The sequence below is a fragment of the Asterias amurensis genome, chromosome 9 (assembly GCF_032118995.1).
Source record: "Asterias amurensis chromosome 9, ASM3211899v1".
NCBI classification, from domain to species: Eukaryota; Metazoa; Echinodermata; class Asteroidea; order Forcipulatida; family Asteriidae; genus Asterias; species Asterias amurensis.
In genome coordinates this window covers 1,797,538-1,869,626 of record NC_092656.1, presented here as the reverse complement: position 1 = coordinate 1,869,626, position 72,089 = coordinate 1,797,538, and the positions used below count along the sequence as shown (strand labels likewise).

The 72,089-nt window shown below is 37.5% G+C and overlaps 1 protein-coding gene across 1 annotated transcript; it reads left to right on the top strand.

The window, feature by feature from the left end:
- Window positions 1-18,352: 18,352 nt before the first annotated feature.
- LOC139942243 (G-protein coupled receptor 54-like) lies at window positions 18,353-57,250 on the top strand. The gene is made up of 3 exons (XM_071939030.1): window positions 18,353-18,919; window positions 55,084-55,219; window positions 56,658-57,250. The coding sequence occupies exons 1-3, from the start codon at window positions 18,614-18,616 to the stop codon at window positions 57,248-57,250; spliced, it is 1,035 nt and encodes a 344-aa protein (XP_071795131.1). The 5' UTR covers window positions 18,353-18,613.
- Window positions 57,251-72,089: the final 14,839 nt, after the last annotated feature.

Below are 72,089 nucleotides of genomic sequence, written 5' to 3'. Positions count from 1 at the left end.
ACATAACCAAGCGGATGAACGCAAAGGACCATGACATGTGCGCAGCTATGTCGTTGGTCAGTATTAATAAGTACCGTTACCTTTAGACACGCATGTTCCAATTCTCACATTTTTAGAAGTGAAACAAAACTGTGCTTCAGTTATTTATGGATTTATTTCAAACGATAGGAACACCCTATAATTTGTATAACAACAGACCGTTTAATTGACAAAGCAACTGGAGCATGATAAAGTCAGCATCATAGCAGATGTAACAGGTGTCACGCTTCAGTGTGTCGTGAACGAGTATGAAATGAGATGGCTTACAGCTTGCGAGATAATTGGGGTTAGCAAGGAGGATGGAGAAACTATGGAGCCGAGGATCGATTGCAAGAAATTGTTGGCGGTTTATTTCTTAGGCATTGTCATTTGATAATATTCTCGTAAAGGTTCTGCACAATATTGGTGATTACTTTATATAATTAGAAGCATGACAACTTAATTGGTTACACGACCAATGGATAGCTGTTAAAACATTGCTAGAAACGGCTCCCCTAAAACAACGTAGTTTTTGAGAACGTAGTTTTTGAGAAAATGATTTGTTCACTCTAATATTTTAATACTTAAAGTATGTTGCCCGGAAGCGCATTGCCGCCGCATGGATGTTTGCCTTTTTTTTCTAACCGTGTACGTACACAAGAAGTTATCGTGTACGTACACAATAAGAGAGATATGTTTGTATGCATGTGGCACCAATACGCTTCCGTAGTTTAAGGCATCTGAAAGCGCACACATTTTTTGTGAAACGAGGTGTATTTTCGTATGTTATTCTAAGTAGGATTTGAAACTTTGCATAAAATTGGCAATGCTGAATATGTAGTATACCAGTTCAGTTTCGTTTCGTTTCTATATAATCTTGTAAATTATTTACAAATACATAGCCACTGGAATCCATGCTACATGCGATGAATGCAAAGCATCGGTTCATTAATCAGTATTCATAAATACCTCAGACAGTTTCGCTATTCCAATTGATGGAGAGCACGTCACGATGGGGTGTTTAAACCGTTGATAATGACCAGTGTTTTTAACCGGTTGTCCGCGCTAGTCTTGATGCAAGACGTTTCTTGTTACGGGCGATGCAGGCACTGTCGGTGAGTTGTCCGCGCTGTGTGTGAAAGTAAAACCAGCGAATATGCACCAAGACTATACGCGCATGCGCACGAACGGAACCGGAAAACACGCGTACGGACATCGTACATGTACATTCAACATGTAAACTGAACATACCATGGAAGAGGTGGAAACATACAGAGCTCAAGCACTCGGGAACGGATAAGTTTTACAGAAATTCTTACTTTATTACGCTTTTTAACCAAAAAGGTATTTATGAATGGGAATCAAAGTGTGTTGAAAACCCGCCGAGGCCTGGTTCTTGATAATTACCTCGACTTCGTCTCGGTAAAATTATCTAGAACCAGACCTCGTTGGAATTAAACCACTAGTTGAAAACCTTATTAATCATGCACTCCAAATCTTTAGTTATACAACATTTCTTATACAACTCTGGAAGTGTACAAACCAATTGCCGGTTTTTGCGATCATAAATTAAAGTAATAACAATAAAAAAAGTAGTTATCATGAAATTTTTACTAGCTGTACAACGTCTGTAATTTGTATTTGTTAATAAAGAATACAACTCAAATTTGCGAATTAGGTAGACAAGTTTTCACATGTAGGCCTACACCCTTGTTTCGCGTAGTAGTAAATAGCATCATGACTTCGCAAGGTTTAATGCTAAACTTATGAATGTTTGTGTCTGCTTTCTAGATATTATATTAGCCTTCGTTCGGCCCAAACCCACTATTCCTTTGTCATATATTGAATTGAACGAAGATAATTAGAAATAACTATATATATATATAAATATACTAGCACAATTCCTAGCAAACATTCTACAGGCTATATTTCGTCAAAACAAGAATCAGCCTCTGTCTCACACACGTGATATGTAAATCAAATACATATCAATTGTTGTTATTATATATAATTGTATACTTAAATGCGTTTTTTTATGTTTAATTAATGTGTTAATAAATTTATCAATTAATCATTTTAGTTGATCCCTTCAGTTAATTATTATTTGTTTACGTGTTTGTTGTTAATTATTGTTTTGGCGGAGTCAAGAGCTTGTCTGACTAAAGGTTACTGGAATATTTACTCAGCACTTTTCGAATCGTTATTATTTTTATTTAGGCCTACTCTTAATATTGGTCATCTTTACAATAAACAAATTGAGTTTAAATAAATTTATCAATATCTTTCCGATTATTGTTGTTATTATTGTGTAGTTCTTCCTCATTATAAATGTTTTTCTCCGGTAAATAATATTCTCGTTTTTATTACAGTGTGTTCTGCCATTATTGTAAAAAAAAAAAAAGTAGCAGCAATTTTTCTTGATGTTCGTAATTTATGCGAAATAACAAGTATTTGTGTGCTGTTATGTTGGGGAGTGGTGTTTTTCAAACACTGAGACTGTGATAACAAATAAATTATAAATAGAATTCAGTTATTCTTGATCAAATCTTACATTATTGCTTATAAGTAAAGCCTAGACTCGTGGCGCAACCTTTGCAGTAAACTGTGTCTGATGTTTTATTTGCAGTCAGTCCTCGGATCTCTCGGAATGAAATTGACGAAGCTCAGATACAATCAGTGGCCACTGTTTTGCTTGACTGACCCCCAGCGATGTTTAACAGATTGGGACACGAGATAGACACTAACGTAAACCCCCTAATCGCGGACTATTATTCTGTGAAGCGTATACAGATCATCCGCATTATGAGAAACCGAGCGTGATGCTAAACCTACATGATCAGTTTGAAATGATGTTTCCATTACTCATCAAACTTCCTGTTTTTGCAATTTGCCATTTCTCTCTTAGTATCGTTCTACAAGTAGTTGGTTTTACCAGTAGTTTGTGTAGCTTTGTACATTGAAAACACTTGAATAAATTTCCCCCTCCAGGGAAAAAAAAAAAAAATAAATAAAAAATTGGTCAAACCTTTAATGAACTTACGTGTCCTAACTCCTAATTCATGTTACATTTGGTTAATTTCGACCGGTTCCCACTAGTTCAATGACCTTGGGGATAGCCAGTGATATTCTAGGCAGGACCATTAAAATATCAAAAAGAGGGGTCAGGTCCCATGTTGTGTCATTGTAAATTTAATGCGTGTGTTTTTGAGGGCGGAAACATGTTTTGCAGTCCAAGTACTAGAATAGAGCCATCTGTTTTTTGACACCATTTAAAACATAATTTTAAGCACAAAAAGAATTTAGTAGCTTATATAAAAAAGAAAAAAAAAAAAAAAAAAAAAAAGGGCCTTTAAATACGGATATTTCCATCGTTGATAAACACGGGGGCTGACACGCCTATAACGGTTTCAAGTTTTAGCAAAGGAAAACATTCGGTTTTCTTTATTTCGTTTGTATTATTGGTATTTGGCATTGTACTGTAATGTGTTTGGGGTTAAAGACAGTGGACACTATTGGTAACTGTCAAAGACCAGTTTTCTCACTTGGTGTATCTCAACATATGCATAAAATAACAAAGCTGTGAAAATTTGAACTCAATCGGTTGTAGAAGTTGCGAGATAATAAATGAAAGGAAAAAACACCTTTGTCACACGAAGTTGTGTGCTTTCTGATGCTTGATAACAATAGTGTCCACTGCCTTTAAAGGGATGGTACACTATTGCCAATTGTCAAAGACCAGAGTTCTCGATTGGTGTATCTCAACATATCAGACAATAACAAACCTGTGAAAATTTGAGCTCAATTGGTCATCGGAGTTTGGAGAAAATTATGAAAGAAAAAAAAAAACCTTGTTGAACGAATTTGTGTGCTTTCAGATAGGAATACAAGACTTTTAGCTAGAAGTCTTTTATTATTTTAGTGAGAAATTACCTCTATTTCAAAATATATGCTACTTCAGAGGGAGCCGTTTCTCACACTGTTTTATACTATCAACAGCTCTCCAATGCTCGTTACCAAGTAAGTTTTTAAGTCAATATTTGTTTTTAATTATTACCAAACGTGTACCTTCCCTTTAAGTTAAAACACAATTTTATGTCAGATTTATTATTTTATTTTTTTTCTTCATGTGTACCCCCCCTTGTTGTGGTTATATGTTTTTGTATTAAAAGTAACTTTTATATATACATTTTCTTAACTGACATCGCCCCTTCTAACCCCCACATTTTGACCGGGTTTTCATGTTAAATATAAACATGGAGTTGTAAAGTTTCAAGCGCCGCTTCATTTGCCTTTAAAACCAAAGACACACAATGCTTGAATCCGTGGTTTGGGAAGAGGCTTTTGTGTAGCGTCTTGGATCGGTGAATCATCTTAGCGATATTAGTCGGTGACTCTCAAAGGTATTGAAACAGCCTCTTAATATCCGTTCAAGAGAACTATGGAGAGTTTAAAGATAAGCAAGGACGAGGCGATAGTGTACATCGCCACCAGCTAAAAGACTTGACACGACTGCTAAATAGCCCCTTTGCTTCCTGGGCAAATGGCAGTCCCCGTACAACCACTATAGGGAAAGGCATGTATTTAATATACCGGACAAAAAACACACACCCCTAGGGTGTGCTTCTGGAAGAATCACAGCCTGTGCACAATTTAGGTTATTTAACCCTCGGTTGCTTAAATTTTTTAACAACAGCCGTTGCCGAGTTAATCACAGCGGCCGCTTCTCTTGTCTTCTGTTTTGCTTTTTACACTTTCATCGCACCCTTGAGAGGGAGTAACTCGGGATAAATTCCCTGTCCTCTGTTACAACATGCAAACACACCTTCCCCGCCTTGATGAGTATTTTCCTTCGGGTATGAACACACTGTTTTGGGGAAATTTAGCCTTAAAATAGCTTCACTTTGTGTTGGTGGCACGTGATTGCCGCCACGCTGTCCTTGTAAGATAAGTGTTGCTAAATCTGTCTCTTGTGTGTGATATTAGGTTTGTGTCTGGTGGTTGATAATTAAATCACTTTTCCCCTGCGATATGTGGCTATACCAAGAAAATCAAACTTGAAACATTAAGTTAAAATACAACAATTTCGATTATTTTGATGGACATAATATTACATTTCTAAATTAGACCCGACGAAAAGTGACATTGAGAACTGTTTGCAACGAACTCATGTCGTAAATACTTGTCTAAGATGACGTGGATTGGAAAGTGAGAAGTCAATATTTCACATCCAGAAGAGCTCTATGTTTGAGGATTACAAATGTTAAACATTATGTTGGGGGGTGTCATTATTAACATGCGGAATCACCAACAGCTTACGGGGATTGAAATGTAATACACATTCAATTATTGAATAACACTTATTCTTATTTTCAAACTGCAAACAATTTCGCAGAAAAAAAAAGAGCGACAAAAAACAAGTGTAATAAAAATAAATAAATACATAAACAGCAGCTGCAGGAGAAGCAGAAACAGCAACAACGACAACAACAAAAACAACAACAAAAACAACAACAAAAACAACGACAACGACAACGACAACAAAAACAACAACAAAAACAACAACAAAAACAACAACAACAACAACAACAACAACGACAACGACAGCGACAGCGACAGCGACAGCGACAGCGACAGCGACAGCGACAGCGACAGCGACAGCGACAGCGACAGCGACAGCGACAGCGACAGCGACAGCGACAGCGACAGCGACAGCGACAGCGACAGCGACAGCGACAGCGACAGCGACAGCGACAGCGACAGCGACAGCGACAGCGACAGCGACAGCGACAGCGACAGCGACAGCGACAGCGACAGCGACAGCGACAGCGACAGCGACAGCGACAGCGACAGCGACAGCGACAGCGACAGCGACAGCGACAGCGACAGCGACAGCGACAGCGACAGCGACAGCGACAGCGACAGCGACAGCGACAGCGACAGCGACAGCGACAGCGACAGCGACAGCGACAGCGACAGCGACAGCGACAGCGACAGCGACAACAGCAGCAGCAGCAGCAGCAGCAGCAGCAGCAGCAGCAGCAGCAGCAACAGCAACAGCAACAACAACAACAACAACAACAACAGCAACAACAACAACAACAACAACAACAACAACAACGACAACAGCAAAACAAACACCAACACCAACACAACCGCCACCGACAACAACATCAACGACAACATCAAATACACACAAATAACAACAAACAACAGGGTTAAACAATAATACCCGTCAATTAATACTCCCTCAATAAAGCGACACATTCGTGTGGAGTTCGATGCGAGTTTTGTATTCGACAATTGCAGTAAATAAATATCACAACCTGCTTTTCACCAGGTAACAAATCCGCTGTATAGAAAAACTCGTCTTGCAGCAGCACAACATTGCCTGGAGGGTCTGATTGATCTTTTGCAAACATTGCAATCTACTTGGGCCGACTTCATCCTGCTTTTCAATGAAAACGTCAATGTACATGTTGTTCATTGCCTCACTCTATACATAATCCATGAGAACCATGCCCGCGTTTCGAATGATTTCTCCTTCTCTCTATATTATCCATTTGGAAAGGAATTAATATCCACACCACTCTCCCAACACGTGTCAGTTCTTTTTGTAATAAACTTCTCCACCGATCGATTGTCTTTTTTTTTTAATGTCACGTTCATATTTTTTTTTTTTAAATGTCTTTGTCTCTTCTTTTTATTTGATAACAAGAAGGTTACCATACCTGACCTTTTGGTGTGCTATGACTTATTAATATGCCAGCACCTGGAACAGGTGGGTTGTCCAATGTGGACTAGCAAATCAGTCATGGTTTAAACAAGCATTAACAGGGTTTTCTAAAAAGTGCACCATGGGAGATAATGTCAATGAGACATTCAATAAATTTCATTTTTTTTTTTTACTTTCGGGCAGGCTTAAAAAAATAAATAAATAAATAAAGTTCAACCTAGTGCTACTCCACTCGGGAATTGATTCAATTTCGAATATTGCCAAAGCCGAGGAAATCTACAATTTCAAGATCGTCACATGATATGATAGTCTAGTGCTTCCTTACCCTATCACTCCTTGCCACAGTGAATATCATACTCAGTATTACGATCCTGCACAACTTATAAAGTCAAGCATAGTGCATCTTCTTCATTGGCTGGATATAATGTTCGACTGTAATCACATTCTTACGGTATTTTTAATTTTAATTTTTAATTAATCCCCTTTAGTGTTTGTTCCCCTTTAGTGTTTGTGGCGGTTAATTGTCCTGCACAACGTATATACAATCACTTTATTTGGCTTTCCTTTTTACATGTTTGGAACCGAATAAGGAGGTATGGGTGGCTACATTTGAAAAGACAATGGCGTTCAGCAACCACGATGCCAAATCAAACTGGTCCATTTATGTCACAACTCTCTCGCTATACACAGCTCCGTCAATTCCTACGCGCTCGCACCTCTATCAAATCTTCGAAGACAGAGTAAATGATGCCAAGTATACACCCACATGTATGTTTGATCATGACGATATAGACGATGAAAGGACAACTTTTAAACATTGAACCATTAGTAATTCAAGACTTGTAACTTTTTGAGACAAGTGCTTGAATGAGACAATGTGACTAACATGACACAAGTAGTTGATGTTTGTCCGCTGTTTATGAAAATTGATAAACGGGCTACATTTAGGGACAAGGTTAGGTTACGCCTTTGGACCGGTATACCTTAAAATCCCAAGACGAGCCGGTCACTTCTCTCGCGTATGGTACAGACAAACCGAAAAGCTATGCGATAAATCGGTCTACGCATTATATCATCCAGACAATCAGTATAAAATACTTTTTTTTTGCTTAAGATGTGCCATTTTATTTAGCTATGGTAATGCAGAAAGGTTTGTGAACGACCTCGAAGTATATAGTCCGTAGCTGTACTCGTTACACCGGTTTATTGTGTTTTACTCATTTGCTGTTAAAGCCATTGTACACTTTCGGTACAGACAACAAAAAGTTTACAGGTTTCTTGAAATATTGTTCCATAAAATGCTTTGCTTTTTGAGAAAACAGTAAAACAATATCAATTCTCGATAGAGAGAACTATGGATTTAATTTAAACACATGTCATGACACGGCGAAACGCGCGGAAACAAGAGTGGGTTTTCCCGTTATTTTCTCCCGACTCCGATGACAGATTGAGCCTAAATTTTCACAGGTTTGTTATTTTGTGATCCACGAAATGTGGGACTTGGACAATACTGTTTACCGAAAGTGTATAATGGCTTTATACACGGACAGACACTTTTTTCAAATTAATTTTTTTTTTTTACGATGATTGCTTTTTCTGGAAACAACCCGTAGCGCTAGAAAGACGACACACCACTGTGTATCAAACAATAATGTGAAATAAATGCGTGCTCAAATTGACTATTCAACATATTATATGTTTACATCGTGTGTGGTTTATGGCTGATGGCTGATGTTATATGGGCAATAACCACACGCCTTAACAATATTATTACGCTATATAGTTGTGAACTTGACGCCACAAGGCGCGGGTAATGTCTATAGCATACGAATGTCATTAGTTATACCATAACACAACATGATAATGTTTCTCACTTAAGAGCAGTTAGACATAATGCTAAATGCAGTCTACACTATTGGTAAGTACGCAGCAAAATTATAAGCGTTAAACCGTACTCGGAAACGGGTAATGGAAAGAGGTTGGTAGAATAAAAGAACTGTGCGAAACGGCTCCCTCTGAAGTATCGTATAGTTTTCGAGAAAGAAGTGATTTTCTACGAATTTGATTTCGAGACCTTGAATTTAACTTGTTATTATTATATCGCAACCTCGACCACAAATTAAGCTCAGTTGAACACAGGTTTGTTGAGATACACAAAGTGAGAAGACTGGTCTTTGACAGTTCCCAATATTGTTCAGTGTCTATAAATGTAAAATTTATGAATATTTCAAAGCGTTAATGTTTCGTTAACTTAAAATGATTGTTCATGTTTGGTTGTTGATTAGTGTTGTTTGTTTCAAACGAAACATTTATTTATGTTGATGGAGACTGACAAAAAGCATGCATGTTGCAAGGACAGCTGCGCTAAAAAGTGAACAGCTTTTAATACTTCATTGATCCAATTGCCATGGCAACGTGTTAATCTGTAGCAAGAGGGGGCGGGAAAAATACAGGGCACATTATTATTGATCTTGCTAAAAAATGTGGCTAGTTTTTTACGTCATAGATCATTCATTGGGGAAAAAAATAACACGTTTTCATGACACGCAAACCGATATTAATGTTTAACGAGGTGTTCTACTTTTGTTGTGTATACATTTTTTTATTATTTTTTGTTTAGTTTAAACCCCCATATTGTACCCACTTTTTAAACATGTTAAAACATGGAACCCTTTTTTTCACATTTGGAAACCTTCTCAAATGTTTTTAGAATTCAAACACACACTTTAAACTAAACATGTTTTTGGTTATACATGTGAACAACGTGGGTTCAAAACTAATGCTTAGAAATGTGCGGATGGTAATATTCTGAACACTGTTCCAAAGACACTGGACACCTTTGGTAATAACTGTCAAAGACCAGTCTCCTCTCTTGGTGTATCTCAACTTAATACACAACAAAACAACACTGTGAAAATTTGAACTCGATTGGTCGTCGAATTTGCGAGATAATGGGGAATAAAAAAACGTCTTGAAACGAAGTTGTGTGCTTTCAGATGCTTGATTTTGGGACCTTAAAATCTAAATTATGAGGTATCGAAATCAAAGACGTGGAAAATGACTTCTTTCTTGAAAACCATGTTACTTCAGAGGGAGCCGTTTCTCAAAATGTTTTATACTAATATCTACAGCTCTCCATTGCTTGTTACCAAGTAATTGTTTATGCTAACAATTATTTTAAGTAATTACCATTAGTGTCCACTGCCTTTAAGTGTATTTGTACAAATACTGCTACTGTATGTGCGTCTTTGTTTTATTTTAAAGTGCGGTCAAGGGCTCAAGTCAGCAGGTTTAAGTGCTTGTTCTGGGTGCTCGATTACACTATATTGTATTATTTTGTTTGTGCAAATAAAGTAATTGAATAGACTATGTATCAGTCTAGGTATCATGATGCCCATGGTATATTTCACAGTGATTGCGCACGTTGTTTAAGCTTTGTTTCAAAGGCGAGTGTGTGCATGTGTGTGTGTGGGGGGGGGGGGGGGGGTTGAGGATTCTCATAATTATTTTGACTCTTTGTTGTTACCACGCTGCCATGGAAAATCGATATTGTTTCTAATATTGGTGCTTAGCAACGACAAAGCTGACTGCATGGGTTCGTGATGCCGAGTACACGTGTATAGCCCTTAAGGACGTGCGTGAAACTCGCTTCACGAACATCAGTGGCAGCTAATTTAAATCGTTACTAAATTCGCATGCTAAATATTTACAGCCTTGATATTTCAAATGTGTTTTCTTTATTAGCATTAAAGTCAACCTATATCATACACCGATAATTAGACTACCTTAAAAGCAACGTCATATTTATGTCAATATACGCTGATGGCAATCGCACCAATTGTCTCTTCAAAATGCGTCAGTTCTATTTGATAAACAACATTAATTGGGTATCTAATAGAAAAAAAGAAAAGAAAAACAATCGACTCAATAAAAATGTTTAATCCTAATATTTATGCAATACACACAGCACACACTGGACATTTGGACGATCCGTTTCTATAACTTATCAAAAAAAATGAAACTCTATCCATATCAATGTCAGGAAAGCTCCTTCAAGTGTCATTCCCAGGAAACGTTTCAAACATTTCTGTGGCCGTAACCCCGCCGTATATTTCTCTTAATTCTGTTAGTTGATCATTTAGTTTGTAAAGACGCTTATACAAGTACATAATACCATCACAAGCATTGTCAAGGGGAAACATTTAAAAATCACATTGTCACTGATCAAATAATGTTTATCTTAAAACCATTTCTCGAATCCTAACACAGGCAACATAAATAGTTATAAGAAAATGTAAAGTTATTATGCGCAGTCCATGTCTTACTGTTAAATGCACTGTACACAGCGGGCAATTACTTGAATTATTTGTTAACATGAACATAAAACATTGTCAGAAACGGCTCCCTTTGAAGTAAGTTGACTAAGTTTTTGAGAAAGAAGTAGTTTATCACTAAAATATTTGAACTGAATTCGAGACGTCAGATGAGGTCTCGAGTTCAAGCATCTAAAGGCACACAACTTGAGCGACAAGGGTGTTTTGGTCTTCCATTATTCTCTCGCAACTTCGACGACCAAACTGAGTTCAAATGTTCACAGGTCTGTTATTTATGCATACTAATCTTGAGAAACACCAAGCGAGAAGAATGGTTGTTGACAGTTACCAAAGATGTATAGTACCTATAATACATTTAAAGAACATGATATCATCATCTCATAACCCTCTACCTATGACATATTATAGTGAGTGGACAGTCAGATACATAAAGCACACCGGCAAGCAACACAGACCTAATTGTGTTATACAACAGCTGGAATCTTATAACTAGAACATTGATCAAATCACGAGACGAACAGATGAAAACAATGTTATAACATGGCCTACCCATAACCAGATGAATCATCAGTTCGGAAACGATATACTTTATAAAGGGCGAAGTCACTATATAAATTAGCTCGTGCAAGGTTGCGTTACATTTTACTTAAAGGCAGTGGACACTATTGATAATTACTCAACATAATTATAAGCATAACACCTTACGTGGTAACAAGTATTGGGGAGAGGTTGATAGTATAAAACATGTGAGAAACGGCTCTCTCTGAAGGGAACTTGATTTCGAGACCTCGTATTTAGAATTTGAGGTATCGAAATCAAGCATCTGAAAGCACACAATTTCGTGTGACAATGTATTGTTTTCTTTCATTATTACCTCGCATCTTCGACGAGCAATTGAGCTCAAACTTTCACAGGTTTGTTATTTCATGCATATGTTGAGATACACAAAGTGAGAAGACTGGTCTTTTGACAATTACCAATAGCGTCCACGGTCTTTAAAGATGATGTTCTGGGGTGGAACAATCGGTTTTTGTTGCTTGGTGAAATCTGATAAAAATGTATGAGTCAAAACGCGTCTGTTCTGCACACAACCCTTACGAAAACATCCGTATATTGTTTGTTTGCTCTCGTTCAAAATTACATTTTAGATAATTCATGAATGGAGAAAAGTAGGTCTCTGCTGATAGGGAGGAAGTACGGTGCATCCAAAAGAAACATTAATTTCCATTTTCTGTGCTCCACATTTAAATAATAGATCGAAAACCATTCTGCATTAGTGTATGTCGCAACAACGGTGCTGCGTATAGTGTTGTATTATTGAATAGACAAACCATGTTTATTGTCTGTCTTCCATTAAATGTGCAAGACCAAGTCCAGTTGCTAGAGGATCAATTCATTTTCCCATTAATTGTAAATGAACAAAACAAGTGTTAGTAGCATTTGGGTTAAAAGTGTTCTTACTATGATTGTAAATTATATTTATTCACTTAAGCGTTCACTTGAAAATATTTTCGCGGTAGACAAAATACATCAAAGTTGACTTGTGAATGTCTTGCAACAATAAGTTCTCACTATCTTCGGACTTCTCAGAGTTATATCTTGAAGCACAGTGGCGAACATGCTATGCTTTTGCATTAAATACACGAGACACTTATGGTTATTGTCACATGATGTATCTCACCATATGCATAAAATAACCAACCTGTGAAAGTTTGAGCTCAATTTGGTCGTTGCGAGAAAACATCTGGAAGTACAAACAAAAAACGCCCTTGTTGCACAAGTTGTGTGCTTCCAGATGCTTGATTTCGAAACCTCGAAATCAGTACCTGAGGTCTCGTAAACAAATTCAAATATTATAGCGACAATTTACTTTTTTTTCCTCAAAAAACTGCTATACTGTTCAGAGGGAGCCATTTATTTACAATGTGTTATACCAACGACAGCTCCCGGTTTCGTTACCACGTAAGGTGTTATGCTAATAATGATTTTGAGTAATTACTAATGGTGTTCAGTGCCTTTAAGAGTCACCTACATAAAGCACCATTGATGTTTTACAAGGTGAATTGGCGCTCTTTGCATCCAATCATGTCAGAAAACAACGGGGCGTCCCTGTTTCTTAAATGGAATGTATACGCTAATTATAATTTTCTTGGCTAGAAGTATAGCTGATTGTGTTAGTACACCATGCATTTTGACAATACATTCACTTTAAAGTAAGGGGGTTAAACAAAACATATGCCCAAAATGAACACATATTAATTTGTTTAACAACGGGGCGTCCCTGTTTCTTAAATGGAATGTATACGCTAATTATAATTTTCTTGGCTAGAAGTATAGCTGATTGTGTTAGTACACCATGCATTTTGACAAAACATTCACTTTAAAGTAAGGGGGTTAAACAAAACATATGCCCAAAATGAACACATATTAATTTGTTTAACAAAGATACAGCATTGTGTATACCATAAACACATCAATGGTACTCATATTTGATTATTGATAATGTAATTGTATATACTAAATTCATACAATCCAAATGTGAAATGCAGAATTATCATGCAAAGTTAGTTAATGTTAATGACTACTTTATAGAAGCACATAACATAGTTGTTATCAAGAGGTGTGTGATGCCTCCCTAGTGGAAAGTATTTTTGTATTTTAGTGTTTTAATAGATAATGAATAGGGTAGATGGCCTTAGCTTTCGATCCAATCCGGACATTCTTCAAACAAATACAAATCCATTTATAGAAAAAGAGAGGGGGAAAGGGATTAAGGAAAGGATCCAGAAAGAAGCGGGAAAATAACAGCCAATCAAAGTTTCTATTTCAGAGACAATGTGTGGCTATGAACCAATAGGAGTAAAGTGGCGAGGACAAAGGATGTTTAGAATGAAAGGATGGGTTACTGGACCATAAAAGTGGTAAATGTTTTGTTCGACAACAATGCAGGGAGACATGAAAGGGTAGGATTAGAGAGCAAGTTGCATCATGATGCAACTAACAATGGTCAATTAATGAGAATAGCAAGATCAAAGGTATGACGATTTTAAAAATAGGTATGAGGGACCTGTGGAAAAAAGGGGGGGGGGGTAACTTACATCAGATAGTTACAGTGATGAATTTATAAAAACAACTTTAAACAAGATTAATTAATACTTTATGCGTCGAATATATACCACATATAAGTTCTTAGGCCGAAGTGAAGTGGAGGGTAATGAGAAGTTATTTGATACCAGTGTTTATGTTAAGTCAAAAAGGTTTGACTGTCTTGAGTTGGTGAATCCAGTGTGATTATCTACTCTTGCGGTGTGTGTCCTACTCTTGCGGTCTGTTTTAATATATATATATTTTTTTATATGTGTACTTAAATTCTTTTTTTATATCTAAATGTTTTTCTGTAATTTTTAAAATATTATACATATATATATGCTTATGTTCTGTAATTTTAAACGCAATTCAGCCTATGCTGCCAAGTTTGAATGTTTTTAATAAACCAATACTAACAAATCATTAGTTTACAATTTTGTCACATTTTGAGCTTAAAAAAAGTCGATACCCTGTATGCCATACATATGTATATTTTATCCAACCACAATCGCATTGAATACACTGGACACTGATAGTAATTATATGACTGGTCTTCACAGTTGGTGTATGCATTGAATAACAAACTGTGCAAATTTTAGCTCATTCGTTCGTCGAAGTTGCTATTAATGAAAGGAAAAAAATAACCACCCTTGTCGCACCATGGTCACACGAACTTGTGTGCTTTCAGATGCCTGATAATGATACCTCATTATAAGTCGAGGTCTCGAAATCAAATTCGTGGAAAATTACTTCTTTCTTGAAAACTACGTCCTTTCAGAGGGAGCTGTTTCTCACATTATGTTATACTATCAACCTCTCCCCATTACTCGTTACCAGGGTTTCATGATTATTAATTCTTTTGAGAAATTACCAATAGTGTCCACTGCCTTTAATACGTACATCAGGGCAAATATCGCACTACATGATCTTAGTTAGCACTGGACAAGGTTGTCATGTACGTGTATTACGCTATAAATACACACATTGACCTTTATAACAAGAACATGGCAGTTTGTCCAGCCATTAAATATTGACGTTTATTGACGTTTTCTAGCTTTAAATTAACATTTAGTTTGGTAAATTATTTGTTGGGTATTGGTTTATGATTATTTTGTTCAAGACTCATCCTTGATCATTTTAAAACAAGTTCAATACTGGACTGCTGATGTATACTGAGGGACTGTATCTTCAGCTGTGCTTGAAGTTCACGTAGCTCAAGGCTATGGTAACTAGTTGAGTAACAACTCAACATAGTTGTCCGTATATACAACAATACTTGGTAACGAGCAATAGAGGGCTGTTGATGGTAAACATCATTATGCGTAACGGCTCATTTTTGAGAGACAGGTAACCTCTCACCTAAATATTAAAATACTTTATGCTCGAATCCTTTTATTAAGCATCCGAGAACACAGACATTTGCTCAACGAGGATTTGATGTTACTTGCAAATGCGACGACCAGTTGAGTCATTATTTCCACTGATTTGATTTGTGTTGTGCATTTTTTTATGTTGGAATACATTAAATGGGAATACTGGTCTTTCACAATTAAACCAGAGTACCTTCAAACCTACCACTGACAGACATGGCATGGTGGGAAAAGTATCAAATGTGTGCAATGTGCAATGTATTGTTTAAACCCTTAACCTACTACTACAAGCAAGAAAACAAGTATCTCTTTGTTGTACATGCATTAGAGCACTGGCCATCAAATATCCCCATTCGGAGAATATTCTTGTATGGCAGCATTTCCCCCTGGTTAAGAGCTAGTCACCGTTCTTCCCTTAATACAATTACAAAGCATCGGTTGGTAGGGTAGATTTCTACAGAAGCGAGGGAAGCAGCGAGAATTTTCGCCTCGAAATTAATTTTGCTTGGATTGGATTACCGTACAGGATTACGATCTGCAGGATCGATAACGCAACCTTCCCAGTACACACCACCTGAAATGAGTCCTTTTTCTTCTCTTCTGTATACCTCTTCCTTTTTTCTTTTTTCTTTTTTTGAAATATAGAGAGACAGAGAAAAAGCATTTTGTGTTTTATGTTACCTAGTCGCTCGCAGTGTTTGCATTGCTTCTACTGACATCACGTATTATTTACACCTGTGCCACTGAGACTTTTGGTTGAAAGTGGGAAGTAGAATTCGTGTCGTTCCACACTGATCAAAGCTTCTTTTTAAGTTCTCACAGTTATAGTTATATACATATATAATCCCAGCGTACAAGATGGACAGGTCTCACTTAGCAATGCAATTGTCAAGATGAAGGGGATTAAGCAGGTTTTATTTCCAACGAAGTTGTCATTTTAAAGGCAGTAGACACTATAGGTAATTACTCGAAACAATTATTAGCGTAAAACTTTACTTTGTGATGAGTAATGGGGAGAGGTTGATGGCATAAAACATTGTGAGAAACGGCTCTCTCTGAAGTGTCAAAGTTTTCGAGAAAGAAGTAATTTTCAATGAATTTGATTTCGAGATCTCAGATTAGAACTAGAGGTCTTGAAATCAACCATCTAAACGCACACAGCTTCGTGTGACAAGGGTGTTTTTTCTTTCACTATTATCTCGCAAGTTCGATGACCGATTGAGCTCAAATGTTCAAAGTTTTGTTTTGTATGCATACGTTGAGATACACCAAGTTAGAAGACTGGTCTTTGACAATTACCAATAGTGTCCACTGCCTTTAAATCGATTTTTTTGAAAAAATGGCTGCATCTAATTAATATATAGTATCATATCAACGCACGTATCCATCATTAAGGTACCCAAGACAGCTGTACAGACAGACGCAGTCTAGGGCAGGTTTTTGAGTTCATGTTTTTTTTTTTTAGACCATAAAGGTATTAACATTAATAATGTTATTACGTATAAATTATATCACCAACGCAACCCAAGTCAAATAACTTATTTTAGCGTTGAGTGTGAGAGGGTTATTTTACGTGTACTATAAACACGTGGCCTACCGATTTACTTCCCGTCCAAAGGATGCAGCAGTGGTTAAATAGTTTGCCTTTGGACACAAGTGTTGACATCGGGACTCGAACCCGCACTCTGCTGATCAGAAACACCGGAGCTCGCGCGCTCCTAACCGTTCGGCCACGACACACTACCTTGTCCTCCCTTCATAACTGTTACACTAAAATTCACGTCGTATATGACTTATTATGGTTGTTGTTGCTAATTTCTTTTATAGAGTGAAACCTCAGTGTGGTCGACGTAACAATCTAACGAGGGATGTACAATGCCCGTTGCTGTTGCACAATGTTAGGTAAACTTATGATATATTAAGATCAGACCAACGGCATGATTATAAAATACTGACTTAATTTCACTCCCGCTGAGCCTGATTGGGGAAACACGATGTGAAGCACTTATATACGGCAAGCCAATTACAGCTAACGGCCACAGACCTGGAACGAGACAAAATATTGGTTGGGAAAAATTCCCTGTAATATAACGGAAATGTCGACAAACAACCACATTTTATCTTCCGTTTATTAATATATTTCCCCCGATATTGGCTTATCACAAGTTGATTTGAAGTATTCGTCACTTTGACAAATTTTACTCATAAGTACATAGATTTTCTGACAGTAAAAAAATGCCTAGTTAAAAACATCTTTGGCTCGAGGGTCTTGATGCGACAATTCCTAATGGACCAGTTTTTTTTTTCTTGTGTGAGTCAAAACATGTTTTTCCCCCCATTTAGAGCAGTTTTGAATCATTGTTCACTGATGGATTCTCAAAACATCTACCAAATTGACCCAAAACACCGCGATAAGCACTTGGTGTTTTGTTTTGTTGTATGTGTTATTGTTCATCCTTTCATCCACCTAGACAAACCTCTTTTGCGCCAAAGACCCAAGTTCGTACGACGAAACTCTATCGACACCCCCGTAGAATAGTTGACAATTCTCAGTCAATCCGTCAGGAATTGACGACCCCAACGTCACGTGACAAGTACCTGGCCAAAGAGCCTCACAATGCAGGGAAACGGGCATGCGTACTTGACACACAGGAGACTTGCGAGGATACCCAGCTAGCTCGGAGTGTGTTGTATGGTTAGGGGCACCAGTGATCTCTCTCCGTGCAGTGGTGGCTGCATGCAGTTCGCAGCCCATACAAAACGACACGTGCTGGTTGAGACCCGTTCACTCTCTCCCATCAGTCTATTGCGATAGCATTATTGTCTTTTTAAAACAACATTTGAGAAGTTGAGGCGGTGATGTTGCCTGTTCCTGCGGTGGGCCTGTATCTGCAAACTGATAATTTGTAACTACTATCACTGCTTATTCATTTAGCTCTGCTACAACATTGAACAGTTCTACATCATTGTATTTCCCGAGAGCAATTTTGTTTTCGCGCCACCCTCAAAATCAAACGCTGATTGAGTCTTGGAACCTTGTGGATGCTGCTGTACGAAACTATCTCTGAACAATGGAGGGAACCTGTGGCAACTGCTCCAGCGATGTCGGGGGTGATGTCGATCCGGTTACTGGTATAATATTCCCTGTCCTTATGGTGTTAATTGCCGCAGTGGGGATCACTGGTAACTCATTGGTACTTCATATCATCTTCAGACATCGTGATATGCGAACTGTGACCAACAGTTTTGTAGCCAGTTTAGCGTTGAGTGACATTGCTATGCTGACGATGTGCGTGATACCAACGGCTACCGTGGCCATTACTGAAACATGGAAACTTGGGGATTTTCTTTGCAAGGCAGCGAGTTACACGTCATTTGTAAGTGTATTTTTGTTTGTTCATTAATACCAATGGTTTCTTTTGCTAAGTCCATTTAAAATCAACAAGGCACCATGATATGATCCTTTAATGTTTCTGTTTTAATAATTAGTATTGTTATGTTTCATGGACACATGAGTGTTATACTATAGTAGGTGATTCGAAACCTTTGGACGGTAAGCTTACTTACTTCAAAATCAAGTTAACGAATTCCAAATCAGGAACAGTTAATTCAAACGATCAACAAGTGTCAATCTTTAAGAAAAAAAAAAAAAAAAATGCAAGTGAGTTAACGGATATGGAAATAAAAACAAAGCACTTAACAATTGTGTTTCTACAAAACAACCACGGTGGGATAAAGTGAGCCGAAAACATTGTTCTAAAATTGCAATACTAACAAAATGAAATTACATTAATTGAAGGTTCTATGCTGAAATTGAAATAATAGATACATTAATTGTAAATCACAAGATTTCCAAGAAGTCTAAAAGCTTTGAAACGTGTGGAGAAACTGCCAGACAGATTCAGTGTCGGGACATTTACAGCGAATCCGAATTGGGGCGTCAGGTTTTTTTCGATTACCTTGTCTTTGAACCGAAGTATTGTTATACAACACGGGATCGCTCAAAGGCATCATACAAACGGAAGCAATTTGTTCGGGACGGATCATTCGGCACAGTCTTGTCAGCAGAGAAGGTGAAGAAGGAAATAATGTTACTGGACAAGTTTGAGGTCAAAGTCTTGTTATTTGACAAGTTGAAGTGTGAAATCATGTTTAGTAGACAAGTTTAATTGCAAAGTCGTGTTAGTAGACTTTCACAACCACGTTGTAGACAATCTGAAGTTCAAAATCGTGTTAGTGGACAAACTGAATGTCAAGTTATTTGTTGTCAGAGAAAGGTCGATATCAAAGTTATGTTATAGTGAACAAGTGGAATTTCAAAATCGCGTTAGCGGACAAGCTAAATTTCACTATTGTGTTAGTAGACAAGTTGAACTCCAAAATCATGTTAGGGACGAACTGAATTTCAAAATCGTGAGCAAGGAATAGTTGAATTTCATAATAATGTTAGCAGAAAAGTTTAGTTTTATTGTCAATGGACAATATGAAGTTTGATTCGGTGGTCGATGCACAATAACGCACCTTTTGTTTTGCATCAAAGTTTGTATATTCAAATGATTGTTATATTTACCTAACGAGGCAGACTAAGATTATATTTTAAATGGGCTCTAAAACTAAATTATCACAAACATGGTTGTATTACTTTAATAAAGCATGTTATAGTACACAAGTTAAAGTTAAGTTATGTGGCTAAAGCAAACCAAATTGACTTTATCGATCTATTTCATAGTTTGTATATAATATTGACGCGTTCGACTGTTGACAATGATTGTGTGTTGCACATAACAAGAACACAAGTGAGTAAAAAGAAAAAGAAGAAGAAGAAGACGAAGCAAAACATAGCCCTTTAATTGAAATATCCAGACGAAAAAGAAGGGAAAAAAAGCCGCGTGTCACAAGCTAGTAAACCAGTTGTTAAACTCCAGTTGTCGATGCACACATAATAGACGTCATCATTATGTTTTATAAATTATCGCACTTGACTGTGGACAATGATTGTGTAGTGTCCAATCAAGACAAACTATGATAAAACATCACTGTTCTTTCGGTCGGAATATCATTATCATTTGTTATATTGAATTGGCGAGTTTTTTTGTTTGTTTGTTCAGATGATCTTCCCATTAAGGGAACCCGGCAGACCCACACGCGGGGATATAAACACAAAGCTGACAACAACCAATCCCTCTCATACAAACATTGGTTTAAAGGAACACGTTGCCTTGGATCGGACGAGTTGGTCAAAACAAAAGCGTTTGTAACCGTTTTTTTTTATAAAATGCGTATGGTTGGAAAGATGTTTTAAAAGTAGAATACAATGATCCACACAAGTTTGCCTCGAAATTGCGTGGTTTTCCTTCTACTGTAAGAACTAACATGGTCGGCCATTTATGGGAGTCAACATTTTGACCCCCATAAATGGCCGACTTGTTAGTCGACAAGGTAAAAGGAAAACCACGCAATTTCGAGGCATGTTTGTGTGGATCATTGTATTCTACTTTTACAACATCTTTCTACCCATATGCATTTTATAAAAAAACGGTTACAAACGCTTTTCAAAGACCAACTCGGCCGAACCAAGGTAACGTGTTCCTTTAACGTCTATGGATATGACTTACACAAATCAAGAAATTTGGATTCAGTCAATGCTAGGTCTCACTGGTCATTACAAATTAATTTGATTCTTAAACAATGCCATTGCACAATATTTCCAGTGTGTTTTTAACTATCAAATGAATGGCTGGCTTTATTAATGAGGCCTTCGCCAAGGCCGAAGATTCAATTACCCAGTATCGGGATGAGGCATGATCGCGGCTGCACTTCCCTCATTAGTAAACTTAAATTAGCGTACACTGTTGAGATGGCGCGAAGAGAGGACGGGAATATCTCGACCGTAAATAACACACAACATTTAATTGTTTTGTTTAGCAATGATAACCAAACTAATAAATTACCCATGTTTGTAATGGTAATAATCTTAATAAATAATATATATTCGCAACTTGACTCCATACAGTGAAATGGTGCCCGAAAAGTGGTAAAAGCTACAGCATCATAACATGTTGACACTTGGAGTATTCACTATTTATTTCATGTAAATGTGCCCACAGTTCGACCTTTGGTCGCCATAGGAAAATTATTTACAAATGATGAGTTATTTTCAAAATTTATAAACGATTGGAACGTGTTTGAAAAATATGCGTGCAAGGTTTGAAATGTCATGTAGTGTATAGACATCTTAAACCATTTGAGGATAATTATAATGCATATAAATGCACTCCGTTTTCCCTTGCTTCGCGTTGACAACATGATCTTGAAATAACACTTAGAAGTTGAAAACATCATCAGGATTTGCCAAAAGGTTCAGCCATCAAGTGGTTTAATTTACCCCCGCTACACGACTCCGACGTGGCCAATCCAAAACGTCATAAATCGTGAATCAGAAGTCAGAACTGGTTAGGTACCACATTGGTTGTGTTTAAGACCAATTCTTTCTGAGTCATATGAGAATGCTTTCTAATATAGTCCACAGACTGTCATGATTGTCCGGGGGAAATGAAAAGGCTTACCCGTATCGTTTTGCCTGACTACAAGTAAATCGTGTTGCCCGAGTGTAAGTTCTCTTTTAGAACACCATGACGTTATATTACCCTTTCAACACAAATAGTGTTTGTGGACAGTGCTTTTTAGACATTGCTTTTACGTTCCGTGATTATTACTCCGCGTGATTATATACATAAAAATAAGACTGTTACAACAAAAGTGCTTCACAACATTGGGTGTAGACCCTGCCAAGAAATTGAGACAATTGAGACAATTGAGACAAGGAATCGTGCACCCCTGCGACTTACTGCTGTGTATTTGATAACATGTGCAACTTTAATTGTAATTGTTAGAAAACTTTTAATTGGTACGTTTGGTTATCTTTATGTTACTTGCAATTAAAGACACTGGACACTATTGGTAAGTGTCAAAGACTAGCCTTCATAGTTGGTGTATCTCAACATATGCATAAAACAACAAACCTGTGAAAATTTGAGCTCAATCGGTCATCAAAGTTGCGAGATAATAATGAAAGAATAAAACACCCTTGTCACACCAAGTTGTGTGCGTTTAGATGGTTGATTTCGAGACCTCAAGTTCTTAATCTGAGGTCTCGAAATCAAATTCGTGGAAAATTACTTCTTTCTCGAAAACTATGGCACTTCAGAGGGAGCCGTTTCTCACAATGTCTTATACCATCAACCTCTCCCCATTACTCGTTACAAAGTAAGGTTTTATGCTAATAATTATTTTGAGTAATTACCAATAGTGTCCACAGCCTTTAACTTGCTCGGTTAGAAGTACAGCAGTTTTTCGACTGAGTAGAGTTTTATTCAAAGATTTTACGTCTAAGTAGTGTTAATATAGAGAACTAAAGCATATTTGAAACCCTTCAAATTGAACCCGAGGAGCGTTACTGGCAGTTCCGATCTTGCATGGCCATAATCGTTCGATGGTATCCCCAAAACTCATCCTAAAGTTTGATACGTTTCAACAATCAAACGGTTTCAAATTCAAAGGTTTAGTTCCACCCTTTTTTTTTTTAAAGATCCTTGCAGTACAATTACTTGAATCTTGGTTTAAATTACAAAACATAGCCAATGCTAACTGTGTACAATTTGTGTCTTTTTTGTAATATTTCACCATATTTGTTAAGAAGTAATTAATCCATAGGGAAATGCCTCTCGTTAATGGATACCGGGAATTGTAAGAAGATTATATTTGTTTAAAATTAAAATGAACAAAATAGCTCTTCGAAGCTTTTATTTGGCTCAATGCTCTGGTGATTAATTGCTAAGGCATATGTTTTCGACAAGATAATAACAGACAATTAAAAATGTGTTCACGTGGTGGGTAAGAGCGAAGACACGTCATGATTATTATCATCGGAACTATAATTCACACAAACTAGATGGATTGGTCAATGCGTTGGCTGACAATCGAGTTTCATTTTGGTGTTACTTTTCCTCCCTACAAATTCGAGCTATTGAGATTTCCCCCTACCGCATGTTCCGGTCCTATGGCTAAAAAGGTTAAGGCCGTTTAAACTACTGCTGTACATGGCTATTGGCGGATAATGGCAATCCAAGTACAAACTGAATCTGACAGTTGCCTTTCGAATACAGGAATGGGTGCAGTTTTCATATAGTGGTGTATATTCTCCTAAATGCAGTCCCGGTCAAAGAAAACGAATAATCATTCAAGTTAGAGAGGGTAATAATCTCTGACAGCTTTTGCTTACATCGTATACCACAATAATGTAAAGGTACTTAAAACGTGACCCGTCCTGACAAAAATCGAAGGTACCTGCGATTCAAAAGTAGCTCAGAAAATTTGTCATTTTCTCAATGAAATCGACCGTGGCATAAGTACTTGGTAATAAGTTATCTGTCATTTATTTGTTTTCTCCCCCAGTGGTTCATCTCCCCTTTTCCTTTGTATAAGGGCAGTTATTGCAATTTGATAACACACCATATCACAACCATCAATCTCTATTATTGATTTGACCTCAGTAATCCTGCAGCCCTTTTATATGTATGTTTAATTTTTTTTCCTCTCTCTCTCTCTCTCTTTTTTCTAAAGATAAATAGTAACTATTGTGTCAATACGCTATCGTTAAATCGCCATTGCACAACAAAAACTCTCCTGTGATTGTAATGCGTACGTTTAATTGTTGGTATCGCTGCATGCAGCACTTTCTTGTGTTATGAACTTGTAATGTATCGTCATCAGATAAACAACAAACACACAAAGCATATTTTACAGAAAGGCAATTACGGTTACGGTAGTATAGTTAATGCTAGTGTTTACATAATTGATACAATTGATTATATTATTCCAGATGTTACGGTGACTTGTTTTCTTATCATATTTGTTGTTGTTGTTTATAGATATAAAAAAGGCCCACTCGTTATTCAAAGTTGTATCTCCATTTTGTCATTTTCTTGCCACTGTGCATTTCACTCCCTTTTTTTAATTTCTGAACCCACGACAACAATCCGGAATCTACTGAACGCGAGTTCGTTTCATAGAAATATTGATGACCTTGGTGTTAAGCAATGAAAGCGAAAACAAACCAATACATTAGGTCAGAGTAACGACTGTGTGAATATGACCTTATACATTTAACGATTGATTGAGTTACCCAAACTAGTTGTCCAATATTAGTTTCGGAAAAAAAACGGATGACCTTGAAGTCTCAAAAGAAAAAAAAAAACGATTCAGGAAACAAATTACTGAGAAAAGTCCGAGCAGCCAGTTACAACAACAAAGTTTGAGCCAGAAAAGTTGGATTTGCAAATTGATGTTTCAAGATACCACAAGAAGACAGAAGTTGGAATATTGTATCACGTTACAGCTGAATTATCAGCAAGACTCAGTTAGCAACACAGGCGCCTTTTTGATGAATTATATTGGATTCCAGTTATAGGGGAGAATTTCCTTTTACTATAACGTGGAAATATTTGCCCCATCCGCTTGATAGATTTTACGTGACACGCTTGTGGGAAAGTGGCGGTATCAAGTTCTCCGAAATGATGAGCATATATACATTGGAATGGTCATCGTATTTAATGCATGATGGGGTGAACTATTTATCCAGAGCAGTGGGGTGCCGTTACTAAGATTCCATGGAAGTCAGATAACTTTATTAGACTGGCTAAAAGTAAATGATACGTAATTAACTGAAACTCACCTTGGAGTGTAGGCGTATGTAGTGTCCAGTCGGTGTGTCGTCGTGCACTTTGTCTCGTTTTGTGGACGGGCCGCAATCTGCACTCAGAGATAAAATAAAATTATACTTTATGTCGCATTTAAATTGTGCGTGTTCTAGATGAAAATGGTTAACTTGCACTTTGACTCGTTTTGTAGACGGACTGCAGTCTGTACTCAAGGTACTTCAGAGATAAAGGGAAAACAAAAAAATGTCACCATGAAATTGTGCGTGTTCAAGATGAAATTCATTATCTTTTAATGTGCTATTCCGATACTTTACTTTATCATTGTTTACTTTTTCTTTTCTTTTTTTGCCTCAGGTTCTCCACTCAAATAAAGTGATTGTATGGATAAATTGCACTTCTGTTAACGACTTTAAGAATAGTGATTTGGGTTTTGGGTCAAACAAAAACTTACCAGAGAGGGATGTGAACCAACGATATCCGTATTAAAGGCAGTGTACACTATTGGTAATTACTCAAAATTATTATTAGCATAAAACCTTACTTGGTGACGAGTAATGGGAGAAGGTTGATGGTATGCACCATTGTGAGAAACGGCTCCCTCTGAAGTGACATAGTTTTCGAGAAAGAAGTATATTTCCACGAATTTGATTTCGAGACCTCAGATTTAGAATTTGAGGTCTCGAAATCAACCATTTAAACGCACACAACTTTGACAACCAATTGAGCTCAAATTTTCACAGCTTTGTTATTGTATGCATATGTTGAGATACACCAAGGGAGAACACTGGTCTTTGACAATTACCAATAGTGTCCAGTGTCTTTAACGTGTTGACCCTTTACTAAGAAGCTAGCCCTATGTAGGCGGTTTCTTTTTTGTTTTGGTCAAAATCATTGTCCAACTTTAATGAAAAGTGACAGACTGAAAGAAGTTGTGGTGTAATGGACCGTTTCTGTAAATTGGTTCTGCAGTCTTCCTTAACGTGTTTTCCAGGGATCTGAAAAAGGGGGTGGGGGCTGGGTATGAACGAATATATCCTTTTTTCTCTCCCTTTTTTTCATACGCTTTAAGAGTACGTACCATCACTTCATTAGCTCTGTCAATAATTTTGAATATTTACAGTTCAGGTAACCTGTGTGTTTTTCGACAGAACAGTGTAACCTCCCATGATTGCATTTGTCCGGCTTGATTTCACATCAGACGCTTAACACGGAACCGCGAAATGATTTGAAGAGCTGTCAAAAATGACAGTGAGTTATTTCTACTATAAAGGACGTCGCCCCTCTGAGCGGTCAGGACCGTGACACTGACTAGACGCATTCTACGCTGTCTGAACATTAATGATCTTTGTGAGAGTGTCATGCCAGTATAAGAGTCTCCCCTCCCCCCAATTATACAAGACGCGTTTGTAAATATGTAAACTTGTCAACGGTAATGGCGTTAAGAACCATTTTATTTTCCTAGGTCGTCGCCATTTCTCACCTCTAATAGCTAAATATGTCACGTTGCGATCCCATCCTTTGTGATTGATGTCACAATGACATGGTTGAACTCTATTCCCGCCTTGAAAACGCACTTTCAACACGCTTGCAATTTTGTAGGTTTATCATATTCTGTTGTCAATTTGTCAGTTAAATTATTGAAAACTCTTATAGTACCAGCACACTACCACTATGCATCACAACACAATTTTAAAAATTAACGTACTTGTCATTTACCCGGGTATGCTTTTGTGAAGAAAAAAACAAGGACAAGACAAACGTGCAATGTGGCAAACGATTTAAACAATTAAAAACCGCTCTCCACTCAGTAATGGTATCAAATTAACGACTTACACTATTTTGTTTTGTTCCTGTTGGTTTTTGTTTCTTCTGTTTCTCAACATATTTTTTTCCCCTCAAGTATTACTTTTTGTTTTTCCCGGCGAAGTATGTAATAGCCATACGCCTCTCTACCTGTCACTATTTCCCTTCTTTTATTTGCTGTCATTGATCCTTGATATTGGTATTATATCAACCAGACATGCCGTAAGACTATCTCGCATGGCGCTCTCAGAGTAATTTTCCTGCAAGGCACGTTTGTCATTGAAGCTTTCACCAATAATTATCTACATGATTCCTCAGAATCCTTTACGAGGCCTCGTTCAAATTCCGGGTGCGAGCTCCTCTCTAAAGAATAAATGCATTGAGTTTATTATTTTTTTTTTTGAGGAAGATGATGAAAACATTTTATTGGACCGTGTAAAATACCCAATCTGTGAAAAATATCAGATGGCAAAACGTCAGCATGAGAAGCGACAAGTGAACTGATGGAATTAACATTCCCTGCAAGTTTTGCTTAAGGCTGATAACTTGAGCTTCGTTGACAGCAGCCTGGTTAATCTAAATAGTTGAATGTTCTTTATATATGTCTCCCTGTATTAGTAAGAATCTCTTTCTAAAGCCATTGGTGCATACTTAAGGTATGATTGCATGACCATATGATGTAGTCGTTACAGACTTGATTGATTGCCTTTCTTCGTTTTGTGAAAATCCATATCAAATGAGGGGAACATGAAAGGCGAGAAATTGGTCCTTTTATTTGTAGGTTGACGAACTACTTATTTTGCTGTCCAGTCCCAGCTGCAAAGCCGGGGGATTTTAAAGGCGTCATAGCAACACACGGCAATATATAGAGCGGTTACTGGCAGCATGTGCAGCACGCCCATCCATTAGAGAGTCAGTGCATTGGACAACGATCGATTCGAGGCACAGCGAACTCGGTTACAAACCATAGATTTCGACCGCGGCTTAAAATCGCGTGGGCCCCCGTGTGATCTTGTACAAATGTTGAAGGTTTCAAGGATATATGATCACAGCCAGCAATATGTAAACTGTCGGCTATTAATGCTCGAACCAAAATCAAACATCAACGGATGGCTGGAAAAACTAACGGAAATATTTGGGCGTTGAAGACGCATTAGGCTGTGTGATGTTAAGCGTGGACTATGGCTTCCGTATGCACTAGCCTTCAAATGCATTGGTTTTAGTGTTCCCTTCAGACCTCAACAAAATAATAGCATCTGCAAATATTATAGAAAGCGGGGGTGGACATAAGAACAAAAACACTCTCAGTGTTTATATTATGGAACCTGTTCATTTGGGAATTTGATATCAGACATCACCATAAAATAATAAGTGCGAAATGTTATGGTCGGATTTCAAAATGTTCTGGTTTGCCGCAATTTTCAATATTTTATGAAATTGTGTGTTGAATATACGTGCTATATCAAATGCAACGGTCACAATTTGTAATTGTCAAAGACCAGTCTTATCACTTGATGTACTTCTATATATGCATACAATTACAAACCTGTGAAATTTTGAGCTCGTTTGGTGGTCGAAGTTGCGAGATAATAATAAAATAAATAACACCCTTGTCTCACTAGTTGAGGTGAGGTCTCAACTTCAATTCAAAAATATTAGTGAGAAATTACCTCTTTCACTAAAACTTTCACTAACATGATATATAGCTCTTCATTGTTCGTTACTAAGTAATTTTGTATCATACCATTTAATTTCAGTGATTACCAATAGTGTTCAGTGCCTTCAAATCATATTGCATTAAAATGTCAATTCTCGCCCAACCCATTGCAAATACATTTGCAGCGATAAATATGCGACAGCCTTTTTATGAGGATATCAAAACGTCCTCCCACGTTCTGGTTTGTCGAGTTTGACATGACGGTGTAAATACAGTAACTATACACTTTATTTTTAATATGGATATGTAATATACATATACAAGGTAATATAGTTATGCCACATGTACGTCAAAAGAGACTCAAGGGTTTTGTTTTATCAGTGAGGAATTTCGGTCTGACGGCATACCTATAGAAATAAATATAACCTGCGCCGTATAGGTAATAGATAATGAAACCCCTTCAGTTATTTATAAACCGGTCAAATATTTTATCAGAGTGACAATTGACTTTCATTCTCAATCATCAAATTAAATACTGTCAGAGGACCTAGAAATACCATCGACCCGTTTAATTATTTGAGTGGGGAAAATATTTGCAAGGCTTTGACGAATCTTGGTCAAGTTTTTAACAACCTACCGGTACACCGAAAAAATGAATGTTAAAAATAAAAATAATAAAAATAAATAAAAAGGAGAAGAAGAAATTAAAATATGACCCGAAACGTCTACTGTATCCCATTTACGTATGGCCCTGCCCATGTAATCAATCACATAATCATGTGTTTTATCCAAAGGGTCATGCATCATGTCTTTAAACAACTGAGTTTTCAGAGGGTTTCACGAAGCTTTTTTATGTCCTCTCGAAGATCAGAGAAATAAACTAACAATTGTAATGTAAATGATAGTGTTCAAACCTCAGGTTATTGACCAGCTGAAGTATTTGAACAAGCCTGTGACATTTTAATTTCAGTAGAAGCATTTTCTGTGTGTCTGTTTAAAGTGAAACAGCCATACATCAGTCAAACCAATAAAGCGTTATCATACTTTCAGTTGAACGGAGAACCTGTTTGTTTTTAATCTTCCCTTTTTCCGATTGTCATCTGTGAAATGGCTGTATTAGGTTATCCACGTGGAATAGAAGTACGAGTGGAAGGTATTTCGAGAAGTAGCTGGAGAGTGTTTCATTGGGGAGGGCAAGGGAACACAACATCCTCTTTCAACGTTTTTGTGTTCCTTCTTTAAAATAAGAATCGCCTGTAAATGCACCATACGCATTACTCGGCTGATGCGTCCATTTAAATTGGCTAATGCCATTGATGCCGGAACAGGAATATAAATTAAGCTTGCATTTAATTGAGTAGAAAGTATAAGGGAAATGTGAAGGGACTAAAATATATATAAATAGCGGTTTCAACGTCACTCATGAACGTTTCCAAATCTGGCGCATTAGATGACTTCACTCTTGTCGCCGTACTGTCTAATATTCCTCTGAGGGGTTGATACAATTGCCAAGAGAGCTGGAACCTTTTAAGCCATCTTGGAGATCTATAGAAACAAGTTTCATTGGAGATGGTTGAAGGCCTGACGAAACCTCTACCATTACACAATTGTTTCCCCCCTTCAGGCCGGTCTTTGCAAAATGCTCTGCGTTTTACGTTTATAATCACCGAGTCGTGCTCAACAATCCAAACCGAAAAGGAAACTTAAAGCTTTTCAGGAGATAATTGAAAGAAATGTCATGTTTTTGCATTCGTTAATGTTTTTAAAGATAACCCTTTCTTGTACCTCTTTATCGTACGTTATAAGACGCGATCTATACACGTGTAGACGTAGGTAAGCAATGCGATACCTGATCGCCTGTATGCACAGCTTAGAGGTAAAAATAAAGAGATGTATTCAATGTCCTCGTCTGTATTCCTCGGTTGCCTTGAAATGGACAACCGGCAAGTAGGCAGACGTGGGCTGGATTTCAATCAATTCTATTTTTCGAGGCAAGATTTACACCATTTGTTTTTTACAAAAAATGATAGTTCCATTTCTAGCCTTACATATTCTTCACACAGGCCACTAAAGTTACCATTCCTATGAGGGTTTTTTCCCGTTATGTGTTTGTGGTGAAATCCGATACGGGTTCACAGGAAGGATCACGATTGCTGGATGAAACCCCAAGAGAGTGTCCAAATCTTCTGCAATTGATCTTGTCGAACATTCGAGGATAGTCCTGGCAATTACGTGACCTGATTAGAACAGATAAGTAGATTGCAAATAGGTACTTAATGCCATGACGGCAGAGCACAGTAGTCAAATCGGCATAATACGTGCATTTCATTTTGAACAACACTGTATCATCGTCAAAAAGAGTGAATTTGCCCTTGTAGGATTATTAACATAGCATTTATGCGACCTTGCAATTGACTGATGTGTTACCTTTGTCTGGTGAAGCAACCAGTCTGAGAACCGTTGGGAGTTCAGCTTGCTCCAATTATTCATTAATTCGTGATTTGTTTATAGGAGTATAGTCACGGAATACATTGTAAAAGATAGATACGAAAAAGGAAAAAAAAAATACTGCAGAATTAAATCCTGTTTAAAAAAATGTGTAAACTCGATTATTTGGAAAAATAATGATTTTACTCTCTGAAACCAACAACGTGTATACTCGTTACACATGCACATTTTACGATTCTCTTATCACCGACATCATTGTCACGTGAGAATATAATTTATGCTCATTTTTTAAAATGTTTAAACTATATGAACTGTGAGAGTGTAATTAGATTCACTGAAGTCATCATGCATACACTCAGTTCAAAATGAACTGTATTTGTTTCCATCACCATCACCATTGTCAGTAGGCCTATCATGTGAGAATATTTATCATCAATGACCAACACTTGTAAACTCTATGAATTTTGAGAGTGTAATTATATTCATGAAAGCCAATAACGAACACACTTATATTTTACATGTAAATTTACTGTTCTCTCATCACAACCATCATTATCACTATCACTGACATCGGTAGCGTCATTAAGACTGGGTTCAACCAAGTATAGGCTAGATCCCTCCCGGCCTTCCTTCATTGTATGGTTATTAACCACAAAGTTTTAAATTGATTTCTGAATCATTGTTGACAGATCAATTCTCACTGAAAACTGAGTAACTCTGCTGTCATCTCCCCAGGGACATCAGGGAAACTTTATATTATGTTTGTATGGTTGATGGGATTTTAATGATGGCTTTTCAATATTCATATTCATTCATCAATCACATTTCACGTTTGATTAATACTCGTCGGATCGAAGCATTCCGCTGTAGCTTGCTATTACCACAGGTTCACTCATCGATTTCTAGAGGAGCAAGGATCTCGGCTCGTTTTGTGTAAACGGTTCTTTAGGAATTCTTATCGAATATGAGATCGACTCTGAACCCCGCCGTCCGAACTTATCATTTGTGTTCGGCACTTGTATTTGTCTTTGCTGAAACTTCAAATTAACTTTAAAGATCCCAATTGGCATAATATGACGTCTTAAACAACGCATCTGAGTGGTTGCCGGAAAGCATCATGCGGTTAATACTTGCGTCGAATTAAACGGGGTATTCGGCAAAGTTTATGTTCAGGTTTTTGAGATGTGTTCTTGTTGCCATGGGAACTTGGTAAAATATAATGAATTGTTCCTGTGACAAAAATACTGAACTCCCCTGTAAGACGATAGCAATATAGACGATTGTCCAATGAAACTAAATACATGGTTGAACACTTACAGTTCCAGCCGGAGTTTATAGCTTCACGGACGGCGCCATTGTTATATCGCGGAACATCGCGCACGGATTGAGTATCACTCACTGCTGGTCACATTTCTGTATAGTCATCCAGGGTTGCTTTTAATTATTCATTGCATTATAGCACCTACAACATCAACACAAACTCCAGAGGTACCGTTTGTGCTAAAAGTAGCCACTGCACTTTTCCCTCTTCGACACAATGATGTGGGATATATAACACGTACGGGTGTAGCAGACACTGAGTGCGAATAGACCGCGGCTAAGGTGTGAGGTACAATGAAGTCAGCGACTTCAACGAGAAGGTTGAAAAAACAAAAAATGCTGCGTTTAGTCAGATGAAAACATTAAAATACTGTTCTTTGTACTCACTCCTTTCAAAGGATATTTATTTATAGTTATTTTAACTCGACATCCGTTTACCAAACAGTTTATTATAAAGGCGTGCTAGCAAGCCTGTAACACTCCCGATGTACTGACATTTCAAAGGGCTTTGGGTTTATTTGACAGGATTATATTCCAATTCCTTTTGTTTGGCCACCAATATACAATTACAAGAATAGTGTGTGAATGGTGTCATAACTGATTGTAAGTAAACTTATACCCCTCTCGATAATTGCAAAGGTCGCGGGTCTGAATCCCACCCGAATATTATAATACCCGTGGTTATTTTTTAATATCAGAACTCGGGAAAGTTGTGAGTTGGCATATACAGTGCACGCCATCGGTGTATATGGGTGAAACCAAAAGGATTATTTTGTTCGATCCCCGCTGCAAATTTAACAATTTTTTTAATGCCATCTCAAAGATGCGTATAATACATGTGACTGTGATCAAGTCCATTTTTGATACGTCCAGAGTGATTCAAACATGTCGTTGCTGGTAACAGCGAAGAGGAAATCAGCTATCTTTTGTTTAGTATAATATATTCCCGCACTCTCTTTCCTTTGATGTTAACCATTGATGCTCTTAATTCGACCCCTTAAATCATTAGAGCAAGTTACTGTATAACCACGAAATCCTCAGTGGTGTAACCAGAGCATGGCGTAAAAGCAAGAACGGTGAACTTTCCGACAAAATGCACACAGTCTCTCCAGTAATCATTTATTAAAGACTTTTAGGGGAAGGTGTGCGCGGAGACAATGGTACAGTGCGAGGGGTTTGGGTGAGATAGCTTTCTAGAAGGGTGTAGATAGCCCCGACGGTGGTAATTATTGAAGGACTTTCTCATTAGTCATGAATTGCATGCAAAAACACGGGCAAGACGAGCCTGGCTGCAAGGCAACCACGCCAGTTGCTTTTAACAGCACTGCCTTTAACTTCACATTAGGAACATGTTAAAGACGGAATGCAAAATCGAATTGAGCTCGGTGAATGCTCCCATTGTCTCTCCCTTATATAGAGTCTTTACGAATTAACGATGGGAGGCAAAATTACAAGTCCCCAGCCTCTTTTTTTAACTATCGCGTTGTATTGGATGGTCTTTCAAAGCTAAATTTAAAACTAGACGCTGACACATGGGCCAAAATACAAGATCCGAAGGGAATGCAGCCGAAGCTACACATTTATGCCGTTTTCTTTTCAATAACATCAAAACAAATAACACAAAAAACATATTGCGGAAAACAATGTTTATGCCCAATATTTCGAACGTGACATCGCAATAATTAAGGCCATTGACAACATTCCTACTGGAAAGGTCTTAGCTAGTTAGTGACAGTTCAAACAAAAAGGTATTGATGAATTGGAGCAATTGAGTACCTAAATATGTCGACAGTATAGGATTAATTTGAGACACCCGATATCGCCTTCATTTTAAAACAGTAGCAATTTTTGAAGCAATAGTCAAAGCAAAATAGCTCTCAAGTAGTGTACTTGTATCAGTTTACAGGAAATCACACTGCCGAGTAGCATGTCAAGACTGAAGTAGTGCTTCTGTTGTTACCAAATATCGGTCACCCAATATCAAATCTAGCACAATTGCTTGAATCATTTCAAAAGTGAATTATGTTATTTGTATTATTTTGATAGTTTGTAAACTAATTGTGTGACTTCACTCTTTTGATGTACAACTAATTATACTAAAAAGGTATTTAACTTTATATGAAATTCCAGTGCTTAATTTGTTCAACACACTGGGGCCATGCCCATGGCTAGTCTCCGACGTTACAGATGCAAGCCTATGTTAAATGTATGTTTCTTAATGTAAATCGGAAAAACCCACTCTATAGATCAATATCATGTTATCATTCAATTACTATTTCATCCCATTCGGGTCCCCTGGATTGCAACAATATGCCTGTATCAATACTTTGTAGTCAGAATTCTGTTCTTCGTATTTTTCTTTTCAAACCCTTTCATTTTCTGTCAATATTTTGAGTTGGAATGAATTAACCATGTCTATATCAACGTCGACACATTACAATAGTTTAGATGAAGCAGCTCAACTAAATACAAAACATAGCGATAACATAATGTACATGATATATACGATTTCATCAATAATTAAACAAGTACTGCCAGTCCAAATAGTGGTATCTGTTGCCTTACGGCAAAGAACATATTTGTGTTTGTTAATCGTTTTTTTTTTTTTTTTTTTTTTTTTTTTTTTTCATTATTATGATAATTTTCTTTATCGTGGTTAATTTTATATTGTTATCACCGTGTTACAATCCAACTGAACCCATTTGTTCTTGTAACAGACCAACGCCGGACTCCATTCAGTTTGTTACTTAGTTTTGAGTCCACTTTGAATGTTATCACTACCGTAGTTTTGAGTCTGTTTCTCGTATCTGTGATAAATCCGCCAGCCAATTCACTCATATCCACCCATAGGATGAATTCAAATACCTTTGTTTTACTGGCAAACAACTAAATAAATATACAAATATGAAATACGCCTGGCAAACAACAAACGTGAAACACGTTATTGTTATCAATTCTGTTCATCAATAATTGAACCAAAACTGCTCGTTCAAATAAAGGTTACAAAGTCCTTTCCGCCTCGGATGTTGTCATTTCCCAACTGTATCAGAAAATTAAATTTTATACAAAAAGAAGAAGTAGAGCGGGTTAAATCCCCTTAAGTTAATGAATCAAGTTACCCCTTTTGTTGACCGATCGATTGTTTTACCCCCCCCCCCCCCATTTTCCAATGGACTATGCAATAATTTAGCCAACCTGTGGACGTTTTAGTTTGAAAAGGTTGTAGCGTTTTGGTAAATGACGAAACAGAATGAGCGGTTATGTCGACACAGGAAGAATAATCCGTAACTGGATCCCACAATCTGAGAAACGTTTAATGCATGGAACGCCTCTCATGGTGACATGATTGTTTTATTTCTTTTCAGTAAAACCACATTCAACATAATAAAATCGCTTCAAAGTGTCAGATATTATCAACCGGTTTTTTTTTTCACCTTCAAGTAAGTGCTTATGGTTGTTACGTTAAGGAGTAATAACACAAGGAATATCATACACTCGCTTAAACAGAAGATCACCAAAAGCATCAGTTGATGATTAACCCTCAAAGCTGGAAAGAAACGTGGATAGAGCACAACATGTTCAATCGTGTCGGCCTATGCATTATGAAGTTGCTGAGTTCCCCTTAGGGTCAAGATAAACTCGTTACCTTTAAAGGCGATGCAGCTTGAACATAAACCCGTTGAACCGAGTACGATAAGTGTTCATTGCATTTACTTAAACGATGTTGTTAAAACAGCTACTAGAGCGGATTTTGTTTAAGGGTTGCTAGTTTAAACTGTATAAAAATGTGTTTGTTTATTATTTAAAATTAATTTTGAAACATTGTACACTTCTGGATATTACGCTAATCACGACCAAACAATAAGGCCACAACCTCAAGGTTTAAACAAAATCTGGAAACACCCCAGCCGTTGACGGTGTGCGTCATGTTAATACTTTGAGGTCATTTTAATACAATTTCCATTAAGCAAAGATCAATTGTTGCCGGTTCAAGTTGTTTTTTAACGTTTAAATGTTTCAAACTTTTACGAATGAATTGGATGTGTTTTACTATTTTGATTTATTCGGCATTTAAACATGACAACAACACAATGCAGAGCAATACACCAACCAAATGACGAGGAAACATACAATCCAGCCAGCAACACATGCTAAGGGGAAAAAAATAACCTAATAGATGTGACCTTGGGGCCACTGTTTCAAATGCTTCTGGCTTATAACAACAAGAAAAATGAATGTCAGTTAGATCTCCGGTGCTATAATGTTCCATGAAACACATGCATAATGGCTACAAACATAGTATGATTCAGTATTAACTATCCTTGAATTTATTCAGGATCTATTAAATGAATCAACTGGAAAGTGTTAAGAAAGGGAACAGGTGTGATTGTTCCATGTGCATATTATGTTATTATTACAGTGACACGATTTAATATTTTGTTAGAGGCAAAGTTAGGAAGTGTTGACTTGTGCATATTAATTAGTAATTCTCTATCACAGCAGACTTGTTCACTTGAAGTGGTCTTAGTTTGTCGCTTGCAGATACAATAAAGATAAGTTATCGCTGTTTATCTGTGGTATCCTTTTTGTGAATACCAACTTGTGGGAATCAGCCCGGACATCAACCGATGTATTAATACAATACGAATGCTGCGCCGTGTTATTAGTTTCGTAATTAATTGCTAAGTAAAACCAATCAACCACTTTCGGGTTCTTTGTGGCTACAATGACTTCCAAAGAAACGACAAATAGAGTAAAATTAATCTGAAACAGATCACCACTTAGAAACATAACACTTTGAAACCTCCGACTTCGTTTGTATCTTAAATTCAAACAGTTCCGACGTGTACAAATCGACACCTTGCTAACCTACCGCAAAATAAGGTTGTATCTAATTAATTGGTAATTTCCCCACTTCTCCGCGGCAGTTTTATAATTTTAAGCTGACGATCCGAACCATTTAATCACTCTTGTAAACAAGACAACTCTTATAAATTAATATAATGACTCGGGATTTATTAGGCAATACTATTCCCCTTTATCCATTAAGTTGGCCATGTCTGATATAGATTACAGGAAAACGTCGAAATGTCACGTTTAATTTCCCTTCGGAGGTGTGTCATTGTAAATTAGATGCGAATTCAAGCATTTTCAACCAAACAGCTTCTTCGGACATTACATTTTGAAGTTGACTTTCCTGTAAGCCCATTGTCTTAGGCGGTGACGACACCATGTGAAGTCTCCTTTTGAGAAGAGACGGTCTGTACTGCTCGACGTTTCGGTCGGCGAGCTTGGAAATTTACCAGTCTGCTGCCACCTAGCGTTCACCGGTCTTCAGCTGAAAGCAATTAATGTGGTGTCTGATGTTTCAGCATACTTACGAGCATAACACGAGCTTCTGGTCACAAACATGTAAAATCAAGAAAAATGTTTGAAGGAAAAAAACTAATTGATCAAGTAAGGAAACAAGTGAAAACACATCATCTTTACTGATAACAGTCAATGATATGGGGAACCATGCGTGTCTTTAAGAAACATCATATTTATATGTTTCTGTGCTTAATCTCATTAGTAGGGGGGTGGCCGTAGCTTTCACTCCACTGGACATCCGTCAGAGGCATAAACAAGAAAAAATCACAATTTAAAGCAAATAAGAGAAGCAAAGACTCATGGAAAAGGCATCCAGAGGAAAGAGGCGACAATTGTAGACAATCAAAGCTACTGGTTTACAAACGATGGAGTTGGTTGCAATCCAATAAGAGTAAAGTAGTTTGGACAAAAGGATGGTCAGTGTGAAAGGGTGGATTAATTTATCATAAAGGTGGTTAACTGCATACGGGGTAATGGAGTGAGCATGAAAGGGCAATATTAGAGTGCACATGCACAACAGATAATGCAACTTACGATGGGGGGGGGGGGGGGGGGGGTAGGAAGATAATTATTAGAGACTCCGGTTTGTTTTTTAACAGAAATTTCAACTGACAAGATACTCGCTTCATGAGTGTTTCAAAGTTTGTTTTAAATGCAGTTAATTATAACCACATGTCGCAGCACAGGTCCAATGCAACGGTTGCATAGTCTAATGTCCCAAAAGTGAATTATGTCTTAATTGTATCTTTAGTGTCATTTTGGAAGAAGTTCTCTCGTTTTGCAAGGATCGATAATTATTGTTGAAAGGTAGAAGTACGTATATTTAGACACAAAAAAACCTTGCATTAAAATGTCAAGATTACACACAAGGTGTATATTCCGAGAAAAAAAAAAAAAAAAAAAAAAAACAGGTAACTTGCCTATTACATTACTGAATTGCCCCAAATAATGTAGTTGTGCCTTGAGAGCTGCCCTGTTTAATTTGTAATGCTCATTCATACATATAAGTGTGTGGCGGTATACCGCGGTAGTGCCAGTGAAGGTCAGTGCTTTAATGTGGAAATGTACTGTAATGTGGAAATGACTGCAATTTGTCAGGGTATTGGAACTGGTGTAGGAAATGCGGAAGAAACATGGAGACGTATGGGTGCATTTATTAAAACAATCAGAAAATACTGTCGTTCTGTCGGGGCGCTCAATACTTAACATTGCAGTCCAAAATGAACGGAAACGTATAGGAAACGTATTGGACACTTTGCAGAGTCGGTCCCAAAATGATCGTTCACGTCTGTTTTTCAAAATCAAAGCAAGGTTGTATCGGCACGTATTTTGTTTTTCTTCTTTTTTTTCGGAGTTCGCGGTAGACGAGGTTGTTATATTGTGTGATCTAAAAATATCTTTATGACGGATAAATAAAACACAGTAACTTTTGTTTGTGATTTGTCACATAAAATAACGAAGAGGAGCGACCTTTCAATTCATTAGACGAAGCAGGGTGAAATGGAACTGTCGCCAGGCTGTTTTACTGTGTAGTTTGCCATTGAATTGCACTTTGCTTGAGGCTGTGGGTCCCCTCGTGTTATTTCTGAGGATTCACCGTTTAACTTGATCTTTCAGGTGGCAGTTTATGTTTCACTTGAGCATTCAGTGTGTCTGGGTGAGAGATTTCATTAACATTACCAACAACTGCACTGATCCTTCGGGATCAATGATAACACTCGATTATCTACGCGTTCAAACCGGATACTGAAGCAGTCTATAAGGCTCCTTATTTCACTGGTCCACGTTGCCTGGGACATTGGTTTGAATGCTAAGGATATTACATTGGAAAACATAAGGTTACCTGCGAATGATTCGATTTGAGATAAGGCGTGGAGCATTGTCCATGTAGATATTTTAGCAAAATCGCATTGTCCAAACCAAAGTATTTAAAAGTGCAAACCATGAAAGTACGTGTGGCAACTCATTGTTCCTTACAATAAGTTTGTGTAAGTACACGAAGACAAGTAAGATGATCCCATTATTTACTCATCATCAATTGACGAATATAGGAAGAGCAAAACAAGTTAACAAGCTTATTGTAAAGTACAGGTGCGGGTTCAACTGAGCTCAGACATCGATGGGTTTATCAGCAGTCTGGGAAGTCAGTATAGCTCTGTATAACGCATCACTATAAGACAGAGTCCTTTAGTGTCATATGCCTCATTAATTACATGAGTGTGTTCATGATGAGTAGGTGGGAACATTGACATACTCGAAGTGATGTGGAGATGCAGAAAATGTCCATAAAGGAACATTAACAAAACAACTTGTATAAGATCACATAATATAAGGCTTACACGGTCTAATGATAATGATAGTAGACAACATTCCTTGAAATATTTATGTCTGAAATGTCTTTTGATTAGAGTAAATAAAACTTAATATCCCATTTGGAGTGTTGTAAATATAATTATGTCAAACAACACATGTAATCGGTGTTTCACTATTTTCTATTGACAAAGATGGACGATCGATCTCAAATTTGAACAGGTTTGTCAGTATAGGTATTTGGATGATTCGTTTGAGGATTTAAAGTGCTTAACATATCAGCAACTGTGTTTGGCACAAACCACTTGCGTAATGTTCCTTTACAATATCATTCAGAGTATACTGAAGACCGTTTTCAACAAGAAACTGCAGCTTAATTATAAATCACAGTTCAGGAATAATATAAAGCTTTCCACCATTCGAGTCTAATTTACCGTGATGGATTCCGCGCATATAAATGAGAGCCGATAGGTCTTGGAAACCAAATCCACAATTTTACCTGATAGTATTCTTAATTTAGTTGGCATTGTTGAAGCTGCCATAACACTGTAGCGAATTATCTGGTCATAACTTAATTGTTTTTTTTTGCAAAGGGGAAGAGGGTAAAACAATAGTGCTTGGGGCTAAGACTAATGTGTCGGATGACTCATTCGACAGGTTTAAAAAACGGTAACTTTGTTTTCATTTCTGTGAGAAATTCCGCCATATTATTAGTATTTTAGAGTTTCTTCATTTTTGTATTCGTCATACAAGGTGCATATAGCAATGACAAACATCCATTGATGGCGATTTACAACCATAAGTACACAACTGAATGAGGCAATCATATAACATGCAAAGATGTAGATGCAACCACATTAGTTGTTGCAAACTGCTTATCACCCAAAATAACCTATAATGGTAAAACATTCAAAACATGTTTATGGGCTGACGTTTCGACCGTTTCAGAGTCTTTCTCAGACGATCTTCACAATAAATTAAGAGACTGTGAGGCAAGGATGATAAAATCAATACATTACAGTCAAATACCTGAGGACGAATCGTAGAAACAAATAAAGATCTGGGTCAGCCAGGAGAGATGACAAAAATATCAAACTTAATTGAGTTTACAACCAGTCTGACAACGCGGCGTTCTAACAGATGAACGGAATACTTGAATACTTACTTTTCACATATAAGCTGTCACTTACTTTTTCATGAAGGCCGCTTTTTTGCTAAGTGACTCTTTGGAAAGACCTTAGCAAATATTTACAACACGTTTATGACATCGCGATGGTTTACACCATTATTTGCATCCATTATTAACCTAAACTACGTTGATTTTTGTTTTTCAATAGCAATAATATGGATTATGTAATACGTTTAAAGGAGTTCGGAAAGAACTGAGCGTACAGTGGTAGTACACATCGGTGTATACGGGTAAAACTAAAACTAATATTCTTTATTCTCGATGCAAAATTTCATCTATTAAGATGTTGTTCATAAAAAGGATTCACCGCATTACGTCCGGGATGACTGTAATGGACCGAATAGTGATAATAGTAAACCCCCTTTCTGACCAGTTTGAGGAGAAACACTCTCCTCTCTCACACTTACATGCAATTGTGTTAAAACGATTTTGCCTCTTCAGTTGAAGCGGTCATTAAATTTCATTTTGATGCATTGGACATTGGGCATTAACCGCATTGTTTCGCAACTGAACTTAAAATGTATTAAGTTTTCATCCATGCAAAATCTACGCTCAATTTGGCACAGTATGCAAAGCTAGAAATTTCAGCGAATTGCTGTTTCGAGTTAAGGGTTTTATGTTACAGTGATCAGGGCTTAAAATAGTCTACAACGAGGGATCTTATATACCGCTTTTATTTGACACAAATGGCTCTAGAAAACCCATAGTATTTTAAAGTGAATAAAAGGTTTACAATAACTTAACAAAGCGACCAAAATGTGGGTTTATTTTTCGCGTATTTATTGTTTGTTTAACGCAATCTACAAAAAAAAAAAAAAAAAAAAAAAAAAATAAAAATTCAAACTTTCTGTGTTTTCGCATTTTTTTTTTCGCATTTCGTTTCACAAAATAAGTTTCTGGAAGCTTTTCGTAACTGATCTAAGCTCTTCTTTTGATGTCAAGTGACTTAATACTCGCGCGGTTATAATGCAGACATGATTTGTAATTATTCATGTAGCTCGAAATTTGATTGTTGTTAACGCTAGGTGGCAGCAGGCTTACCGGGTAAATTCCCATGATAAGGTAATTCTAAAACGGCCACCAAAAACAATGGATTTACTGTAAAATATGTCTCTTTCTGGTAAAAACACTGTGTTTATGGTTCGTTTAATTCGTTTCGTAATTTATGTTTTAATATAAAATATAATGCTTCCGACCTTAATGGCCAAATAGTTTGACATATGCATCAGAGATTTAAACTGGAGTGGTTTGAGCTGGTGCAAAGCAATGTTGACTCGGTAAACATCAGAAACAGTGAATCGAATAAGACAAATCCTCCTCGCTATCAGCGTTGACTGGTGAAAGCCACTCTCCGAGAGGTCCTCATGTTCCGAGGACGAACAATGATCCGGCGAGTTGGTGCTCAGAGCGGCTGTCCTGAGTACCCCCCCCCCCCCGTAAGGGCTGACCTTTTTGATCAAACGACAGTTATACGTTCTAGTAGTCCATCAACTTGTAGATGTGCTAGCTAGATGGGGTGACTCATCCCAAACATCATTCACATAACAAGTCAATCCATAGGCAAGAGATGAACTTTGAATTGACCGTTTTGGTTTTTCTATTTTGTGTCTCTTTAAGCTGGCCTAGTATACTTTCGTTTAAATGATTATTTTCTTAGAAGTTATGACATTTTACCTGTTTGATAACAACTATTTCGAATTATGGAAGCTCACACATGCAAAACAAAAACAGACATATATTAACATTATGTAAATAATATAAAGCAATAACAAAACTTTTACAACAGTCTTCAGTAACTGAGAAAACACAAACAAGGAAAGTCATACATTAGGGCATTACTCGTTTGGGTTAAAATCGTCAAGCAAACATTGACTATTTTTACCTATTTATTGCTTATACTAATTTTTTCTAATTAATTCTGTGTTTTTAAAATGTTATGTTTTTTGTTTTTGAAAGTATAAAATTTAATATTTTTAGTGCACACAGGAAAAACTTTTTACTTGTAATCTGTGATGAAATAAATAAATTGAATTGATTGAATTGAATTGAATTGATTGATTGACTTAATTTAAAAATGTCTTTTTTTTTTATTGTGTTCATTCAATCATTTACTTCAAAATTATTAGCCCATTATGGTATGTTGTTATCAAATTGTGAATCGGGCAGGTCATCTCCCGAAAATCTAATTGTTTTCGCCCCTCTGTCGACACTTGATCAACGTTGAGAAAATTGAAAGACTCCCGACTGAAATGATGTTATCCTGATGGTGCTTCTAGATACAGTAACCATGCCAACATAATTTTTATTAGTAAGTATTTTATAAATTTATTATCAAGTAATTTCAGACGGCTGAGGTAGACGCACATGTCTAGTGACTAAATTATTGAATTTCAATTCGAATTGCAATTCTTTAAGGAAATCGGACAAACCGTATCGGATAATGTTGACGGTGAATTTCAGTTTCATACATCTATAATAAATACACCCTTCACAGGGGAACATATCGTGAAGCGAGAACTAATTAATATTAATGGCAGGGAAAATTCAGGCACTCTGTGATAAAATGAAGTAAATAACTCATAATGTAAGAGTCTAGTGATATTTCGGCATTAGAAATGTGGAGAATGAATAAATCAGCGTTACCCCATACTGCAAAGGGATTCAAATTGTGTTCCTTCAAAATATTTACATCGTTGACTCCTCGTTTTCCCGGGATCCACGAGTTATTCAGAAGGCGATTTAGCTCTCGTCAGGGAATTATAGACTACCTTTATTGCAGAAAGTCGCCCCAGCTGTACGCTGGGGGGGGGCAAGAAGCTTAAAATGCGCATGTATTATAACTGTGCTTTGTTTTAGCACCTTGCATCATCCTATCGTGAGTTTGGGTATCACGGGGCTTTGTTCTCTTCATCAGTTATCATCCCGCGGTAATATTAATAGTTTTATTTCAGGATTCACTCTAAGGTCTGAACTGATTCTGACCGTATCAATTGCGTCTATCTGCCTGCTATAGGCTAGTGCAAACACAGATTGCCAAACAGTGTATACGTACAGAGCTGAGTTTGATTAGCGAGGGGGTCTAGTGATGTCAAGTCGAGAGAAAAACATGTTGATTAGGGGGCTCGGGAGTTGCCCGGCTACGTACTTGTCCGGGATTGTTTATTTTACTGTGGTCACTTAAGACGATCACTTGTATTCAACATCCACACAAATGTGCAACATAACACCCGAATAACAAGCCATCCAGCGCCGCGTCTAATCCGTTAGCAATTGCGAATCTACGTCAGCGCCGAGTTTATTTTATTACAAAAGGGTGCAAGCGGGGAAGATAACATAGGAAAGACAAGAGACGAATGGGGGATGTTGGCTTTCCGAATCGCCAGGTAAACGCAAACCTCTGCTCTCTTTGGGAAATCTAGCTTTGGGAATTACAACAATGAATTAGTCATTGTTGAGCTTCTTTCATGGCCATTGTGAGGTAGGAACTCCGTGCAAATTCTGCCGATTACAGGGCTTGGTAGGCAGCTGCTCGCCCCGAGTAACCTCTAAGAAGTTAGAGCAATATGATTTTAATTTAACTAAATTGGCTTTACTATACGATGTCACATTGACATTAGCGTAAGATAGCGTAAGATAGACAGGTTCAATCTCGGGGGACTTGCGTTCGGTTGCCGGGGAATCTGAATATTTGTATAAGATTACAAAGCAAGAAATCACAGGTTGAAAATAACAATATTGCTACAGCATCAAAGGGACAGATACAACAAGTCTCCAAATTGAAGTGTCATGACTAGATTTACAGAACAGTCTCAGACGAGTTCCAGTAGCTGATATAATCATTTTTTTATTGAAAACAAGAAGATTGCAAATGCAACATGATGCGCAGTATGACAGCAAACTCAGAAGAACATTGAAATAACGAGAACAAACCTGAACCGTAATTGATGTGTGTGTCTGTCTGCTATATAGGCCTACTGCTACTCCAATTCCTGATTAGGCAAGACTGATGCGGTCAGGAGTCTGATTCAATCATGATTTGGACAAACTATTCTAACAATGACAATAAATTAATTGTAGGTAAAGCTTTTCAGTAAAAAGCACTTAATTTATAGTGTGAACCTTTAAAGCCATTGGACCCTTTCGGTACAGAAAACAAAATTAAAGTTCACAGATTTACAAATTACCTACAGGGTTTACAGAATGTAGTGGTGAAAGACTTCTCTTGAAATATTATTCCATGAAATGCTTTACTTTTTGAAAAAACAGTAAAACAACATCAAATCTCGTGGTCGAGAATTACGGATTTATTTTAAACACATGTCATGACACGGCGAAACGCGCGAAAACAAGGGTGGGTTTTCCCGTTATTTTATCCCGACTCCGATGACCGATTGAGCCTAAATTTTCACAGTTTTGTTATTTGATATAGAAGTTGTGATACTCGAGGTGTTGGCCTTGGACAATACTGTTTACCTAAAGGGTCCAATGGTACATGCTTTTAGTAGGCATACTATAAGCCTTATTGAGGTATGCGGACGTGATACGCGCGCGTCACACGCCGCAACTGATGCCACGCTCACCGTGTTGGCGGTCATTAGGTTTACGTGTAAACGCCGCGTCGCCCCCAAAACGCGCACTTCACTGAGTAACATACGTTCTATTTCTATGGTCAATACGCACAAATTTACCACAACTTTACAGTGTTGTAGCATTGTGTCCGCCATACCTCAAAAAGGCTTATTGCAAACACTGTAAAAAAGTAACAAGTAAAAGCTGTCGGTTTAGCTTTGTCAATGATCTATTACAATAATCCTACTGTTCTGAGGAAAGATTTTACTGTTTTTACATTTCCTGATGTTCTGAAGAACCACACCTTTTGCATGTATGTTTGCCTTAGTGCAGTATGCTTTTGATTGCAGCCTTATACATTTGAACGATTGTATCACGACGAACGAATTTCCCTCCCTTTAACGTGATTGTGCTTGGATACTGAAACAACTGTTCAACTGCCACGTGTTCATTTCAAAATAACCGCGCCATGTGAGTACCTAACTGATCTGTAAGGTAATTATTTCAATCTGGTGATCGTTATCAGTTACTACGTTCAAGTGGAATAATATAGGTCTATCGTCGACCTACTTTTGTAGGACGAGGCGGGATCGGATGTAGGGGAATAGACACAAGTCACCTGCAATTCCATCAACCTTGTTATATTGTCTGCTTCCCAGCCCCCCCCCCCCCCCCCCCGCACCCACATTGCAATTATTACAGCTGCTTGCAAAGAAAGGGCAGATTCATCGTTTATTTTGTTTTTATCGCGCAACACTCTGGCCCGGGATTGTCCTCAATCAAGATGCAGCCTAACGGCAACATCCAGACGATTTCCGGCTTCATTTCGAAGGGCGGGGCTCGGCACAAAATGATATTATAAGGTGAACAAACGCTTGCTCCAAAAAAGTGTAACATCCCCGGCTAGTTTGTCCTATTTTCCAATTTGTCACGAGTAAAGGTGTTTCGAAATTGATGTCATGTACTTTCGGTAACAAGTTTTGAATGAGAGATCGTGTGCAATTGATTGTGCCCTTTCACAGCACTGACATTGTCATGTTGTTGAACAGTCCATCGACGTACGTACTTTGTTATTGTTTTACTAGTGGCGACTCTCTTCAAATGTAAATGGATAGGATGTAAGTTAAGTAAACAGTGTCAGTAAAATGGTGCCACAAATCATTGTGTGTTTACCTGTTCGCGTTTATTAGTTAGATAATTATTGTTTGTTTCATGTTCGTATTGTTGCTGTTGCTCGTAATAGTGTTGTACATTGACAGCAAGGTGGTGCCTACTTTATTATTTTACAGCATGTGTGCCCTGACGTTTACCAGGAATGGCACGTACATAAGGTTCCTAAATGTAGCCCGAGCCCTAAAAGTAGCCCAGAGTAAACGTAGCCCAAGGAAGAACTTTGGACTTAGTAGATGTTACTAACGTATACTTGTTAGTTATGCTTCACTCCTAAGCTAGGAGCTCCTTCTGAACTGGCAACCATGTTAAATGTTCAACTGTCTTTATACCATTTCGCGTGGCCATAGAGAGCGTAGAGGTGTGGCTTAGACTTTTTGGTAAAACAATTGTTCACGATTTTGTTTGCGCCGCTTCTTTGTTGTTGGTTTTCATGTGTTTATTTATTATTGTTATTATTATTATTATTATTATTATTATTATTATTATTATTATTATTATTATTATTATTATTATTATTATTATTATTATTATTATTATTATTATTATTATTATTAATATTGTTATTATTATTTTTTATTTTTATTTTTTTGGGGGGTGTCGAAAATAATCTGGCATCATTATAGATGAATGATCAACATTCCAGATAGGATAATTTTATGATTTGATATACGAGTCTGCGTCTGGATTTTGATTTGGTCAGTAGTACATTTAAGGACACGTTCGGGGCTACAACGTTAACATGCTTGTATCTAAGTAATCATTTAGGAGCTTACTACTTGGCCATTCTTTACCCGTGTTCTTTCCAATGATAGATGCGTACCACAAGTAAAACATGAAGTCATTAACTTCATCCCGAGTAAAGTTCAAGTTTTAACCTAGTAATTTTGAAGTTTCATCTATATAGTAATATTTGTTTTACAATTTCGGACAATGATAGCCTCAATTGTATAAGCAGAGATCATTCAGTTAAGTGCAGAACTATGAACAAAGAAGAAGTAAACACTAAAAAATACACCTCGAGCAGGCGAAGCAGGGAGGTCACTCACCTCGCGTTACCTGTTGATTAATTCAATCGGACCTGAGATATGCATTATGGACTAGAAATCGGATAGATAAGGTCAGATTTCTCTAGTCAGCCGTACCATCTTCAGCCTTCAAGTTATTTTCAATAGAGTGCAGTAAGCGATGTGTGCGTGTGAGAATGTGTGTTTTTTAAAGCAACCCGGGTGATTCGAGTAACCGCGAGTTACTGTGACAGTTAAAGGTGCCATCTCGTCGCCAAAAAAGGGATGATGGTTTGGGAATTTGACTCTTGAACCGTGCACTGCAATAATTACAACTTGTTTGACTTTATTTGGATTCAGTGTTCCCTGTCTGTATGAATTAAATACGTTGTGCATAAACACATTGCCAGTAATTCTAGTTTACTTTTCTTCGGTTACCGATTCAAAGGGGCAGCCCACAACAAAATAATAATATCTTGAACAATTCAATTTGTAGTCTATATATATTTGGTTGTATTATTGTTGTTATTATCATTATTATTTAATTCAACACATTTGGCAGTAAACGTCAACAAATGTCATTTTGAAAGTAATTGAAGCAATTTTATTTGAAGAAAATTGCATCTAATAAAAATTTATAAATCAGTTTTCCAATCTGCAAGCACGCATTGATTCAGCCACTAGCACAGCTCGTGCATCACTTTGTGGCATCAAAGATTAAAGTACGACACGGTACCTTGCCAGGGGTAAAGTATATCAAATAACACAATTAATAACTCACATTAAACCATACCAATTTGGGTTAAGCGCAAACTTTTATCTCTTGGGCCCTTAGCTTAAAAAAAAAAAGATGAAGATAATAACGGCGACAAAAAAGGAAAATACAAATCAGTGCTTCGTTTTGACAGGAGGGTAAGTCTGATCTCGAGCTTGGCACGATGCTTTTAAAACTCTTTCCCCTCCAGGTTGTATAATATCATGTTCCATACCTTCGAAATTACAAGATCAGCTCTCTGGGAGTTTGATTTGCTCGTTTTCCCCGTTTCTCAACACAAAAGTGATGTACTTACCCGAAGCAATTCTTTTTTTAACCGCAACACAAAGTTAATATAATTGTTCCTGGTAAGGCGTCTGCTATTGGGGCTGATTTTCCTGTGATTTAACCGTCCTAACTACTTTATTTTGTTATGGAGTTCTACGCGACAAACGTTGTTGTTCACGGCGACAGTGTGATGTCAGATAACAAGAGATGCCCCTTTCGTTTCCGCCCTTCGAGTCGTGTTTTTTACTATGTTGTTTTTCTTTCATTCCTCTGCGCCTCGCTGGTGATTGTTTCCATTTCATAAAGAAGTTCAATCGAGGACTTCATCCTAGATATTAACTGCTCAGTGGCGATTTGGACGGGATGGAAAACACGAATAGCGAACGTCGATTGGGTGCCTTTGTACTTCAGAAACTGCGTAGGACTTAATAAATATGTGATCCGAGATATTTGTGTGTGTATTTTTTTAACACCAAGATAACTAACTGAGGGAATAAAGGGGTAGCGACTCGTTCTTTCACGGCCGTTTAGAACCGGCAGGGTCGTTGCCGTGTGATAAGGACCCGAGCCGAATGCGAGGGCCTTTATCACACGCAACATTTATTCATAATGCCTTTTTGGTTAAAAGGCGTAATAAAGTAAGAAACTCTGTAAAACTTATCCGTTTCCATATGATGTGCGACCTCCGTGTGTTGCATTTTTATGACTGAGGCGCCTATTTCCGACAGTTTTCGGCTCCGTTCGTGCGCTTGCGCGTGTGGTCTTGGTGCAGCACGTTCGTGCAGTCCTTTCACACACAGCGCGGCCAACTTACCGACAGCGCCCGCATCACAACTCGTTATCAACACTATTATTGTTTTGTTTTTTGCGATATCTTAAAAAACGCGACCCTCTTTTGAAAATGAAGTTTCCACATGGTTGTTTTCACGACTGTAACAATACATTGCCAGTTGGAAGAAACAATACTGCACGGTTCCATTAACAAAACAAAAAGTTCACTTTGCCAACCAGTACACCAAACAGGGAAATATTAAAACCATTCATATTACGGGTTGTATTGTTTTCATAAAGAGGGTGCCGAGTATATCCTATGATATGGCTACATGATTTATCGGTCTGTCACCATCATACACCTCCTAACACAATCATGTAAATGTCAATTCCGTGAATTAAATATTCTTTCACCTGTTTCATAATAAGTTCTGACGTGCACCTGTCCGCCATTGATTTATATCCCGGATCAGCCAGCCATCCTACCCCCTACCAGCCCATCATTCATTCCTACCCTTTGTATATCACACTCTCGTTTGTCGGCATTTTCTATTTCATTGAACAAAATCGAAATGTAGGAAGAAAAGACTGTTCCGTATGACTATCACCTTTAAATTCGGTTCGACAGGATTTATTTTCTTTATTCCCCCGTCTGTGGACACTTCACATTAATGCCACGAACAGTCTTCCCGACTCGATTGATGCCAAAGAAAACCTCTTTTCAAGATTCACCGATCCACAATGTTCAGATTACTGAGTTCGATCTTAGCGAAGCGAAGCAATGCTGATCCGCTCCTGGGGTAGAAAGAAACCCAAATATTTGCTAAGTACTCCGGGTAGAGCTTGTCCAACTGCGATAGAGCTTCAAGTGCTTTGACGAGAGCCGGTACGTTCGCTGCTTGCTAACACAACGTGTACATTATCGCAGGAGTCAGATTGTTTCGGTAATTAATATGAAGCATAATTTATGGTTTAATTCCAACATAGGATGACTTGTATAAATCAGATGTTCAATCGCGAAGTTATTTATTCACAGGGGACTGGAAATGAACGAGATGTGTTTTTATGTCAGTTGGGTGAATAGCAAAAACAAACGATAGTTGTAAAATAAAACCTACACTACAACCTTGTCAATATTCTGATCGTACACACACACACACACAATTAGCAAAGGAGATCTGATAAGTCCCTCTTGAGTGTGTGTCCTCACTAAGAAATCACGGTTTGTTTCAGTTTATATCAACCTTGCTTAAAAACACTGGACACTATTGGTAATTGTCAAAGACCAGTCTTCTCACTTGCTGAATCTCAAATGGGCATAAAGGAACAAACCTGTGAAAATTTGGGCTCAATTGGTCGTCGAAGTTGTGAGATAACTATGAAAGAAAAAAACAAACACCCTTGTCACACGAAGTTGTGTGCTTTCAGTCCGTGATTTCGATACCTCAAGTTCTAAATCTGAGGTCTCGAAATCAAACTCCTGGAAAATTACTTCTTTCTCGAAAACAACGTTACTTCAGAGGGAGCCGTTTCTCACAATGTTTTACATTATCAACAGCTCCCAATTACTCGTAACCAAGTAAGTTTTTATGCTAATAATTATTTTGAGTAATTACCAATAGTGTCCACTTCCTTTAAATGCGCGTAAAGTGTTATCATCACACGACCACATCGCATGGTGAGATATGTTGGCGCCTCTCCACTCCACAATCAAAACGTTGTTGTACCTTTAACAACATCCATCTAGAAGCCTTTGAGTCCCGGTCTCGATCCCTCTTGAACCCCGTCCCTGATGGTCCCAGGAGCACGAACTCTCTACCGAAATTTAAATTCGACACAAGTTAAATATTTGAGGGGGACTTGAGTTCATGCCCATTTGTATCACAGAGGTGTTTATTTTATCGATTTCATGTTGTAATGAAAAACGCAAAACCATCGGACGGACGACAATCAACCGAATAAATGTCACCATGGCGAAGAAGATGTTAGTTCAAGTTCTTCGGAAGCAATCTTTGCGGGTCTCTGTTTCTGTGACTTTTTTTTTTCCCGGAGTAATTCGGACCGCCGAGCGTGTTATTTTACAAAAAACAATCAATGCCTGGGTTACACTACTCACAATAAACGAAATTGAAAACTCGATTTAAAACCCAAAACAGTATATTCAAGCTTACATGCCCGTATGCACGGCCTAGTTTGTTGAAGTAACCGTTACTGGCTTCCATAGGAAGCGATTCGTTTTCATCATTACATTCTAATTGCGTAGGGTATAATCAGTGCTGGGTATAATGCCGTTTCTCTTATCACTCGACAGTTGTTACTATGTTTTTACAACGTACAGTTCATTTAACGCCGACGAGTTCAGTCTTTGAGAGAAAATCGTAAAGGACAGGAACCTTGACAACTTTAATGAATTAATACCTTCCTGGAACCAAGTCGTTTCAAATCAATCTCGGCAGATTAAAAATGGGATGTATACATTTTATAATCACTCTAAGAATTAAAGGCACTATAAATTGTTGGGTAAAATTCTACAACAACTTTTGAAAGCATTACGCATTTTGGGAAATATTTGACTTCGAAGTAAAGTTGACAAGAAAAACAAGTAATAAATATCATGTTGTTATGCCCCAACATTCTAATCCGAGAAGCGTTGCTGTCAGTAACGTATTTTTAGGTTGTGTATTTCTGCTATAAATTAGCATCCTGCGTGGACATTATTCGCTCCGGATTTTCGGCAATATCTCAAACTGAAACTTTAGAAATTAATTTTGTTCAAATGCAGTTTTATAAGGGAATAAATGTGTGGTGAAGAGGTTTTCAACTAGTGGTTTAATCCCAACGAGGCCTGGTTCTTGATAATTTTACCGAGACGAAGTCGAGTTAAATTATCAAGAAGCAGGCTTTGGCGGGTTTAAACCACTAATTGAAAACCGATTCAACACACTTTGATTCCCATTCATGAATACCTTTTCGGTCAAAAACATCATCACTTTTTGGTCAAAGAGTAAAATAAATGCAAACATTATAATTGTTAAATGATTTATTTCAACACAACACTCCTCCAGCTATAATATGGTAAAGCCCTCCGCTGCCCTCGGGTAAACAACTCCTTATAAGGGAATGCTGTGCGCGTCGCGCGTATCGCGTGATGTGGCACAACTGTTTCAGCCGTTGCTCTCGACCAATAGACCTTTCTTTTGTTGATAAACAAACCGCCTTGGTTGGCATGGTCGGCCGAATGTTAGTAAAACACTAAATTGTAAAAACAGATGTTTTAACAAAGTTCAACATTTTCTGCAAACTTTCAATTAAACAAAATACTTCTCATAATTAATTGTTTTGTTTAAAACAAAATCAACAAATTTAGTTACATTGTTACAAAAAATAGCGATCTTTTCTTGATTTGCACTGACGGCTTTCCATAGTTTTCCAATCTGGGTCGGCAAAAACTCGGGCGGTGACGTTGCAAAAGAAAGGTCTTTAGACTGTGCAAGTCTCGCGCGCACCGGAAGAACTGAAGAACTTTATTTTTTTTTATGAATCAAATCTTTGCCTTAATTTATTCTTAATGCTGAATCTGAACAACAAAAATACCCTATAGAGCTTGTTTAAATTAGTTTTAGCTTTTTAAACAAACACAATTATCGGTTAAAGTCTATGTATAGACGAAAGTAAAACTCTGGGACAAGGATGTTTGTTTAAACTTAAATTTTTTGAAACCCCATTTGTAAATGTACGCCCGAATGTGAAACTACTCAAAGCTGGTTTGTACGCGGACGCACGATGATCGCAAGGGCGTTAGATAAACGCGTGACGCAGTTTAAAGAGGAAGCCGACGCCTAAACGACCAATGAAAAAGCTTTTCACCCCGCGCGACCAAAACAAGCGTCTGTGTACGTTTCGTGATCGGAGATGGGCACAAATTCTTAATTTTTACCAAGTAACCTGACCTGAGGTCAAGTTTAAATATCGGTTTTTCTTCGTTATTATGTTGACTTTATTTTTATTTTCATATATGATGTTAATTAGTATTACATTTTTAACAACATATGTCATTTTTATGGTCATAAACTACATTAAACTAAAGTAATGGACGAAACAAAATCTCCCCAACGTAAAACTCCATAAGGTTGGGACCACAATGGTCCCGGAAGTTCAAATCCGCGCGAGACTTGCACAGTCTATAGGAATGAAGAAACTGTCTTAAAAAAGAACAGGTGCAAGCTCGCGTGTGTCGCCCATGAATTAACACTTTTACCGGTCATAAACAAAGGGGTATACATACCCACGTGACGGAATAGCGAAACTGTCTGAGGTATTTATGAATGTCCATTTAGAATGGATTAAAACAATTGAACAAATCCAATAACCAAGCGTGTACTATGTATTTAAGGGCAACTGAAATTCACTTGTACGTAAAAAAGTTCGCGTTATCCAACTACAAGGTTGGTCACTGTCAATCATAATTGTTACCACCGTAATAACTGTATTTTTGTGGAATAAGCTACCAAATACGACCCTAATCATCCTCTCGAATAGAGCAGTCTTATTTTCCCCAGTGTGGGATATACACATTATTATATTATCTTATTTTATATTATCCTCACACAACCAAATTATGACCAACATTCGCTTATATGGTAGGATTTATACTCGAAATGACATCCCACGATAAATGTATTGCATGATATACAGAGGACTCAAACGGATGTTGACGTATTTCCTTAACGGCATACATTTAGTCAGTCACTAGCTAGCCAATATTTTGATAGATCTGTTATGGCAACAGAGATGCTGAGACCGTGAATAGGTAGCCATTCCATTAGCATTAAATCGCGATGTGCCTACAGTACTGTATCTCTTCGGAACTCCTTGCCTGGTGCATGTTTCTCTTCATCCTACATAACAATATAATCTATACCGTATAATTACGTAGTCACATATACTTCCACCATAGAAAGTTTCAAATCCTGCTTAAAGAAAGTTTCAAATCCTGCTTAAAGGAACATTTCAAACAGAACGATTTCAAGGGGTGTGTTGTACCATCACAATAACTAGACCAAAGTTTTGTGCAAATCTGTGACTTAAGACGAGTTTGCTTGTCCTACCGATTCTGTAATATTATTCTCTTTAACGTGTATAAATTATATGTTTTTCTTTCACCAGGTGACTGTTCAAGCCACTTGTTTGACGCTAACAGCCATGACGGTTGACCGTTACTATTTGATAGTACACGCAGTCAAGTCTCGAAACACACGCACTGTGATGAAAGCTGTAGTCATCAATGTGGCAATTTGGATCTGTAAGTTCTTATTGCATGCTACTACTATGCACATTACCAAACACCGCAGGCCTCGCTGCACTCAATTTAGATATCTGTCAATGCCATTTCAGCTTAATTTGTTGGGTTGGAAGAGATTCATTTAGATATGAACTGCACAATATGATAAGACGTGGTAGCAGAAATAGTCATAGACTTAAGAATGATTTGCTCGTTTCGTTGGCAGGAAGAAGGGTTTGGAGGAGCCCCCACGGGTTCAGTGCAATTCACATTTCTTCCCATACTGTCAAAAACACAGCATCTCAATGCATATGCAATAAAAACGAACAGAGTAGTTTATGCTTTGTACAGTCAAGGAAAGAAACAGTTGAGTACGAAGGCTGATTTGATAAGCAGAGGCGTGTAGTATTATATCGACCTGTGGACAGACAGAGGCTAGGATTGGGGAAACAATCATATTTTGAAGTGAATACACAGAAAAGTAGACTGTGTTGTTGAAAGCAGTACAAGGCCCTTTCTCGTCGAAACGGAAACAAAACCAAACAAGTGAAAGCAAAAAACTCATAATTGTAGACATATCCAGCTTGGATGTCGATATGTCTCCAGCTTGATTTACATAATTCCAAGCCGTTTTCTCACCCTCCCTCAACTTAATTGTGTTGAAGTCCAAATCGTCATCTCAGTTTACGCTGGAGAAAATGTATTTCTGAGTTACTCATTTCGTTCCTTGTTTCCCCCTCCAAACCCGCTGAGACTGTTCTGGCGGATATTTGCTCTTCCCGCTTAAAAACGTGTGTTTTCTTTGAAAGATCTCACGTTCCTGGGAAATTGATTCGTACCAGTGGGATCACGTTCATACATTTTTGCTTCAATCGAGTGTTTCTTTTTCTGTGGCTGTAACAAACCCAAATGTTATTCAAGGAAACAGTCAGGGATAAAGAAGGCAGTCTGGGAAAAGGTCCACCGCGAGCCATTTCTACCATTGTTTCAAACAAAATATAGTATGAGTATACTTGAGGTGACTCTGGGGGCTTTTACTTAAGTTGAGTTGAGAGTGAGATATTAAGTTGCATAATCGTAATAGTTATAAACATTGGAACTTCACATTATTGCCGAAAAGGACCAGTAAGTGATATTATGAAACTAAATCCATATTTTGTCAAATAGACATGAGCTTCTACTATATTCAAAGGCTTTGGAAAGTAAAGCCGAAATAATAATCGGGAAAACAAAAAATATGAAAAAAGAGCGGAATCAAACTTTACAGAGGTGGAATGAAATGTCGTTTTGAGCATGCTCATTTATTTGTAGTTATACTTTTATTCCATTATTTTATTGATGCACTAAATATAACAGTTAATATGAAATGAATGCCACTGCAATTTATGTTCAATCCCTAAACGAAAATAACCCCGGTTTACATAAGTGCTGCTTTTGTGTTTCTTGTTTTTACTATTAGTTTCATCGCTGATACATATAGCTACGTATGTGTTCTCACGTATAGAGTACAAGGAAGAGGGTCAGTTTTGCGAAAGGCACTTCCCCGAAGGAGAGATCAGCACCAATACCATTTACGCCATATTCGCCTTTCTCGGCATGTACGCCATTCCTCTGCTTATTATTTTGTTCTGCTACGCCCAAATACTCCTTCAAATCTGGCAGAAGTCAACTGGACGGACTGAGAGTGCACAAGCACAGTCGCGCGCTCTCAGGAGAAAGCGCAAAATCACCAAGATGGTTTTCATCGTCGTTTTGCTTTTTGCCATTTGTTGGGCTCCTATTCAAATATTCAGCACTTGGTTCCTATTTAACCCAGATGCCGCCAGTGACGCAAACATGTATATGCATGGTGCTTTCCTATGTCTGGCATACTCTAACAGCTGTGTCAATCCATTCGTTTACGCGTTCACAACCACCGGTTTCAAAAAGTACTTTCGGCAGTTATTCGGCCCGTGTTGTGGTAGTTGTCTTCAAGATAAATCACAGACAACTGTTCCTGTTAAAACAAAAACGGATCGATTTACATCCATGAAGGAGGAATCGTCAATGTAACTGCATGCTGGGCCTACCCAAAGCTGGGCCTCCAAATTCGGAAAGTGATAAATTTAAACTTGTTTCTCATCACTCCGTGTTATTTTTTGTTTCTTTGGCAGTCTCTTCTTTGATTCATCTCGCGACCCCTGTCTTCACAGCGGTTGACTCAGACAGCAATTGTGCCAATACGTTCCCGAATCCAGACGTAGATGCTAAAATCTACGGAGTGTATTCCTTCTTAGGAATGTACATCATCCCACTGATGTTGATTATGTTCTGCTACGCGAAAATTCTTATTCAAATCTGGCAAAAAACTTCGGGTGGAACGGAGAGCGCACAGGCCCACACCCGTGCCCTGAAAAGGAAAAGGAAAATCACACGAATGGTACTAATTGTGGTAGTTCTATTCGCGTTCTGCTGGGCGCCACTTCAAATATTCATCATCTGGACGAATTTTAATTATGCCCAAGTGTCACAGATGAGGACAGACGTTTTCCTTTTTCTGCGAGGTTCATTCCAATGTATGGCGTACGCCAATAGTTGCGTGAACCCCTTTGTGTACGCCTTCACAACGACAAGCTTCAGAAAATACTTCAGGAAAATGTTCGCAACGTGCCGTGGAAACGTCTACAAGGATCGCACTAGTATCAGCATCAGTATGACAACTAAGACAGAGAGATTAGCAGCTGAAGAAGATTCTTCAATTTAAAACAGTGTGGATGAAACAACAAGACATTCTTTAAGCAGGAATACATCAAACAGAATGAGAACACACAACGAAATAGAGAGGTTTACGGGACTGTTTGTTGTGGATATAGTAGAGCATCGTGTGTATTCAGAGCAGTGTTTGTATTTGTGTTTGATACCGGTTAAGGTAAGAAAACATTGGAAATTGGAAACCGATACATGCAGAAGGAACAACGGAACACGAAAACGCTCTCAGTTTACTTGAACTAGGTCATTTCTGAAACGGGAAACGCGGATGTCGTGGGCATCCTCGAAGAGCCGAGAGCCAAACGGACCAAACGGAGGAGAAACAACAGGCACGCTTTGATTGCCCTTCCTCCTTTTCAATCAGCCAGCCAGCCGAGCTTCCTTCTTCGGGCAACCCCTTTCCCCTCTGTGTGTGTCGTCTCACTGTTAGTATGCTAATTTTTAACTAGCAAAGGGTCAAGTAACGCATTGGAAAATCCAAAGGGCAACACTGGGTAATTAGTTAATCCACTGAGTAAGCGTAGACAATGATTTACAAAGCATGCTTTAAAGGGGGCGAACGCAACAAACAAATTATGTGTGTATAAACTACATAAAATACGGGGGTGGCTAGATGGAAATGTGATAGAGAGGTTGCCAGGTATAATGGTATATTATTTTTAAAGACGGAGACATAAACTCGGTAATGTTTTCAATGAAAGAGGAAGACGAAATTAAATTAGCATTACATTATTGGTTTTGCTAGCAAAACAAAGTTGCTGACAGTGTAAGCACTTTATGTAATCCACCATTGATATAGACTGACTAGCCTGTATAAGTTTGCGATTGGTCGGCCATCTGGGTCACGAGAGAATAGTGAAAAAACATCATAAATTTCGCTTTGCGACGATGCCAAAGCAAAAATATAATAGAACGCTCACTGAGCGATAAACCCCAAACGCGAAACTAGATTATTTATTTCTCATCATCTATGACATTTCAGACATAAATATTTCAAGGGATGTTTTCTGCAATTATTTATCATCATCATTATATCGTGTAAGTTTTAGGTACAACTGTGATCTTCGCGATGTGTTTGTTTCTTACCAATTATGTATATACAAATGAACGCACATACTAATGTGTGCAAAGTGTGTGTATTAAAACGTGCTGATTATCCGTCCAGTTTCAGTGGGACCCAACAACATAGTACAGAGGCGGTGACTGTCCTGTATGTGTTGAACTCAAATCAAGCATACTTTAAAACTGGGTGGTCTCCTAGATAACTAGATGCATGTTCGCAGGTTATGGCATCACAGCGACATCATTGACTCGTGACAGGGAAGTAGGAACAAACACTTCTAATTGTACCATGTGAACATTGAACATGACCTAAATATAGCCACCATGTGATCAATATTTCTTGAATCTTTAACAGCAGTCACAGCACAATACTTACCCTGATTTCCAGCACCTTCTTATCTGAGGCATTTACCATGCGCTTGCCCGCACTCACATAATTCGAACGGGCAGACAAGCGCAAACCAAATGTTCAAAATTTTACAGAAACAGGCCAAGTGTGCTCTTTGGTTGCGACAAAGACCATTAAATGGCTCCAATGGACTGAGCTTTCAATATTTGACTTAATTTACGCTTTCCTCGGATGAAATTTACAACAATTGGAAACTAGACCTAATGTGATTTTGTTTTGACATCTTCTAAAATCAAAGACAATATTTGTCCTGACTTGAAAACATCTTCAAGAATACATTGACAACGCCTTAAGCAAAGTCATCCCTGGATTATTCTGGAAATTGTATCTAATATAATTTTGTGCCCGTTAAGGGGGTGACTTTGGAAACAGCCAACGTCGAATAACAATGTAAATCAAATCGCCTAGATATCGTTTTGTTTAGAACATCAAATGAAAATATAATTCAATGCATTACATAAATGAGCTCAAACGTCTTTGTATACTAAGCAGTACTTCTGATAGCAGTGCTGGAAACACACAATAACTTTATTCCAAATGGCGCAAAAGGGCCAACAATAATAATATGACCACAAGATCCAATTAAAAGTGTTGAACAAAATATGTTAATATCCCAATAGAGACCTTACATGCCCATAATCTGCCAAGGTTATTTAAGTCCAACCACATCATAAACTATATTTAGTGAAAAACTCCTGTACAAAAAAAGAAAGAAGCAAGTTTTATGGTATAAATTAATTCGATCACAACCCCACTTCACTTTGGATGCATTAATTGATATGTGATAATGTGTTAACGTTAATTTGTATTTTCTCTCATATTATACAACGAACTGTCTCTACAATTTAACACTAACTTGCTCACTGAAAGTTTAAACTTGTCTCGAAAGAGACCAACCTGTTGTTCGATTATGACGTCCATGGTGTCTTTATTTGTTTTCATATTATCAGTTTGTTCACTTTGTAACATGTTATGTATGCCTACGTCGATGACTGTGTCCATGGTAATGCGTATCAGTATCCAACTGATGTTTAATATATAATCCCCCCAAAAAGGTTTCCGCAATTATTTGTGCAGACGCTTTACTTGCATTGCATAATTCATCACAAAGTAATGTATGTTCTGTAACGTATGTCTTTATGAGTTGTACATAAGTTATATTATCCACCCAATATATTGGTAACCTTGAACGACACAAAGAGGTACAGTTCCCAGAAAACGTTTCCATAGGGTGGCCTTTTAATTGACAATAATTGTCATTTAAGTGTGTTTCAAAATTAACATGGCTGTCAATGGAATTATAATATCGTGACGTCATAAAATGGCTGCTTATTTTGCGAAAAATGTTCAGGAAGACACCATGGCATATTTTGTCCATACATGTTTAACTTATACTACTACGTGTTTTTTCTACATTTTTCGAAAGATTCCGCTTTTTTTGCACAAAGCTTTTATGAAATGGTTGTCCATTATGTCCGAGCTTTTACGCTATAGTTGACATATTAATTTATTTGTAAATGAAATGAATGAATGAACTACAACTCAATTTACCAGGGCATGGTTTGTTTTTAAGATTTTGTTTCAGTACGACCCAATAGGTTAATTTATCAATATACATCTTTGATTGTTTAAGTTTGTGTAAATACAGGGTAGTGTGCAGATCCCTTTTCGAGCAAAAAGGGTGGTGTAGAGAGATGGCCAATATGGGATCAGACGGTTTCTTGCAAAAGGAACAAACTGGGTATATAAAAAGGGTATTTGCTAAATTATCGCAAACAATATAAGTGTGCAGTTTATGCTTGACAGTGCGGGTAAGTTATTAGGTGTACTTTATGTTTGATCATTGGATGTCATCTCTACACTATAAGCACTGTTGTGAGATGCTTTGATTAATTTGTGTGAACTGTAACTTTTTAAAGATTTTAACCCATTTCATGTTGTGTATTTATGGACTTGTGTGAATTTTTTTTTCTTCTAAGTTACTTGTATTTTTCATTTTCTATTTTAATTTTTTTTATTTATTTATTTATTTTTTTTGAGGAGTGGATTGGGGTCTATATGATTATTTAAATAATAGGTATAACAATATTGTTTTCATTGTTGTTTTACAAAGATTTCATTTGATCACATCATATGATAATACCACTATTGTTGTTGTTAACAGTTGAGCATAGCACTGTTAACGACTACTATACTACAACTATGTTTTCAATCAGGGGAGCATCAACTTTAAAGGCAGTGGACACTATTGGTAATTACTCAAAATAATTATTAGCATAAAACCTTTCTTGGTCACAAGTAATGGGGAGAAAATTGGTGGTATAAAACATTGTGAGAAACAGCTCCCTCTGAAGTGCCATACTTTTGGGGAAAGAAGTAATTTTCCACAAATTTGATTTCGAGACCTCAAGTTTAGAACTTGAGGTCTCGAAATCAACCATCTAAACGCACACAACTTCATGTGACAAGGGTGTTTTCTTCTTTCATTATTATCTCGCAATTTTTATGACCGATTGAGCTCAAATGTTCACAGGTTTGTTATTTTATCACTGCCTTCAATTATAATAAACCCGTTATTGTTGACTGACAACATACACGGACATTGACATTATAGACAGTGGTTTGAATCTGGGTTTCACACGAACTGTTCGACCGAGACATCTCTAAGTGATGGAAATACCAAGAGAAACAAAAATGTTACACGAGGTCCTTAACCGAGTGGATAAGTACATCGATGTTCGTGGACTAACTCAGATTTGGGATCGTGAGTACTTTACTACTTAAGTATTACCAAGAAAGAGGAATGTGTATATATAATGTAGATAATAATTCAATATTTAACAGAAGCTTGGGTAAGGTTATGTCTGCACGTCTACAACCCAAGCTAAAACGCGAATCACTTTTTTTTCTTATTCTCTCTTTTATTAAATTCAAAAGGAGAGAGTCGCACTCTATTGCAGATAGTTTTTCAGAAAGAAGGGTATCCTTTCGGTCAGTGAAAACACTGACTGAGATTCACTTACATGATCCTGTACCCAAAATAGGCACAAGGAATCCAATTACCTAAAGCAATGGTGTATCAAGTATCGTCTTCAATGGTTAGTTCGTTGGCCATTTATTTAGCCCCCGAATAGTCCGCCTGCTCATTTTCCACACTTTCCTTTTCAATTTAACTTTCGAATTGCTTATTGTCAATGTTTCAATAGACGGTTATGTGTATATAATTACCACCACATAAATCTTACAATCGATTTCAGTTTCGAAACACCCTCAATGCAAGGTTGAAAGAATTGATTTGAATTGTTTTCTCCGCAGTTTAAGTAAGCATAATGAGTACCGAACAATACGGCAGTACACTGAACACATTGTTCTCCAGTGAAAAGTCATTTTGATTTTCTTTTATATCTTTGTTTTGCAACGCCTGCACAGTATTGCGAGTATAAAAGACGTTTTCCATTCACAGATGACCTAAATATTTCGTCTATGTTTAGACTCGCTAGAGACCCTCGAAAGAGCCTCCTTCTGGCTTTATTCTGTGTATGTTTTAGACATCCAGGTCAGCGTTTGGATTTCAATGCAATACGCCCGAGTAGAAAGGGGGTGTTTCTAAGCGTAATAAAGACGGCTTTAGTATGCGACAAATGACCCCCTTTTTCAGCTGCATTATCTTTGGGTTGAATCACCTGCCTCCATGGCTTTATACCCGGCCTCCATGGCTTTTTGTAGTGGTTGTTTTATTGAAATGACAGAAACCTCTGGTGGGGATAACCAAAATAAAAATCAATGTACGAACAGCCCCGGGTAGGCCTACCTTCCATGGCGATTCTACGTGAAATCTTCTTCGTCTAGATTTTGTTTCAGTCCTTTAGTTTTACATCAACGAGAACGAGTGTGTTGCATGTCCACTATAAAAAGAAGCCAGTCAACGCTATTGCGCGTTTATAGACATGACCCGAAGCCAAAGCCTCAATTTACTGATGAATTTGCAGCTTCGAATCACACTAAGCTGACAATGAACGCCTCTCGGTCCGTGTTCCGAGCTTGGAACTTCCCATTAAAAGCAAGCCGGAGTTGCGTACCTCGATATGCCACAGGCTCCGGACGATCCGAGGGGAAGAGAACGTTGGATATATTTCGAGTCTCTGAATGGAACAGGTACCAGTGCGCGAAGAAAAATATTAATTGAGAGTGGAGGATCAGGGCTATTGCCAACTTATCTACAAAACATTGTTGTTGTGACACTATAGTTATTGATCCATGATAACCGTCCAGAAGATACATCTTCTTTTATCAGGAGATGTGCTGATAATTTTAAAGCGAGAATGAAAATAGGTTTTAGTCAATTTTTGTAAAAACACAAACATTGTTTTGGTCCCGAGAACAATGGCTTATGTCGACATTTGTCTACAATCATATAACAAATCATTATAACATTCACATTAAAAAAGAGTAAAATAATGATATTAATAACTAGGTCACAAGATTTACAGAGAACTAACACTTTCTACATAGTAACAATCTAAAAAAGAGAGTTGTTGTATAAAGAACCATTACAATCCACGTTTTATCTCGAAACCAGACGCAACCAAATCCATGAGAATATATGTTTAACAATAAACATAAAACAAGGATCGTTAAAAGACACGACTTGTACATATTTTATTTAAAATCTGGCATATCGTATATGAACAACACACACAAACAAGTAAAATGGGCAAAAAAGCACATGAAACAACAACAATAAACTATACTCAGAGGGAATTCCTCCCTTTGACATAACTCCTTTACTTGGGACCAAAGTACACTCTTCATATATCTGACAACCATTGGTTTGAGTCCGTGCTCACTTCCATGTCGTTAAGATGAAGTGGTTTTTGCGGCAAGCCACGAATAAGGTCATAACCTAAAAACAAAGCTAAGGGTTGTTTTAGTTGAGTTGACAGGAGTTAAAGCAAGAGTTGTGTTTGTTACGGTGGCCAGGACATCTGACGTCACCTTTGAGGCCCACGAGTAATGTCAGATATCGGCCTTTCGTGGCTGGCAGAGTCCTGCCAGATGTACCTTTGACCTCTCATCCCATCCACATGGAAATTCGAAGTCAATGTAGACGCAAACACATTACATAAATAATCAATATATCACGTTTACATAAACAAACATTATGTCTACGCAGCAAACGATCGAAAGTGCAAGACGGAGCTGACAGACTAAATCACCTCGGATCAATCAAAACATATGGAAATCTTATATACGTCACCCGTGTTTTACGAATGAAAAAATGGGCCTGTTGGAAAAGTGTATGTCTTTGTCCTATATAGACGAGTCCAATGTATTTATCCGCAATAATGGTGATAACGACGTGCACTGGTCTACATGTGCCCAACGATGTTATTGGATACAATGATTTGATTGAATAAACATTCAGTGAATTTATATTTCCATATTGTATATCATGATTGTTCCGAGGTGATGTAATTTTCCAGCTCGCGCTTTCGTTCGTCTGCATACAAAGTGTGCATAATGTTGTGTTGTCACTATGATGTGTATATGCATACATGCATATACACATGTCTGAATTTACTGCAAATCTCACCGTTAAATTGATGCGAGCTCAAATGTACCTCTGACAGCATCTGGTCATCGGGCAGGTATGCCAATGGGTGAGTTAGTTTAGCTGCCCTGGGTCTACCCCGGTGTGTGGCGGGTTTTTTTTTTCCAGGACGAACGTGGGTGATTATCTGCACACGTTCATCCTGGAAAGAATAAACGCCATACGACGGGGTCGACCCAGGGAAGCTAAACGAACGCACCCATTATTCTATAGTCCCAAATTGTGACGTCAGATATTCAGGTCAGCCCGTAAACAGACTAGATGACTTGCTTACTGTTCATCACAAGAGGGCTTCAAATCGTGTTGACCGAATAGATCTACCAAAACACGGCGGCATGGCGGGCAAAAAAACTTACTATTCCGCTGCACGTTTTCCTTTTCTCTGCATTGAAATTACAAATCAATGGCGTTGTCATAATAATTGCCGCCTGCTTATCGACCGCAATCTCTTTACCAATGGGAAACACTTACTACTTTTTAATATTTGGCTTGTTATACAAAATGTCACTGCGATCAATATGATAGTCTTGATGTTCAGTCTGACAGCCATCAGACTCAAATCCCTGGTATTGTTTTTTCCTGTACCGAAATACCCGCACCCCCTACAGATCGTTATGTACGTAGTAAACTACGGTGTCGTCCGGTCAAAACGAAGACTTTCCGCCATTTCCGCCCAATTAGCGTCGTGATGGTTAAGGCCTGTAACCGTCATATCTGCTTTACATAACTGATCTTTGACATTTTTATCAAACCCAGACTGAGTCAAGTTGAGGTTGTGAAACCAGACAACAAACGTAACTGCTTTAAATAGGCCAACCTGCTCTTCTTTGACTCTACTACAGGGTGTGCCACTTTTTGTTCGTCACATTTTACAATCGTTGACATTTTTTGCGGTCCTTTTGAAGTCTGTTTTCGAAATTACGCAGCTGCTGAAAACTAAACTACTACAGAAATTATTTGGTGCTTAAATAATTTGAGACATCAGCTGGGCATGTAAATAAGTCACTTTACGAAAAAAAATTTATTGGGAAATGAAATCAATAGTAATATTTGTTTCGACCATCTAGACACAGCTGGTAATGTTCAACAATAAGCAAGTTCATTTTCATTTCGTCCTATTTCGGCCCACCGCTTGAACTGAGTAGACACGCCCTCCCTTCAAAAACACACAAAAAAAACGCTCTTATTTCTTTTGAGCACAACTCAAATAAGTGAGTGTTGAACGTACAAAGAGGCCCAGTACCTACTCTAAATAGTAGAATACTTCATATCAAAACGAATCTTGAAGCAAATCAGTTGACCTTTGCTCAACTCCTGCAAAACATTCGCTGCGGAAACGGCCATTATGACGTCCAAACTCGGAGAGAAACGAAACATTATCAAGTTCGGGTTTTCAATGATAACATCACATCGTCCAAACCTTCTAGATTATCGATCTCAAAAGAAGGCATTTCTGAGCAGGGGCAGAAGCCATTCAGATAAACTGACGATAGAGAGAGTTGGAAAGAAAATACGGTAGCAGGAAGAAATGAACACAAATAACATTCAAAACATCAGGTAGATATTTCAAGGCGTACTATCTTGAAAAGCCCAGGGTCTATTGAAGAAATTAAATTAAACAACTACCACGCAAAAACGGGAAATAATTCTTTGCGAATTAGTCTCAAGTTATTATTATTATTATTTTTTTTTTTACAAAATGAAAAACGCATCGCTACAGACCTTCTTAACCGTATTTTTCAACCATTCAAAGTCGAAATAACATATAATAACAATCTGATTTGTACGAAAATAAGTAGGCTTTTGTCACTCCCTTATGTAGCAAAAGTATGCTTGTGTATACGCAAATGAATGACCTGAATGTTCCTGAACCTTGTGTGGGCTGCTTCTCAAGGGAACAAACAATCTTAATACAAACTCATTCAAAAGAAGAAAACAAGAGGGGTGAAATCAATGAGTGTTTTGCACAAAACAACGTATTTTGGTACTCAGGAAATCAATTCATTTTAACAAACGCTAATAAACTGACATTTGCTGCAGTGGCCGATGTTCTTTTGGATTATGCTTATTACTCAATTGGAAAATACTAACAGAGTAAAAACTACAAGTGACATAAGCTGATATTGCTGCTAAGTTGCGACCCAGTTTTTCAAAGAAGCGTGTACTAATACGTCCTCCTGCCCACGGTAACTGCATTTTGTATTTATATCATTTGTTTTGCCCCGTTCTCTGACAACATTTTGACAATCTTCTCTACTGACAGACCTGACGATACTGACTGACGTTCCGAGTCGGACTGGGTAAACCCGACACTTCGCCGAGAAGGGGGCCTTTCCGAACGGTTTAAGCTGGAATTATCCACCAGAATGTGCTCCTCTAAATGCAGTGATCAAGACCATGATTGGTTTATAGTTTTTCCCGTTTATTATTTTGTTTGTGTTATTCATCATCTTTGCCAAATGAGCACAAATACTGTGTTAATTTATATATGTTCACTTGCTTTTACTGCTCACATTAAACTTTTTTGGGGAAAAGAGGTTTGTATCGGATGTCAAATGTAGAAATAATTCACCGATGGAGACAGAAAACAACGAACGGTTCAGTAGTGTATCCAGGGCTAGCCAGGTAATTTGTAAGAGATTTTAGAAATAATATGTATTTTTGTTATTACATTATTATTATTTTTTGCATGTGTTAAAGGATTTGGGTATTTTTTCAAAATGTCCATAGATTTACATTAAACTTACAGGGTTTGAAGATATTGATAGTGGAAAGCTTCCCTTCAAATATTACTTACTTAGGTGCTGTAGTTTTTACGTAACGTTTGTAAATGCTTAAAATAATTTTCGTCTCATGAGACGAAATTGATTTTCATGAAATTGTTTTACTCATGTCCCAAAATTTACAGCACCTTAGCACCTAGTGTTTGTAGGGAAGCTTTCTGCCATCATTATCTTCAAACTGTGTAAGTTTAGTGTAAATCTGTGGACATTGTGTTTTTTGTCCTACAAAAAGTACATACACTCTTTAAAGTGATAGTGTTGGTATTGGACCTTATATCAATCCTCCAAAGAAACCATATAGTACACAAACGGGTCTTAAACCTCATGGGTTTTACCAAAAAGATATGTGACAGAGAATCACACAATTTAAATCATAGGGTGTTAAAAAATACTCCATTGATTGGGCCAATGTCATTGTTATTCTGACTGCATAATGGTTTACATTTATATTCTTTGTTGGTATCATAAAGTGACAACAACCATGGTGAGCATAACAAGTTTTGCAGAGTAGGCCTATAACCCCGAAAATACAGCGGTTGCTAAACATTGGTTGGAGAGGCGGGATGCGAATTGATTTCGTGTACGCAAGCATTGCACTAGCAAAAACTTTCTCTCGGGTCGAATAAGTCAGTTTGCTAATAATCAATCAAAAGAAGAAGAAAAAAAAAAAAAAAAAAAAAAAAAAACAGCCACCCCCTCCCCCTTCATGTCTATAATTATTTTTTGTTTCGCCTTTTGTGTTTGTTAATATTGGTCACAGATTGTCCGTCCATAGTGAAAGTGTATTGTTCCGGAGGCTTTTATATCACAATTGCCAGTTGGTGGAACATGCCTATTGCATGGTTGAGTTGACTATAAGTGCTTTTGAATGATTTCATCCTCAAGTACTCATTTGGTGATGTTGAGCCTTTATACAATCATGTGTGATATACGTTCACATTATAGGTCATTGTCCAGGGTCAAACTTGATCGCGAGAGATGGCACTCGTTAATTAGCAAGTTCATACTTTGGTATTTAAACTTGGTAAGAGCTCGTACAATTCGTTTATGGCCTAGAAAGAATGGCTGCCATAGAATAAAAACCATGGTCAATGCGGCACAACGCTCAGTCCTTTTCATTTCTGAACCGCATCCTGACTTAAAACCATGCAGATGCTACTCAAACAATTTGAACATTGTATTCATGTTGAAGCCGCAAAGACAAAACGACAAAAAAATTAATAAACGCTCACAGTTCATAAATGTTCAACTAAAGTGCATACTTATAGTGTCTTGCCATTTAAAGATAATTCACATGGAGTACCCCCAATGTTCATCTCTCGATGGAGACATCGAACGGACTTGCCGATGTTTAAAAAGACATGTAATTTTTGTCGTTAGAGTTTTGAACTAGACGCAGCTATAAGACGTGAGATGATATGGAGCAGCTGTCCCAGGTGGTTTTTAAGACTAGCAATGCCTCTTGCTGTTTCCTTATTAGTAATGAGTAACTAATATATGCATCGGCAGTTTCCTTTTGTCGTTCAATGCTCACCGGAGCAATTGTTAAAAGCTACCTTTATCCAGGACAATCCCAAGATAATTTGATAAGTTTTGAATGACGAAGACATTTGCATAATTTCTTAGTTTGTAGGGATCAGCTGTTTCTGGTAAAAAGGTTGCCGGTAAATTATGTGTAAATAGGGCTAGCGTTTTGCTGCGAACTGTAAATGAACAATTATGGCGATGTATCGCATGGTTTTATCTTGTTGAATGTAAAATGTATATACACCCGTCAGCTGAATCGAAAAATAAACACAAATCAAGGTAAAGTGTTTGTAATTCATTTATTAATATAATTTATTGTATGTCCACTGTTACCGTTACTTTAATCTCTGTTGGAATGGAAATAATTGTATTGAAGTGTATTGAAATAAAATGAAATTGAAATGTATTGATTTTCTTTTTTTGTAACATTTAAAGAGGAAGTTCATAACGATGTTCATAGTGTATACATTGTGTAATAACAATCACTGTAAATTTCATTGTTTGTGATAATGACGTAAGACGTGACTGCGATCAATTTGTTGGTGTAATATTTATTTTCAGCTGATCATTATAAACAGTTGTAATTATATTGTTTGATGTAAACTTACTGGTGGAAATTCAGTCAAGCAATTGTATCAATCTGATTCTCAACACTATGTGTACCTATTTAGTATTAATATAATAGTAATATTATGTTGTATATGTATATCAGCATTATTAGAACAGCAACTAACAGCCGGAAAATGGGTCGTTCAAAAGGGTTGTTGTCAGTAGTTTATTGCCAGATAATAGTCCAATAGATTTTGTTGTTTCCAAATATGCGGGCATGCATACACGCAAACAATCAAACCCCTTCTTTTTAGTTGTTATTATTTCTTTAAGAGCAAGCCCTGCTTCTATCCAATTCTGGTCAAAACAACTCCTCGGGGCGATTGGCACGTACACAAACAACTCAAAAAAATATAATATCAGTGACTGGGGATTTTCATTTGGGTTTTACCCATGTGTACAACGATGTGTTTTAGAAGTGTATCTCAGTACTCTGTGGGAAAAATAATCACAGGCATATTGCTCAGGTTGGATTCGAAGCGACGACCCTTGAAATGAGAGTAGCCTGCAGTATGGTTTGTGCGAGGAAAGTTAAACTAAGCCCATTCATGTAGATCAGGTACGTAATTCTGTTCCTCACGGAGTAAACCATCATGTGACTGATCATACCTTGAATCGTACGCTCCAGTTAATAATTTGCTTTTTTTTTTAATGTAAGAAAACACACTCACCCAAAACATGTTGTATCAAACCGGCTTTTGGCGTATTGATTCAAAAAAACGCACACGAGGGTATGTGGTTATTTTAAGAAGTAGAGTGAGTGATGTTTGATCAATATACGCTAGCACACAGTTTGATTTCTCCTTGAACCAAATCCACTTCATAGAGAGGTTTGGCAATGTTACCAGAGCCTAAATCGTGACCACTGCTCTAGCAAAAGAAAAATTCATGGGAAGCATTATAGAGTGAATTGGGAACGTGACACTGATATTTTGGCTTATGTTCACGATTGTCATAAAAGGAAGACAGTATTTTGTAATGATGTTATACTATGAGGATTTAGACATGTGACCAAAATAACTATAACAAGAAACGTAAATGGACAAAATGAAAAAAACACTGCTTGTATTTTCTTGTGATTACTATGGTGTAATGACGCACAGACAAATCGATATTTATGTAATTAACAAATATTTATGTAAGTTATTGAAATACTGTAAAACCTGTAATGACAAAGTAGTTGGTATAGCATTTGTGCACGGAATATAATAAATATAAATATATATTTATCTTTGTCAAAATGTGAAAAGAAACTAACGAATAAAAGTTTTGCAGATACGCAATGTTATGCACGTATTCTGTTTTTCGAGTGTCATCATTTAACAGTGTGACCCGTAGGCTCATGCAGTTCTCATGCAGTCCCCCCCCCCCACCCACCCCTCATTATAGAAGAAACAGTTGTCTACTCGAGAGTGAACTGTCATATATACTAAAATGTATAGTTGTCTCTGTTAATGAACTGTGTAATGTAAGGGTGTGTGTCGCACGACGTATAAAGGCGGTTCAACTAATTTTGTAATAGTATTGAATACATTTATGACACATTATGTTTAGTTATACTGCCTTAGAAAAAAAAGGTACCACTAAAAATAATTAAGTAAATGAAATTTACAACAGTTTACTAGCTCACCGATCAGTTTTGAAGTGTGGATAATTGTAGCCGCAGTGATTCGACTTCAAGAGGAAGGGGAATGTCAAGTTCAATGGGAGACTTTTGGAACGCTTGGTGGCAGCAGACTTACTCAGGTAAAGTCGATTGTTCTTGGTAATGTGCGCATGCTCAAAATTACGTGAACAAATGGGAATTGTAAGTCTGCTGCCACCTAGCGTCCCTAATTCTCCCCTTTTGCTAGGTACCAATTTGTCGAGAGATATAGTCTTCAAAAGAGTTGGGCAAAAGGAGAAGTTCTAAGTTCACATTAAATGGTGCATATCCCAATATTGTGTCAACATTCAAATCATTACATAGTTATAAGACAAGTTGGTTTCTACAAATGGGTTGGGATGTTTTGGTTCTTTCTTGACTTTTACAATATCCAATCAAGATAGTGTTGAATTAAAGCTTTTGACTAAAAACATAATCCTACTATAGGAATGTTAAGATTCATTACTTGAAGAAATCCAGTAGCGTCATGCCGCTCA

Coding starts and splice junctions, on each gene's coding strand:
- LOC139942243 (XM_071939030.1), top strand. CDS start 18,614: ATGGAGGGAACCTGTGGCAACTGCTCCAGCGATGTCGGGGGTGATGTC. Junction 18,920..55,083: donor CAGCGAGTTACACGTCATTT/GTAAGTGTATTT, acceptor TTCTTTCACCAG/GTGACTGTTCAAGCCACTTG. Junction 55,220..56,657: donor CAATGTGGCAATTTGGATCT/GTAAGTTCTTAT, acceptor TTTTACTATTAG/TTTCATCGCTGATACATATA.